At 44.8% G+C, this 51,414-nt stretch overlaps 1 protein-coding gene across 1 annotated transcript; it reads left to right on the forward strand.

Annotated features, from left to right (window-relative positions):
• The first annotated feature begins 19,303 nt into the window (after positions 1 to 19,303).
• LOC146191303 (uncharacterized) lies at positions 19,304 to 38,826 on the forward strand. The gene is made up of 4 exons (XM_084599908.1): positions 19,304 to 19,401; positions 34,672 to 34,737; positions 36,732 to 36,804; positions 38,635 to 38,826. The coding sequence occupies exons 1-4, from the start codon at positions 19,304 to 19,306 to the stop codon at positions 38,740 to 38,742; spliced, it is 345 nt and encodes a 114-aa protein (XP_084456034.1). The 3' UTR covers positions 38,743 to 38,826.
• The last annotated feature ends 12,588 nt before the right edge of the window (positions 38,827 to 51,414 follow it).

Genomic DNA, 51,414 nt, shown 5'->3' on the forward strand with positions numbered 1-51,414 from the left:
TTCTTTGGAGCTTAAATAAAGAAACGGCCTAAAAGCATGCATAAACTTTTTTTTTGTAAAGCACATTAGGTCGAAACGTGTCTGGATGTGAGGTGTGGGGGGGGGGGGGGGGGGGGATGTTGCAGAAATGCAAAACAAACTCAGTGAAAGTACATGATCCTTCCTTTGCCTTTTAAGTCCTTTATTTCGAAGAGATTTCAGCGTTGAATAAAGTAGCTCTTTTCCTAATTCATATTCGCATTTACGACAGACTATAATAACAAAAAAAAAAACAACATTCAAGCTTCATCTCCTTCATAAAAGCACTATTCTCTGTGTTCTGTGTACTTGAAGGTGTATAGTCTTAGGCTACGAACGCTGGAGTTCGCTAGCTGTACCGATGAGTGCCTAATCGTTATAGAATGGGCTCTTGTCTGGTCCTGTAGCCCAGGTGCGATCACGTGACCAACCTGAACGTCTTCCCATTCGACGTGCGGAGAGGAGACAGGAACAGACAGTAAGACCGTGGGACATGGTGCGGTACGCCACAGGAAGATCTGGAGATTTTCCCCCGTTTTGTAGTAGCACTTACGTTTATGCTTCGAACTTAGCGCTGACTGAGCGGAAGAATCTGAGAATAAAGCGCTGAAACCAGGAGAGGGGTATCCGCGACGGCGAAAAGTAGACCTCTTCTTCTTCTTCTTCTTCTTCTTTTCTTCTTCTTCATCTTCTTCTTCTTCTTCTTCTTCTTCTTCTTCTTCTTCTTCTTCTTCTTCTTCTTCTTCTTCTTCTTTCTCTTCTTCTTCTTCTTCTTTCTTCTTCTTCTTTTCTTCTTCTTCTTCTTCTTCTTCTTCTTCTTTTCTTCTTCTTCTTTTTCGTCTTCTTTTTCTTCTTCTTCTTCTTTTTCGTCTTCTTTTTCTTCTTCTTCTTCTTCGTCTTCTTTTTCTTCTTCTTCTTCTTTCTCGTCTTCTTTTTCTTCCTCTTCTTCTTCTTCTTCTTCTTCTTTTTCTTCTTCTTCTTCTGCATGGCGTGGCTACCGACTGGGTTTAACCGACAGCTTGAAGAGGGGCCCCATCTGCGGTCGCTCTAAAGGTCAAGCGTGGCTACCGGCCGGGTTTACGCGACGGGCTGAAACCTGGCGTAGTATTGCTTACGCAATAATAAATAACGATGACTCGTATAGCGCTATTAAAACTTCTCACAACTTGAAGGACCTGTGGACCCAATGATTTTCATCAAATGCCGGATGTGAGCATTACATTTGTGTACATCGCATCACGGCGCTGGAAGATAACGCATCTACTTTTGGGCACATCAAAAATGAATATAAACATTGGTCTAGACATTTTCTTAATATAGAGATTTTCTACCGCGTTTCGCCGTACGTGTGGAACAGCGGTATTGACATTGCCGTACTGCTTTAAAATGTCATGTCGATAGGGCTAAAATAAAGTACGAACAGCTGTGCAGACTTTTTTATAAGTGTCCGGAGGCGAGCTTGATGTGCACTGACTTCTATAATGCTTCGGAGCACCACCGAAAAGTCATGCATGCTACTCGTAGCGGCATTTCGTTTGGAGTCCTTTATTACAAATGTTGCAAGTAACCCAACTGAGCTTAAAAGACATTGTTGACGTCTCTGCACTATAATCATTCGAAGTTTACAATGAGTATCAATTCTATGAATTCCTCCGAGCGCACTGCAGGCTCTACTTATCCAGCAAATACATGGTGGTGGGCATTATCCCGAACTGTACTTGCCACAGATAACTCAAACATTTACCAGTAAAGCTAAGGCAACTTTCCAGATATGGCTTCGTATTTAATAAGATGGATACTGCATACGAGTAGGGATGCGAGTATTCAAACGACCATCTCATTGAGGTTGCACATAGTCACTGGCGCAATAACTTACGAAGGTCGTCTTCACCTCACTGCAAGCTTACAAGCATCCGCGCTCAGACGTGAAGCTATGGCGACAGCGTGCATGTTTTTCCACCAGCGTTAGTTAAACCTAACAACCTGGCCGATATCGTGCATTGAGAAACCACAGCGTGACACTGAAAGCATGTTTTTCTTTCATATTTACGAATCACATTTCTTATTCATCCTTCAACAACTTACTTAATGTCCTCTTCCTTTTTATACTCTTTTTTTTATCGTTCTTCTAAAAAGAACGCCATATTCATCTGGTCATCTACGATGTGTAGATGACCAGATGACCACTTGCGCAAACGACGTTTGCTTTATTATTACCGTTTATGATGAGCAGTCTCTTCGACGAGCATCGCTAGAGGATAAAGAGTGAAATGTCAGTGCGATCAAAAGGCTTTGCAAAAGCAGAGCCAGTAAAGGCATTTCAATCGTGCTAAAGGCAGCGGAGGAAAAACGTTCGAGTGTGGCTCCTGTTTAAGCACTCGTAGGCGCGTCCTAGCAAGGCGATCAGTCAACCGGCTTGCTCAAATGTACACTGGGAGCACAGTTGAGAGAAATTACCCGAGCCTCGATCGCGTAGATCGTGAGGCGTTTGCGGGACGTATGCTGTTGACACGTTTGACGAGTCAGTACTATTACGGCCGTCTCACAAAATTCATGGAAGGCCGGCTCGTTGTCGATGGTGGTGCAAGCGCGGTTTTCGCATGGATTTGCCCTTTGCGCGATAGGGTAAATTTACCTTGTCGCAAAACGCTGTCATTGTTGTCGTTGGTGTAGTTGGAAATGAGCGAAAAATTATGATTGGTCGACGGGATCGTGATGTCACAGCCACATAATCTCACGCGGGGACTTTCAGAACTCTCACGCTAAACGTGGTGTATATATTATTCGGAGTGAGCTTATCTCGACAGTAGCTGTATAGAACAGGCGGGGAGGCAGTGCATTACATTTTTATCCTATCTTGGTTCTTCTCAGTATGTCTATCGAATGTCGTTTCTACACCTGACACCTGCATCAATCAATCAATCAATCAATCAATCAATCAATCAATCAATCAATCAATCAATTGTACACTGCAGTGCTTAACATCGTGTCGCGCAAGTTACTGCCTAGACAGTGCTTTGACAAGCACAGCTTCTGTGACTCGGGTAGAACAGCGAAACGCAGGTGTCATGCCGGACACGTATATACTCAACGGAGTAACGTAAAAAGAAAACATAAAAGAAAGGGAGTGGGGAAGTTCCCGGAGGAAGGGATTGTTCTACAAAGACCCTTCCATTGGTGTCTGAGGCTGTTTTTGAGCGCTGGGTTGGTCACTGGCGCGCCTCTTGTGAAGTCCGGCTCAAAGCTCTTCTCCGGAACAAACAAACCGAGTCTCCTTCCCGGTACCCAGTGAACCAACCTGCTGTCCTGTACCGCTCGCACTACGAAATATGGGCGGCTTCCGGCACAACAGTTGGGGCCAACTCGAAGATTTTCTCGGAACACTAGGCGCATTTTTCACCGGATGAGCTGCGGCACGGCATGGTGGTGTCTTAACACGTCGTCGATCAGGTTCTGTTCTCGTGCGCTCCTTCGCGGCGAACACTGCGGTGGTGAAACGCACACTGTGTCAGGGAATGATCAGGGGTTAGGTAAAAGAGGAAGACGGCGCGCAGCAATTTAATCTCCAATTAACTTTACCGTGTTTAGACGATAAAGTAAAAATAACCACTTTCTATTTCTGTCACACAGGTTATACAAAAGACAAGGGTTAGTAAATGACGAGCAGAGACAAGCGAATTAAGAAATTAAGAAGAGCGTAGATGCAACAGGAGGAAGAGGGAGAAAATGAAGAAAACTCGGCAAGTGCGAAACATGCACGTCGACGTAGGCGCATTGATGGAAAATCTGACCCCAACAACACACATGTGCTCGCCTGTCGTAGACCTTGGAATGATGAAACACAAAGTCAAGCCCATAGCTAAGTGCAAACCGTAGCTTCTTCTTTTTTCCTTTTTCTGACATGGATTATGCTACAACACATCTTTTAATGGCAAGCAGCCCCGTCGTGTTGAGCAAAGGTGCACGCATGTTCTTTATCTCTGTTGTAGAAAATGGCAATCCACGAGCAACATCTGTACAAATTGTCTGGACTCCGCGAAATGATTTCTTCACTTCCCGGTTCACTTATTTTCGGCGATAATGCCAGTCCACCGTAACTCTGTGCAGTTTGACCAAACTGATATAGGCGCACAAACCATTTTCACCTTGTATCATTAATTCAGGAAAGCGTTCAGAAGGAAAGATAGAGCCCAAGCTGCACCCTCCTACACCGCGTACCTTGAGCTGGAAACTAAACAAATACGAGTGTAATAATAATAAAAAAACATCTACAATTATCATTCAACAATTTACTTTTAAAAAATTAGGCGTAAAACACATGCATAGTTTCTCAACGTGATCTCCTCCCCTTTCAATGCAGTTGTTGTACCAATCCAAAAGTTGCCGCATTCCTTTCGAAAAGAAGGTTCTCGGTTAATCTCGGGTGCACTTTTTCACCGTTTTCCCACACATCCCTGCAACACGATGCCTGCAACACAAGCGCACTGACAGCTGCCTGCTCAATGCGTGCGTCGACCTGGTACGCCTCTGGTCACGCGTGCACCACTTCATTAGGACCACGTCGTTTGCCAGCCGGCTATTGCCGCGTAAACGTGTTTTTTATGCTAGAAATTCGCAGCAAGGACAACAACAAGCAGTGACACGATTTATCTGGTCGGGAAGCAGGAAACTGGCATAAATTCGTCGTAGAAGTTTACGGTGTCGGTACACCTTTCCTGCAGTCCAGATCTCGCTCACTCCACCTTCATTCTGTTAGGGTAGCTCAAGTATGCGTCTGTGAGGCCGTCAAATTTCGAGACACCTTGAAATGCGAGAAGTGGTGTCAAAGTGCATTTCGGACCAATTGTGAAACTTCTTGGACGAAGAGGGCAATTCTATAGCTCAATGAAAGAAGTGCACTGAAAGTGGAGGAGGTTATTATGTTGAGTGATGATGTGCTGATGCAAAAGTTTTCTAAACATGAAAATGATAGCAAAGCTTAATTCTAAGACTTTCTTATTAAAGAGCCTCTGTATAGTCGATAAATTAAGGCTGCAGAGAGCGTAGACTACGCTTCAGGCGTGAGTACAGAGCAGGAAACTCTATATTCGCCTACTCGAAACGAATTTCCGCACTCGAGCAAACGTTCTTTCATGCATTCTCTTTAGTTTGCATTGCAAGTTCCATATCAACGTTTTGTTGTAACCTGACGCGAAGAGCCTTGAGTGAAAAGCGGCACGGCCGTTCAGGAAAACCTTGTCGGCTACCTAAATGGCACATATAGTGCTTCCACGCTGTGGCAGCTTTCTGTTACCGCATGTTGCTTGACAATGCACAATATTTTACATAATCACCAAGAAGAGTGCATAGCGACTGCTTTTGCGCTGAAATAGATCCCCCTCCGTGTGCAGGAATTTTCTTAGGCTTAGTGCTCTTAGGCAGAAAAGCGCACGACATGACTTTGATATGTCTGGATCTTGGGAACGGGGAGGAGTACAAACGTGCTTAACGTTGTTTCTTTTTTTCTGGTCTTTATTTTTCTAAATAAAAAGGCGGAACCATATGATCTGATCCACCACGTGCCCTTGCACGGATGTTACTGGCTTTCCGCTCATAGTTCCTGGTTTGTCACTCAAGGTTCGTGGTACTGATCTATAAATGTGAACTTGAGCTTAAACAAAAATTATTTGCATGGAAGAGTGCACAAAAAGCAATAACTTGCACTGCCATTCACGCATTTGTCACCAATGGGGTTTTTACGCTGTTTGTGATCCGTATTAAGCTTGAGCTTTTGGGGAATAATTCGTGCGCAAGTTTCCCAAAAACCTCATTTGTTTACTTTTTTTGCACTGTGCATCGATGGCACATTGCCCCTTGAATGCTGGGTCAGACTGGCTACGAGGGCAGCGACACCCGCGGTCATGGCTCGAGAGGACAGAGACCGCGACCTTTTGTGCCATGAGCAGTGGAGTGCGTATACGAACTGTCCAGCACGCAATGCCGCCACAAGCTTTTCCACAGACCTTCTGACTTTGGAAACGACGTGTCAAAATCGAAGAGATGCTTGTTAATAACTGCCTCCCACACCCTCTCGCCACACAGCATCCTCACAGCGCCCGAGAGGCAGGCTTGCAAATCCTGGCGTTCCTGAAGCGGCCGCTCGTTATAAACGTGGGAGGCGCAGTCTGCGCACGTTAATTGCGCCCTTAATTGGCGACAATGCTTTCCACTGTGGCAACGAGCGAGTTCGGAGAGTGCGAATTAAAGGTGTCGGGTGACCCATTCGGCCTTCGTGCGAGCACGAACTTACTTCACAGGTCGAATTGCCTCATCTGAGTGGAAACTTTGAGCCGTCCCGCAGGCGATGCATTCTATACGGCGCAGTGCGCAAGCGCCAACCGCTTCGCTTTGCCAGGTGCAACAGTTTTTTCCAAGAGTGACCATTCTCTCACACAATTCGCTTCTTCCTGAAATGAAGTAATTACGTGCGCGAGATCCGCACGGTGAAAAAGGGAGCGCCACAGTGGAAAGGTGGAGTGAGACGGAGTGTAGAGACATTGGCAACTTCGCAGGATCAATTATTCCTGTTTTTTTTTTTTTCTAAAGGTCTGGAGAAAATTATATTAAACCGAGTCGCTTATGCAGCAAACATAATCTTATCACTACCTCACAGTACAGCTTTAGAAAGAACAGGCGCACTGCGCAAGCGCCAACTGCTTCGCTTTGCCAGGTGCAACAGTTTTTTCCAAGAGGTCCATTCTCTCACACGATTCGGTTCTTCCTGAAATGAAGTAATTACGTGCGCAAGATCCGCAGATCCGCATGATGAAAAAGGGAGCGCTGCAGTGGAAAGATGCAGTGGGACGGGGTGTAGAGACATTGGCAACTTCGTAGGATTAATTCTTCCATTTTTTTTCTAAAGGTATAGAGAAAATTATATTAACCCGAATATCGCGCTTCTGCAGCCAACATAATCTTATTACTACCTCACAGTACAGGTTTAGAAAGAACATGTCTACAGAGTTGGCGTTGCTGGACCAAAAAGAATATATTCTACAAAATTTTGAAAACAAATGCATTGTTATAGGCATTCTTGTTGATTTCACTCAGGCTTTCGATTATATTATTCAAACCTTTAATTTGAAATACTGAATCATAATGAAATACGTGGACTTGTTTTGGCACTGTTGAATAGCTACCTGTCAAATAAGTTTTGAATATTTTGAAATGAATGGATTCACTACTAGCAGAAAGCATATAGTCTCCGGGGTGCCACAAGGTAGTCTTATTTAATTTATATATTAATTACATTGTACCCATTTGTTGAGACATTAAGTTTATTATATACGCCAGTGCACGGCCGGTCTCGGGGGAGAGCGCGCGCTCTTTCTTGCGGCCTTCTCAATCGTCGCGGGAACAATGGGAATGTTTCTCCTTGAGTTGCGCTCTCCGCCACCGCAAGGGGCGCGACCTGCTCACTGTTCGCTCCGCGTCTGCTTCAGCGGCGGCGGGTGGCTTTTGCCTGTTTTCGCGCTGTTGCTCGCGAGTTTCGTGGTTAGTGTGGCATTATCGCTACTTGTGTGATAGTAGCTATCTTATCAAGTGCGCGTGTACGTTTGCAATGCCGGGCGCATGCGTGAGATACTCGGCGTCTGTATATATACTTGTCATGTTGCAATAAACGGGGGCTTGTTCCCTGAGGCCTGGTCGAGGGGCGGCCACGCAGAAACCCTCTGTGAAGTGTCGTCCATCGAACTCCACATGGTGTCAGAAGTGGTTGTCCGGGTTGTACTGGACCCGCGGTAGTTGTAAGGTATCGTTACCAGCCCGAATAACAGCAACGAGAAATGGCGCAAGAAGCGAAGGTATCCTCCCAGCCTTTCCTGGTGCAGCCGCCAGCAAGCTTCAACTTTGACAAGACATCCGAATGGCCTGAGTGGATACAAGAATTCGATGACTACCGATTCGCCTCGGGACTTAACGAGCGAACTGAAGAGGCTCAGGTGCGTACGTTGCTGTACACGATGGGACGACAGGCACGAAATATCTTCAAGACTTTCGGTCTGTCTGAGGAAGACTCGAAGAAATACGACGTGGTGAAGAAACGGTTCGATACCCATTTTGTTGCCACACGGAACCTAGTCTACGAAAGCGCGTGCTTCCATCGCCGCCACCAAGGACCAGACGAGTCCGTGGATCAGTATGTTACGGAGTTACATACGCTGGCCGATAGATGCGACTACAAGGAGATGAAAGAGCGTATGATTCTCGACCGCTTTGTAAGTGGAATACGAGACGTGAAGTTATCGGAAGCTCTTCAAATGGATGCGGCGCTGACTCTGGAAAGTGCTCTCACCAAGGCACGCCTGAAAGAAGCTGTGCAACGGCAACAGCAGGATATTCGCAGCAGCGTGGACCGTGATGGTTCACTAAGGAGCGCTGAAGTCGACACTGTTCATAGGCGGACACCAAACCAGAAACATCCAGAGCACCTGAAGTGTGCAGCTTGCGGTAGGGGCCCTCATTCCAGGTCGTCGTGCCCTGCCAGGGGAGCGCTGTGCTACGGGTGTCAGCGCCGGGGACACTTCGCGGCTGTCTGCCCACGGACACACTGGACCACGGAACCCGAAGTACGGCATTTGGAGGTAGGAGTCCACTGTCTTCGGGGGGAGCATCCGAACAGGAACTGTGGGACGTTTTCCGTGGGGAATTTGTCTGTGACATCAGCAAAAGCACGCTTTGTCCAGGTTGTTATTAATGGCGTAGTTGTTTCGGCCAAAGTTGACACGGGAGCCGAGGTAAATGTGGTGTCAGGGTCATTTCCAGCGTTGCCTAAGGTACTAAAGTCTACTGATGTTATTTTGATGGGACCAGGCGGTGACCGGTTGGACGTGAAGGGAATGTTTACTGCCGATATTCTGTGGAAACATTCTTCGGTTAGGCAGGATGTTTTCGTTGTCAATTCGGTAAGCAATGTGATTCTTGGCTTACCGGCAATAGAAGCGTTGGGAATAGTGAAGTTTGTGGACGAGGCATCAGTTCACCAGGTGGTGCAGACAAGATTTAGTTCCTTGTTCCGTGGTCTGGGGACCATGAAAGGCGAATACTGTATTCGTCTTAAGCCAGACGCGGTGCCCTATGCCATTCACACTGCTCGTCGCATACCCATCCCACTGCGGGACGGGGTAAAACAAGAGCTGGAAGAAATGGAAAAGAATGGGGTCATTCGTAAAATTCAAGGGCCTACGGATTGGTGTGCTGGCATAGTGCCCGTCTTGAAGCCGTCAGGACAAGTGCGAATATGCGTTGACCTGACTCAGTTGAACAAATCGGTTCAACGTGAACGGTTTGTGCTTCCAACTGTGGATGAGACACTCGGGTTGCTCAGTGGGGCAGTCAAGTTTTCCAAACTGGACGCAAACTCTGGTTTCCACCAAGTGAGGTTAGCAAAGGAATGTCAACTGCTCACAACTTTCATTACTCCATTTGGCCGTTATTGCTTTGAGCGGCTACCATTTGGCATATCTTCGGCTCCGGAGTATTTTCAAAAACAAATGTGCGAGATCCTTGATGGAATTCCGGGGGTAGTGAACTTAATGGACGATATACTTGTCTTTGGTTCTAGTCAGAAGGAACACGACGAACGCTTATTGTGCACTTTAGAACGCTTGGCCGAAAACGGCGTGACCCTAAACAAAGAAAAGTGCCAGTTCAGTGTAAACGAGCTTTGTTTTCTGGGGTGCCGCGTGAGCAAAGATGGCATACGCCCGGATCCAGCGAAGGTTCGCGCAATTTCAGATATAAAGCCGCCGAAGAACGTTGCAGAAATGCGCAGATTTTTAGGTCTTGCTAATCATTGTTCCCGATTTATTCCAGAATTAGCTGAACAAACTGCGCCTTTGCGTCAGCTGCTGCAAAAGAACACAGAGTGGGTCTGGGCAGAGCCTCAGCAGATAGCTTTCGATGGCGTGAAGAGTGCTATCTGCTCAGATAGGTGTATGGCTAAGTTTGATGCTCAACGTCCAACGATTATTTCTGCAGATGCTTCGTCGTACGGCTTAGGAGCAGTTTTACTGCAAGTGCAACCAAATAAAGAAAAGCGGCCGGTTGCTTTTGTCTCAAGATCATTGACACCAACTGAGATGCGCTATGCGCAAATCGAAAAGGAGACTTTGGCTATAACATGGGCCGCAGAACGTCTCGAAAGCTTTGTGCGTGGACTACACATTACGGTAGAAACAGACCACAAACCGTTGGTTGCTTTACTAGGAAAGACTCCACTTGATTTGGTTCCGCCTCGCATTCAAAGGTTTAGAATGCGGCTAATGCGATTTAGTTTTGAGGTGCAATATGTTCCGGGAAAAAACCTTGAAATAGCGGATGCACTCTCCAGAGCGCCAGGGCCAGGCCAAAAGACTAACTTTCTTTCGGTCAATGAAATCAACTGTTACGTTGCTGGCACGTTATCGGAGTTAGGGGAGTCGGAGCACTTCCGCTTAGTGGCCGAAGAACAGGCGAAGGACGAGACTTGTCGTACGTTGTGTCGCTATGTCCGGGAGGGCTGGCCTAGTCTACCTTCGTTATCAGCTGTTTTGAGGCCCTATTGGCAGGATCGTGCCGTTTTGAATGTATGCAAAGGTGTCCTCCTGCACGGCACCCGCCTGTTGGTGCCACACTGCCTTAGAAGCAGAATGTTAAAGCTGCTTCATGAGGGCCACCAGGGTGTGGTAAGGTGTAGAGCAAGGGCAAGAGAGTCTGTTTGGTGGCCAGGTTTAAGCGCTCAGCTTGCTGCGTTCATTGGAAACTGCCGCACGTGCTCCCAATTTCGCGTCCAGCCGTGCGAGCCGATGATCCCGACTGAGACGCCTTTCCGGCCTTGGCAAAGCGTTGCGGCAGATATCTGTCATGTGAGAGGCTGTAACTACTTGCTCATAGTTGATTACTTATCTCGGTTTCCGGAGTTGTGTCGGCTGACCTCTCTTAACAGTGCTGAAGTTATTTCTCATACCAAGAAGGTGTTTTCGACACACGGCATCCCAGAAAGGCTGGTAACCGATAATGGTGCTCAATTTGTTAGCCAGGAGTTCAACCAGTTCGCGAAAGATTATGGATTCAAACATGTGACGTGTAGCCCTAGGTACCCGCAGTCAAACGGGGAGGTAGAAAGAATGGTAAAAACTGTGAAAGGTCTGTTGCTAAAATCGGATGACTTGCATTTGGCTTTGTTAGCGTACAGGGACACGCCGGGACCCCTAGGCAAAACGCCAGCAGAGCTACTCATGGGGCGGCGGCTTCGCACTACTTTGCCTCTCCACCCAAAGAAGTTGGCCCCCAAGACGCCCAATCTCAAAGAAGCACGGGACAAAGATGCCGATTTCAGGGAAGGTCAGCGGCAAAATTATGATCGTCGGCATGCGGCCCGTCACCTTTTCCCGTTGCTGCCAGGTGATTCGGTTTGGGTCAAGGACTACAGGAGAGAAGGTGTGGTTCTTCATCGTGCAAAGCGACCACGCTCGTATATGGTGGCTTTGGATAGCGGGGTTCAGATTGAGCGTAACAGGCGAGCGCTAATCAAGCAAGCGCCCAAAAGAGGTTCGGACTCTGACGGGGCGTATGAATTTCCATCTAGCCTAGATGGTCTCAAGGAGAACGGAAACTCTGTTCCTAATACGCAAACTGTCCCAGATGATCTAGAGGTGAACGAAAACGACGTTTCCAATGCACAAACAGTCCCAAGTGACCCGATGCAGACACCGCCGAATACCTCTTCGCCTGCGGTTGGGGATGAATATGTCACACGCTTTGGTCGAAAAGTAAAAAAGCCAGAACGATACGGTATTTCTGAATGCCATTCAGGCCATTTGCTTTGAAGTTGTTGTATTTGTGTATTTTGTGTGAATGCCATTCAGACCATTTGCTTTGAAGTTGTTGTATTTGTGTATTTTGTGTGAATGCCATTCAGGCCGTTTGCTTTGAAGTTGTTGTATTTGTTGTGTATTTTAAAGTGCGTCTTTGCTTTGTAAATTGCTGCTTTTCCAAAAGGGAAGGGGAAGATGTGGCATTATCGCTACTTGTGTGATAGTAGCTATCTTAACAAGTGCGCGTGTACGTTTGCAATGCCGGGCGCATGCGTGAGATACTCGGCGTCTGTATATATACTTGTCATGTTGCAATAAACGGGGGCTTGTTCCCTGAGGCCTGGTCGAGGGGCGGCCACGCAGAAACCCTCTGTGAAGTGTCGTCCATCGAACTCCACAGTTAGTGCAGCCCCGAAATTAAAGAACACAGAACGTAGATGATGCAGCGGCATGTCGTCAACGTACTACACACGTGAACGGATATAAAAAACACTGTCGTTCAGCAAACGTTCGACAAGCATGGCATACATTGCGGCATGGTAGATACTTTTGTCCATTTTAGTCCGAATTTTTCCCAAGCCTGTACAAGAATAGGAACAAAAAAAAAATAATCTGAATGAGAAGTGATCACATCAAAGCTACTTCAAGGCTAACATGACAGCAACTCGTCTGCTACAATAAAACCGTCTTCAGCGCTATATGCGAAACCATTCATGTAACACCGAAGATGAAAATAATTTCATAAAAATGTAATGTAAATTGCAAAATGCTTGCATGATATAAAAGATTAGTATAACAGTCAAAGTAAACGTTGTAGGGTTGAGTTTTAAATGTTTTAGCCAATGTGTGGTATTATACACATTATTTTAATTTTGCAAATAAACATTGTTTTAATGAATTTTTTACATATATTAAGGTTGTTATGAAAGCACTAAAATGGTTTGATATTCATGACACCACTTGTGCTCGAAGTGGTAAAAAGAGGTCAATAAATGATGAAGGTGATACTCGATGCAATGACTTACAAATGAGTTCACCTGCTATATCGAAAGTATGCAAGAAACTTTAAAGCGTTAAAAAAGGACACTCTCACTGAAGACTCATTTCAAGCCCTATATAGCGACCCATTGAGGCTCTCTTCGGGAAAGTAAGGTTAATGTGCGGAAGGGAATGACATGCTAGATGCGAGGGCCGTAACAGCTAGCGGCACATGACTACATTGTAAAGACATACGTTTCATCTGATAGCAAAATCAAGGCACTGAAGGAAGTGATGGCATCTCCTACCATCCCATTTCCCACTGTCACATATTCCGGTTTACCTTACGCCGCTGGATATATCGTTTAGTTAAACTAATCAACTTCGGGTGTGACGCTGGCTCTATTCTTCTTGAAACTAGCGAAAGAAGCAGCCCCATGTAGTACGCTCTTCTACGAGGACAATATTCTAGTGGACTGCATTATCCGAAACCAGAGCTTGTTGCCCTATTGGACAAGCTTTAAAAAAAAATGCCGTACACCTACTATACACACAAATGTTCTCGAAGTACTTAATATCCTGATGCAGTCAGCATTTCAGAATTCAACACTGAATTGCCCGAAAGGAATTGATAACGGCTATGTTATTAGGTCCGCTTCTTTGATATTTGAAACATTTCTCAGAATTCTTCTTCGCAATTAATTATACCAGGAAAGTGACAGAGAAGACCGAGAGGTCAACTCCTTATGTGCACAAGCCGTGCAGGAAGATTTTGAGACTGAATTTTCTAGACGCAGGTCGCATTTTGATGAATTGATGAACATATAGTGCAATGTGTAACTTTGAAGGACAATTGTTTATTGTTTGCCGCTCTTTTCGGTTCTGCTTAACTGTTTATGCCGATTTCCTTGATTAAAAGTAGTCACGAGACTACATATACATCTTCGGTCTTTCAACCGACTGACATGTTTTGAACGAAGCTAGAACAGCCCACTCCACTAGAAAAGTGAAATTTTTACTATATGAGTAAATTATTGTTCTTTACTCTGAATCTGAGACGCGCCATGAATTTTTGCCCGTGCCTCTTCTGATCTAAACGAAAACGGTAGCGGTTGACAGAATCTCCACCCAACAGTTCACCATGCACTCGCATCAGGTCGCGCTGCACCTGTTTAAAACATTCAAAGACACATTGCATAGCCTGGTAAATTTAGTTTTGTACAAAACTTAAGGGTAAAAAAATGTTGAAGTGTTCCCGAAGCTTCATTCGACCGTGCAAGGCCGCACTGACGAAGGAGCGCGCGCGTGAGCGGATTGTTGACTGTATTTTATTTCTCGTACACGGTAAATGTTCGATGCTGATTACGGCCTTTTTATAAACCATAAGGGGCGAAATTACAGGACCTGCCGGTTGCAACTGGCGCGGGCGAAGCTAAAAGCGAGCGCGCGTTTCCCTTGCGCGTGAACGGCTGTAGCGGAGGAGCAGCAGTGGGGCGGTGGCGACCCCACCGAGGCGCGGCGGGCGGTAAAAACAGACCCCATTGGAGAGGCCTTAAGAGAAGAGAAGAGCTCTCTCCCTCGAGACCGGCCGTAGCCAGTGATACGAGTGCCTTGGTATCATCCCTTTCTGACGCTAAATGAATCCTTAAAGCGAACAGTTTTTTGCGGTTATTAGACTCCTGGACTTGTAACAATCAATTGAAGATTAACGCGAACAAAACAAAAGTAGTTGTTTTTCGACCAAACAGAAAACAAGTTTCATTACAGGAAAAAATAATATTTAGATCCGAACCGATTGATGTGGTAGACAGTGTTAAGGTAGTGGAGGTATATTTTACTTCAACATTACAATGGGATGATTATATAAACAGTCTAATAAGTAAATTGAGTTGCATAACGGGAATTTTAAATCGCAGCCGCTATACTCTCCCGAAAAGGGTTAAACTCATGGTGTACAATGGTCTCTTTGCCTCCTACCTAAACTGCTCTCATTTCGTTTGGGGAAATGCTACAAAAACAAACCTACTGCAGTTACAAACACTACAGAAAATGATATTACGAATCATTGCCGATGTGGAATACACAGCACCAAGTTCTCATATTTTTTTCATCACTAATGTGCTAAACATAAACAACTTATACGAGTATGAAGTTATGCCGGCAGTACCGTTCGAGTATCCGACCAAAGAGTTCGACTTTGAAAGAAATTGCAAAACTATGCCCTAACAATGCAATTTACAGAACTCGAATGCCAGAATGATTGAATGTTCGAAAATGCCGCACAACCTATGGACAACAAATGCTCCGTAACACACCTCCGCGATTATTGAACACTGCAGAAGCGGATGGCATTGATATGTTCAATATGTCCCTATCATCGATGAAAATATATTTCACAACATAATAACCTATATATGTTTCAAAACAGTACTTTATTAACGTTAATTACGCAATATATTGTCAGCTGCATGTTGATTGTGTTCTTTTTTTTTTTTTCAGACTGTGTTGTCTGATGTGCATTATGTAGTCTTTTTCTTTTCTTTTTTTTTTAACGCCTGTAACCGTTTTGTGTCCATTTCGTTTCACCCTGCTGCTGTGCATTGATTGATTGATTGATTGATTGATTGATTGATTGATTGATTGATTGATTGATTGATTGATTGATTGATTGATTGATTGATTGAATCGATCGATCGATCTCGTATACAGTCCAAATGTTTCTCTCCATAGATACTTTTTTATATTGCAGAGCGCAGTAAAAGCACGCTGTGCGAAAATAACATGCTTTAAAGGTTGAATGCACGCAAGTACATACAAATGCACGCATGTGTTCTGAAGCTTAAGGTAAGCGTACGGACTAGTCCCTGAAAATTTTGAAAGAGAACACCTACACGCATATAGGTTACCTGTTTCGAACCTTTCATCCATGAATTATTTTAAACGCAGTGTCCTTAGTGTGTGGCAGCTGTATATTTTGAAGATAGGGAAATCCCATACTTATCCGGGGCTGACTTGCGTGAAGAGACCCTAAGGTTCTTGTTTTTTTTTTTTCTTCTTGGTGTCCAAATATAAATGCAGTCTGCATGGTAAGCCCTTTTTAATTGTCTGTTACAATGTTTCATCGCCCTCGTAAAGAGAATTCCGCCATGCTAGGTCGCACGGTAGCGAAAACAAAGCTTTGTATGCACCATCGTAAGTGACGCTTTCAAAAGCGGTTTTTATTACCGGTGCAAAGTGCTATGGATAATCCTGCACTTGCATTGTTTGACATTCTCTGAGAAAGCGCCTTTAAAACCCTCCTTGTACCTGAGATATGTGTGACATTACAAAAAAGTTCATCTCGGAGTCTCAAGCAACCTAAAATCGCGTCAGAAGGCATTACTCTAGCGCAACATTCATTTCGGCTTATACATTTCTTGCGAATGCGTTCAGCATGAAGCACTCTTGTTTCTATTTGGACCCAGAATATCGGGTCGCTAGGAGCAGTCGAATATTCAAGTCCATTCTCAAGCTTCACCGCGCCTCTCTTAATCTGTGGTATTGGTTCTACATTATAAAAAAATCGAGGACACTTTGACGACTAAAGGAATGAAAGGCGAAAGCCTGAGTGCTGCATTCTGCTACGCGACTGTTGCGCATGTAGCGATAAATGCTGTTACGAGTAAAGCGAGCGACTACTCTTTCACATTCTGCGTGTGCATTTATTGAGTGAATTCTGCTTGGCAGCGACGAGATCGCGCTCTTTGTATATTCGCAGTTCTACGTTTACAGTTGTGTGGTTCATTTTACCGGGTGCGCGGCACTAATTAGAATTCGTTAATTAATTAAGCCGTTGGCACTAATTAGCAATTATGAATTATTTAGCTATTAATTAATTGATTACCCATTTATCCCTGCTTACCTATTATTAATTAGGTATTGCATAGCTAGTGATAATTATTTATTATTTAGTACTCAGTAATTAATTGATCAAGTAGCCATTACTTAGTAATTGATCATTGATCGGCATATGGCCATATAAGGCACGCATTTCGAGCATACTGTGGTGGTGCTCTGTGATTGGTCGAGACCTCCATGACGTCATCCCGTCTCAGCCAATCAGAGCCACCGCAAACGCATGACACTTTTGCTGACGACAACGATGAGGCAATAAAGGCTTTCGCCTTAATATTGAACCGAGCCTATAGCAAAAACGAAAGACGCTTAGCGACTGAATACCACTATGTTTCCCAGCTTCCCGAATACCCTTTAAGCAGTCGAAGAGCTCGAAGTGGCAGCTGTAGCGAGTACAGAAATAAAGCTGACCGTTTACCCTGCTAAAGAGGAAAGTAAAGCAACGAGGGCAGCAAAAACAGAAAACAACTTCCTGCATCCCGGTCACCTGGGGCTCCAATCCTTTTACTCCTAATTGGATAGTCCACGGCTGACCACTGGCCTGTGTAATTAAAACACGCGGCAAGACCTTCAGTTCTATTATGCAAGCAGTGGTCACTTTTTGTTCGAAAGGTGGGCATTGTACATCGACTACATTTGTTTTTACATAAGGCAGAGCGAGAAAAAGCAGCCGGCATGCAACTGAGTTATCGGCCAAGATTGCAGCTCCGTTTGCCCTCTGGGGAAATTGTTGCGGATCCCGCACTTTTGAACAAGAAGAAAGGCAGAATCGCGCAGTCTTTCTTGTCCGTGAGACTCTGCGATTAACCGGCCTTGCTCAAGCAATATAGGAGAAAGCCATCTCTGCGAAACCCTAAGACGACGGCATAGCTTGGTGTCACTGCGTTGGTGTGAAATTCCCCTCGGAGGGGCAAATAAAGATGACGGGTACACGTGAATTTCTTCTGAAACACTGCGATTTGATGGTGCCAACACGGAAAACTATTATATGCGTCATCAGATAAGTTCTGGCGAGTTTGAAATTTTAGCAGTTGTTAGTAAAAGCACAGATCTTTCTATCTCTCTTTTCCTCTCTCTCTCACACACATACTCACTCACTCACTCACTCACTCACTCACTCACTCACTCACTCACTCACTCACTCACTCACTCACTCACTCACTCACTCACTCACTCACTCACTCACTCACTCACTCACTCACTCACTCACTCACTCACTCACTCACTCACTCACTCACTCACTCACTCACTCACTCACTCACTCACTCACTCACTCACTCACTCACTCACTCACTCACTTGCTCGCTCGCTCCCACATGGAGCACTGCATCGATGGCGGGCTCGTTATACATTTCTATATATTTTTTAATTTCTGTTATCAGTTCTTTTAGACGAACGCTAATACCAGGTGTTGTGGTAAAAGGCAATATTCTTGTCTGACAAGGGCCACAACACCCAAAGCATTTATACACACTAAGATAAAAAAGGAAAAAGAACAGCCCAAAAAGTAGCAGTTTCATTCAAATAACAAGAATAAATTTACAGTCTCTGTGCATGTAGTGAACAAACAAGCATTTAGAGATAAACAAACCAAAGCCTTCGTCCAGCATTTTAAAGAAAATACAATTTGACACATATGATGATGTTATGTAGAAAAGCTTTAAAAAATAATAATAATTTTTCGTATTTTAAAACTCACGATAGAATGATGTGTGTTGCAGATTCGCGCATGCGTCTGCAACGCAAGAAGGAAGAAGAGATTTGGACTGGTGGGCGGGCGATGGAGACCGAGAGCCACGTTGTGATATTAACAGCCGGGGGACAGCCGGGGATTAAAAACAGTTAGAGATGGCCTGGTGTCTGCCCTCTTTCTAATATAATATGTATTGTATCCAGCTCCTCTAGTATACTCGTGTGGTTGTTTATTAAGGCAGGTAACTGAAAATAAAAAACCTATGTTCCATAGTTGGTACGTATATTAGTGGTAGAGAGATTGTTTTCGCGATTCAATTTGTATGGCGTTTCTTTCGTGGCGAAGGTCTTGCTGAAGTGTTCTTTGTCGGTCTGTCTGAGACGAAATGCTTCAAGCGATAATTTAGGCAAGAATAGGCAGCCTACAGCAAGTATTCCGAGTTTATTAAAAAGCAGAGATGCTGACAACGCTTCGAGTGACCTATGTTATGTTCTTTTTCAAGAATTCGGTATTGAAGGTATCTTTATGAATGAAAAATGCAGAATGGCTTGATTTGGTTTGGTTTATAGGGTATGACATTCCAAAGTGACTCTGGCTATTAGGGACGCTGTAGTGGAGGGCTCCGGACCTGACCCGTGCAGTTACATCGCACAGTACACGGGAGCTGTGCTTTTCGCTTGCATCGAAAAGCAGTCGACGGTACTACCTTTGGATTTTCAGCAGTCGAGAGCCCTAGCCACTAACCCACCGCGGCGGTGCATTTCGAATGTTCATAATGAATGCCAGACATAAAGCGTGTTATTGCCGATTATTAAGTGGGCCATTGCGTTGTGTCCTCCCAGACGTATCCAGCCAGCGCCAGCGCCGTCAGGGGCCACCTGCAATGAGTCGAAGCCTGTTCTCCTCCCAGGCGCTGTGGAGCTGCGTTTGCCTGACAGTGATCATTGGTTCCCTGCTCGCCGACGCTGAGCTGGACTGCAGGTAAGGAGTCATCGTGTCCTTCTTTTTCCTCGCAAATCGCAGTTCGCGCGCACTTCTTAAATGCGACCTACGCGAATTAAGACACTGCTTCGCCAGGGGCAAAGAATTTACGGACAAACGACTTTCGCAAAAGAAAAATATAAGCCTGATTCCGGATCCGGATTAAACAGATTGTGCCACCTAACTCAAGGCAAGATTTTAAAAATGGAAGGCGCACCGGACACGAATACAACTTAATGCACAATTTTGGCACTAGTCTAGAGTTACCCAGGTTTTTCCCCCATGACTAAGTGAATAATTATGTTTAATTTCTTAGTGTTTTAACTACAGACTGTACATCCCAAGTGTGATTAGCAAAGCTGTAGAGCACCTTCAGAAGCATCTCAATAGATTGTTCTCTACATAATATCCTTTGTTTTTAGCGTTTTAAAGAAAGCCCGCGAAATTTGAAAAAAAAAAAAAAATACATGACGGGGCGTTTGCACACGGTCATTTTGCTGCTCTGAAACGTGCAGTGGATGAAAAATGTCGGCTGCAGTGTGAGCGTAGCTACGAGGAAGCGACAGGGCTTTGCTCAGGTAGTAGGTGTCAGGGCCTCCCGCTTTCGTCACATGACAGTGCCCGTGCATGCTATTGGTCGGGTGAGAGTTGTACCCGTATAAGCATTAGAATACGTGTTTACAACTGGTTATCTTCACAGGGTTGCTATTAGGGAAACTGCGCGTAGAGAAGCCAATTTAACGAATTGCAAAAATGGTCACATAGCAAAACCTTCCCTTTCTTGAATGCCTTACAGGTTGTTCCTTCGCGTGCAAAATCTTCTGAAAGTGCTGACTAATGACAGTGCCGCTACGGCAAAAGAAACGTTGCTGAGCTTGCCTGTATATGAACAGCGATCAGATCACCTACTAAACACAAATTTAATACCTAAAGTAAAGCGTCTCCCAAAGCTCGCAACAGCAACGAATGAAGGAAAAAAAAATGGAGGACGACAAATCCGATTTACGGTGCTTGGTCATCGCTGAAAAACTGCGCCGCACGCTTACATAAGAACCACACTCGACTTTACTCTCAGGCTATATATATATTTTTTTTTCTTTTTGTGCTGCTGTTATCAGCATTGAAAACCTGAACCCCAGCTTTCTTTATTCAGCAAGCCCGAGGCGAATATCGGCTTACGAGCTAAGCGTAGAAAACGCGATTCATCAGAAGACCGCAAGCGTAACCTTATTTTTCTTTTTTTTTTTTTTTTTTTGTTGAAGTTTCAACGTTCTGAAGGCATACAGATGCAAATAATTTGAATTAAACCACTTATCGCTTTATCAAAAGTAATTTTATATTTACTTACCCGCTGAGCCTCAGCAAGTAGAGCAAAAATGGTTCATTATATCAAAATTTTTAAGAAAAAAAAAACAAACAAACGCGCTTTTCACGCGTATTTAGAAAGCAAGAATTAATTTCGCGTTCGCGAGACGTTCGCTTTAAAATCGCTGCTTGTGTCTGCACGTGACGGAAGAGACTGGCAGCAGTTGTTGTGTGAGAAAAAAACGTTTGTAGTGGTTCTTTCCTTCGTTTACAGCTAAATGTACCACTTCTTTTAGGCTTCATGAACATTACGCTCATAATTACGTACATCATTGAGTGCCAAGTGAACCCACTCCTTTTCATCAGCGTGTTCCACAACTATAGACTACTACTTTATTTCATAAGTCATAATTATGTGAATTTATTAATCGGTTCCTGCTGTCATAGTAATCGACAAAGAAAAAAAAATTTGCCGACGATTACGTTACTTCCTAATGCGAAATTTGAGCGCAGATCGTCAGCTGTTTCCCCCTTTTCGATAGATTGAAACAAAGATTTTGAGCAAGACATGCATGTACAATTACAGACAACTATTTTATTGTTCACACATATTCTTTCAAGAAACACTTCACTAAGAGTTCTTGACTGTTATGAAGGAAGCTTTGTGGTAGGAGAAATGAAGAGAGCAATTAAGTTATCGGGAGGCAGCGCGTAGGCCCATAGGAACGTTGCGCGGCGAAGAGACTAATGCCACCAAGCTGCAGACGAGAAGAACCTTCGCAAATATCTTAAACTGGCTTGAAAGCGCTGTAGCCAAAGTTAGCAAGTTTCTCATTGAATTTCTAGCAATATGTTTTAAAGGAAAATGAGGGCGGTCTACATCCGGGCCAGGCCTTCCTCGAAAGCCAAGGGATGATAAGCTAGAGAACCGGAGTATCAAACTAGCTGTATATTCGCAAACTACATCAAAATATGTTGCTTTTCTCTGTCAGTGTGTGAATTCTCGGTTACTGCAAATGTTACTCTGCAGTTCGGTGTGGGCGCTCACATTATTCATGAATTATTATCTTAGTAATGTGTACCATGTGATGTCACGTCTTCCACCTGAGCTCTGAAGTGTGCCTTTCATAATTGATTCACAGGGATGGAAAGGCACACTTGCTTCTGTGGACACCTGAATCATGCAGTAAGGGGGAGGTGGGAGTGAAAGTGGAGCTGGGTACAATGGAAAGGCGCGGTATCTGTCACACTTGTTTCTGTGGACACCTGAATCGCGCCCTAAGAGAAGGAAGATGGGAGTGAAAGTCCACTTGATCTCTGAAGCGTGCTTTTATTAACTGGTTCACATCAATGGAAAGGCGAAGTATTTGTCACATTTTTCTGTGGATACCTGAATCCCGCCGTAAGGGAAGGAAGGAAGGTGGGTGTGAAAGTGGAGCTAGTTACGAGGGAGGAGGAGGAAAAACTTTATTTAGCCCTATATTATTTGGCGGTTTTTGGACGCCTTCAGAGATGTCTGCTTGTTGTATCCACAAGAGTCTCCGTCGACTTCGTCCACTTTTTCACGATGGTCGGTTGCCCTCAGTCCAGGGCTCCGCTGGCTGCTGCCGCCCGTTGGGCTCGCTGTACCAGACCTTGCTGGTCTTCGCAGCGGTCGCTGGACAGCAGAGTCTCCCATTGCTCCGCACTCGGGTTTCGAATTTTGGGGACCACATCTATGTTTTGACATGCCCATGTGATGTGATATAGTGTTGGTTTTTCATCGCACCACGGACATCTGTCAGCGTATATGGTAGGGTGCATTTTGTTTAGTATGTGTAGGTTTGGGTATGAACCCGTCTGTAATTGTCTCCATATGACAGTTTCCTCTCTGGTGAGAGAACTGTGCGGTGGGGGATATCGCATTCTTCTTCCTCTATAGTCTTCTAGTATGGCCGAGTATGCATTGGGTGCTGGCAAAAGTTCCGCGGACCCGTCGGATGCTCGGAAAGTAGTGTATGCTCGAGCTATCCCGTCAGCCTCTTGGTTCCCTGCCACCCCCATGTGCCCCGGTACCCATGTAATTTTGTGTTCGGTCTTATTTTCTTCGTGGTTTTTAATTCTGTCGCTCGCTTTGAGGAGTATACGGAGCGCGTGACGACCAATCCTACTATTCATGAAATTTCGACAAACTGTTTGAGGGTCCGTGAGTATTGTTAGCGACCGCCCAGCTCTATAGCACGGGCACCAAAGAGCTGCGCTCTAAAATTGATATGTCCCCAAGTACTTCTTTGCCAGTCATGGTGTACTAATGTTGCCATTCCTATAACCACTGGGGCACAATGATAGTGATAATCTGAGCGCAAATTTTGTAACCATGCATGCCCTTAGGAAGTTACCAATTACCATTTGGAATCGCGCAATTATTTCGATTTTTTTCAGGCGAACGTACAAAGCTTTTTTAAATAAACTGTGTTCAGTGTCTGAAAGGGCTAAATTGAGCAACGCCATCATCGCCTATCCTCAGCTTAAGACGAGGAGTAGAGCAGCACTACCTCGTGCTCCATGTCGATCCCTTTATACACGAACGCTGTTCTTTCAACACGTTGTGTGCTTGCATTGCGCTTGCTCGTTGGTAGGGAGGAAAATTCCTCGGAGGAATTTCATGGACGCAAGATAGCGACGAATGCATCCTGTGAAGCGAAGATTGGCTGTTGAATGTAAAAACCTCAGCCGTATACGCACAGCCATGGCTTCACGCTGCTCGAGATATTGCAATCCTGCTTTTGGACGAACTCGTGTGCAATGTTCTGCCAGGTTTCTTAAGACAAATGAATTGCTGCGCCCTTCACAAAGCAACGCGAGCAGCTGAAGCTGGCCGGAGCGCCCGAACACCTGTCTTAAATTAAAGTTCACTCTATCCGAACTTCCGTTAAAGTGAACGGCTAAATTACCGATACTGATAGAAACGCGCTATAGCCGGTTATATCTTTTCCTCGAGGCTTTGCCGAAGCGGTTGGGGAGGAAGAAAACGGCGTCAGAATGGAACAGAGCGGAAAAAAGGGACCGGACCAAAATGTTTTCCCATGTGGTCGAGAAAGACGTCCGGCTGAATAAAATTGATGGCCACGAGATTGCGCTCGCCGCCGAGACACAACCAGGAATAGACTCTGTTCACCTTGTCTTTCACTTTTTTCCCTTTTGCAAACCTAGAGAGAAAAAAAATTCTGTCTGCAGCGCGAGCGAATGAAACATAGAAATTGATCCTTTGCCGCTTTCAGATACACTATTTGGACGCTCCAATAATTTAATACTAATAAAGGTCTATAAATATTAAGCAGAATACCTGTAATCAATTTGTCATAACCAACCAAGCATGACAGTCGCAGAGCTTGCAGAGTCAAATACCTCCAGTAAATATAAATGTGACACGTAGAAGCTTGCATATAGAGGCACATTATGGATGTAAAGGCTTCTTGAAAGGGTCGAAAGTGGAAACGGAATGGCGGAAAATTGGAAGTTGCTCAGTACGCTTGTAAAAATAATAAAATGAGACCCTTAAGTAAGAACACGACGGAGCAGTGGACGGCACAGGGAAAATTATGATCAGCTCAGAAATGGCTGCCAAAATGATGAGGTCTAATATTATTCAGCGTTATGTTTTGTTCGGCGAAACGCGTCAAAACGCATGATCACTGGTGAGGCAACAAAATCCTTCAACTATGAAAAAAGATTGAGTCCATTTCGGTACGGTCCGCTCGTGTAAGGTCGCGCTAGTGGGATACGAATACGGCCATGCGTGATCTATAATCAATGGAAGTGAGCACATCACAGCCGGGTTTAATTGACAAAACTGCATTTCCGACATGCACACTGACTACGGAGCATTCGAAACCTCTAATGTGACGCTGGTTCAAAGGCCTGCCTCCTCGTTTCTTTATTTATATATTTTGTGTGTGTGTGTGTGAGAGAGATAGCGTGAGTCTTTTCAGGGGTCATCTGCTCCCTCTGTGTTGCATATATGAAGCACATGGTCCGTCTCGCAGTAGAGCTTGTTGGAAAGTCACCTAGGCAGCTGTATCAGTGGGATTGGGGGCAGGGCTTTTTTTTAAGTAGTCCAGCCTATAATTCTCGTACGTTTCAGCTACTTTGACGCGTTTGCTTGACGGTTAGATCTAGTGCGTTACCTAAGTCATCATGCCTGAGATGCAGCTATACTAGACCTCGCACAATTGTCAAACGACGGCTTTAGAAAGCTGTATATGCCTTCTCAGCTGCCCTCTTACTTTACCCTTAAACAACTAAGCTGCATTTTGACGAAAATTTGAAGATGAGAAAAAGATGACGGATGCCTGTCTCTGGAATGCGCTTACGCGGAGGCGTTTCTCTCTTCGCACTGTAAGCGTAGAAGAAAGAAAAGTTGCACGGCGGTCACGCACACGGAATCGGGGCAGCAATTCGGAATCGGGGCGTGCTATCCAGACATGTGTTGCGGATATTCTTACCGAAACGCTCATCTACGGAGTTGCACCTCATTTACTACGGTTGCAAAAGGTAACAGTTGTCTAGTCAGCGTTGAGTTGAATCAAAACAGATTTTAAGAGCTCGAACTTTCGCTAGTTGGAGTTTGAGCATTTATATTTCGCAAATAATATAGACCCAAGACATCCAGGAAGAGTTATTAGCTTCAGAAAAGGAAGTAGGAAAAAAAAAGCATCTGTTCAGCTAGATATATTCAAATATGGTCACTTTTCTGTCTGCTCTTGGGAAAAATATTTCGAGAACATTTCAGCTTTTCCTTTAAAGGTATAGACGAAACAGCGTATACATGGTTCACGTCTACGCAGCCATTTTAGATTCTCTTTCGCCTAAAAGCGCATTGTTATTCTCATATTCACTAATACCTTGTTCTGTCCTCTATTATCTTATAAATATTCATACAATAGGAAGCTATCAAACTATGTGAACCCATCCGACATAAAGCCCCGCTTTGACAGAGCGATATGAAAAAGTGCCGGCGTGGCGTAAGCGTAGCGTGTCGTCGGTATTCATGGGTCTCAGTAGGTTTGACTACAATTCTCACCTTCTCATCTGAAAGGCGCTGTGCCGACTACAGCTGGCCAGAACTATGCCCGTGACTTTTCGTTCACAACGTCGATGCCTACGTCAGAGCCTGCGACGCCGACGCCCCATTTTCTCAAGAGAAGGCTCTTCAATGTTGTCGCTTTAGTAACGGATCGCAGTGTGCAAAGGGGGCTGAAATCCAAATGGCAAAGGAGGTTGAAAATCTGTGGCCTTCCAGGTCAGCAGTGAAATCATCGTATGTTGTAATTGCGCATTTGTAATTTCTTTCTTGGGACTAAATTGCTGTCCATTTAAACCTAAGCTGGTCTTGCTACTTTCTACTTGCCTATGACTCGAAAAGATTTATAACGTTGAACTTGTGGCTTAAAAAGCCATTGAGAGACTCTGGACTACTTAAATTACGTGTGAAAAAAAAAAGCAGGAAGAAAAACATCAAAAGGACGGGACTTCGCCGTAGAGGATAAATTGGCAGCCCCTTGATGTTGATGACCCGTGAATAACAGGACCTTCTGAAGTACTATTTCTTTTCGTGCTTTCTCTGAAGTAAGCGGGGGGAAAATGTACATTCAAGAGCGGTTCTACCGGGTATGCAGTGCTAACTGGTAATAACCGAAGAGCCAGTTTGCGTCATTTTGACCCGAACACGGCTACTGCTCAACGTCGCCAAATACGGATCTGGAAATATAGGGTTCAACTTATATTCGACGCTTTGGCCGATGCAACCACTCGTCCGAGCTCGTTACGGGAAACTAAAGCTAAGTTTGATTACCGAGGTAATCAGTGAATGAAATCACACCGGCAACACTGCATTCAAATGTTTTACGATTGGTCGCTTTCTGTTCGCATTTTCGTGCAGTTTTTTTTTTTTACTTCCCAGTATTACCTTCGAGCGACAAATTTGTCAGCCTGCAAATTATTTTGAATGTATATGTACATCTTTTCAAGAAAGTTCGAAGTCCATAAGTGACTCAAATGGAAGGAGTATCTCTCATGAAGGGAAAAAAGTCATTGTTTGGAAAAACTGTATTCTTGAAAACATGGTTTTACGGACTGCCTCAAGAAGATGGCCTGCTTTCAGTTTTTTTCCGGAAGGACCTAACAACATGCCCGAAATAAAACGCATGTATACAATGCACACGCTATGCCTTGTAACCTAATTTGAAGAGGCCCCTTGGCAAAGCCCTTTCAGCAGCAAAGACATTGTCCTTAGAGCAAAAGCCAATTGACCTCGCCTGTACGGAGGATCGGACAGCCAACTAGCCAACTTGATGCCTATCCATAATTCACGTAGTGCAGAGACAACACGAACCGAGGGGATGCTTTGAGAAGGTGGAATAGCTGCTCAGCTCACGAAATAAGAAACAAACAAACAAAAAGAGAAAGTTGTGGTGTCCATGCTGTTCTCTGCTCTTCGCTTGTTGTTTTTGTATTTACTCTGTTCAGTCGGATGAAATTTGTAGCTCAGTCGGGCTGGAAAATAGTTGGGTGTAAGCTTACGCTAAGCCCTCATAAATTAAGCGATTCTTAGTTTTTCCAACCTGCCGGTGGTCACTGCATTCGCACCTTGAGTGACAGAATTCAAAACACCAGAGAAAACAAGGGAATAAATAGCGAGCGTCGCGAGCACAACTATCCACTGAGTAGCTGCGGCTGTTGCTAAATTTGAGCGCTCAACCTGAACAATATTACTTTTGAATGCCTATAAACTGCCAAAAAAATGTCTAACTTTGCATAGATTTATAATCTGTTGACCTATAATACAGAGACGTTTCATTTGCTCGCCTCTATAGGGTGTCTATAGTCACGGGGAAGTCGTACAGAATCAAATATCAATAGAAAGGTATGCTGTTTCAAGTCTGTAGACAGTTTGTATATCATTTTTTTTTTGTAATTTTGCTGTTTACTTTTTGTTGTCGAGCTCGCGAGAATGCAGCCCGGAGCTTGCCCTTTCAGAAATGAATTCTGAGGTTTGTTGATATCTTTATGAGTTCGTATTGAATCAACTGGAAGCCAACATAAACCATGCGCATGTTAAGGCTATACTCAGCTTCGGCTAACTGAAATTTCGGTTATGCTTAATGCAGCATAGATTGCAAATTTCAGTTCACAGAGGTACAAGTATTAAATTTATACTAAACAGGTGCACTCGTTGATGCGTAAAGGTGGACGCCTAGTATCTAACAGACAGTAGATCTTGTTTTACGTAGATGTAGTTTTCTGCTTTCACATTTAATTCAGATCGTATAATGCCCTCCTCCTTTTTTTTAAGCTTTATTTCGATTTTCTGTTATTCTCTTGCAGGCAATGTGAGCAAAAAAAAAAATGTTCCAGAGTTTCATCTCAACTGTGCGAAAAACTTTCTAAGAATGCCCGGAAATTTTAATAAGCAGTGCCCAGCTCTTCCGTTTACTTTATTTCTTCAGCTCTAGATACACCGCAGCTAAATGATCAGGGCAATGGCAACAAATATATTATCTGTTGACTAATGTATGGTGTATTACTATCGAGTCATTATGATTGCGAACCTAGTCTCTAAATATTTAGGCCAGGCGTAAGTTTTCTGGAAAAAAAAATTAAGAAAAGGTAACACGGGCGTACAAAACACACGTTCACCCCTTGTACTCTTTGCACTTGAGCAGTGCTTAATCGGTCATTGGAAGTGTACAGCCTTTATCAAAAGTTTACAGCCCAGAGGGCTTTTAAAGCCATATAATATGACTTCCGTAATAATCGTGGAAGTCCTAGCCATTGGCGATGGTAGGACGAAAACTCTTATTGCCTTCAGCAAGTATGAAAACCTAGAAATACATTACGAGCCTCATGGTATTGCCCAGAAGTAGACCCCTGGGCTGTAAACTTTTGATAAAGGCTGTACATCGCGTATTGCACGTTTCCTGCACGTCTCTCTGATTGCCAGTTCAGCAACTCGTCACTGTGGTTCCCATGCTCTGGTAGTCTTTTTTTTTTTAAAGCTCTCACTGAAGTACTTGCTTATTGCAAAGCACCCAGACAACTCTTGGACGGCGCAGCTGACGGTAATGGTTCGATAAGGTGCTGAGCAGTACCCGCAAGCTCTCAAGACATGGCTTACTTGTTGCGGAACACATTTACCTGGCTGAAAGAAAGCCCAGCCACTGTTCACAGCAATGAAATATCTAGGGATTGATTGATTGATTGATTGATTGATTGATTGATTGATTGATTGATTGATTGAATGATTGATTGATTGATTGATTGATTGATTGATTGATTGATTGATTGATTGATTGATTGATTGATTGATTGATTGATTGATTGATTGATTGATTGATTGATTGATTGATTGATGTGTTTGTCTGCCACATTTAAATAGTTATCATTTATCAACAGAAATTAATCCTTACTAGTCAACGTCTTCCCGTAGGCCAACCGTTTGCTGCAAAGACACGATATATTCTTGCACACGATGATCCTTTACGCCCGACGGAGATGTGTGCGCATCTTCCGCAAACACTCGCTTAAAACTTAGGAAAAGTGGGCGGCCTTTTTAAACATGAGGCCAATTTTCATTCTCAATAAATGACTTTGGCATCAAGTGCAAGTTGAGGACCTCACCAGAAAGCATGACCGCAAAAAATGACTCCAATTAGTTGCTTTCGCCTTTCGTGAGCTCGTCGGACATGAAATATTTCGAAGGAAAATTCTGGAAGGGGTGCAGAAATTAGACACCAGAAACAACGAATAAAAAAGCAAACACCGATAAATAACCCTCAAATATGGGTAAGAATAAATGCCGAAGACGCGGCTTAGGCGGAACGTCGCCCGCTTCGTTCCCCTGTAGGCCACTCTGTCTAGGAGTCCACATGACGGTGGTTTGGGGAAATAAAACCTCCAAACGCAGTAAACTTCTAAACGTAGTAAACGGAATAAACATCTTTCTAAGAGCAGGGCTGCGGCCACGTACTGGATTTTGCCGTTTGTGAAGTCCCGACAGGCATGCGTTGAGGCTGATACCTTTGGTGTGAATCGTCCAGTGGCTTCTCCATTAGCGATAACAGTGTCGATAGCTGCCGTTTCTGCCCTGTGAGTGTTACAGCTCGCTATTGGTGCACAGACTATAGGTTGGTCAAGAACGGCCACCACAACCTCGTCATTTTTCTAGTAAAGAATAGCATCCACGTAGAACCCTTCACTCTACATCTTCTCGCGTGAACTTCCTTGTACACATGTTAATTTTCTTGATGAACGTTGCAAAGGAAGTCCTCTTTAGAAACTAGTGTATATTTGGTCCACCGATGAGCCGATTCGCTGCAGGATGGCGCGCTCGTTTTGATTGTATATGGCTGGCCCTTGAGAGACGTTGGGATGGCATCCTTTATCTCATCGAAGGTTTTGGTAACTCCTATGTGCCCTAGTCCCTCTTTTAGGTGTGGAGAGGTAGCCGCAGCGCCGTTTTTGTAAGGGAATCTAGGGTGGTCTCTGCTTGGTTACGCTTCTCTTCATTGAGTTCGTGGTAGGGTAACCAACTGGTAATTCTGCTGATTAATGAGGCAAATTATGTCTCCTGTCAGCCCCTTCCTTGTCCTGGCGATGCACATGATCAACCAGGCAATATACTGCGTGGTCGTTTTCAGAGTTTGAAGTGAGAAGTTTACTCTGACAAAGCTCGGGAACCAAAGACTATAGGATCTGTATCTCCTTGACCTCTCGGGTGCGCTCTCCTTCGAGACATAATCGTATCGGGCCGGGGCTGCGGCAGTTGTTTTCGTGGACTCAAGTGACCTCTAATTTTTCTGTGGCGCACCAGTGCCAAGCTTCCCGCATACGTCTCCACGAAGGATGTTGCTTTTTTGATGACTTCCTTTCATGCACCATGAAACCTCAGGTGGATCGTATAGTCTTGTCGCCGGAATTACACAGATGGTCAAACCAACGCCTAGTACTATTTGGAATATATTGGCTAGTTCAAATAGTGCGACTTCGAATAATGAATGGAGGTTAATGAGCCTTGTGGAGTGCGTGTGGGGAGAAATTTGAGCTCTTCTGAGCACGTGTCTCTCCGCCAAATGGTAAATGTTTTATCATAAATAAATTCTCCGTCGTAGTTGAAAGTGCATTCCCCGTGACCAGAGATACCGAGTTCGATGAGAATCGTTTCAAGTGCGAGGGTATCAAAGGCGCTCCTCTGAATAGAGGACGAGGTTGAGATGCTCTCCTCTACGGATTCCGGTTAAGTCTTCTTTCTTAGAAGGAAAATGGCATCCTGTGTAGATAACCCAGCATGTTGTGTGTGAAGAGGTGATTGTTCTTGTTGTAGCATTGTAGCCTGTGTCGGATAAATGTCATAGAACTTTACATTATTGTCATACAACAATTATGGACGCATGTGGGCTTCCTCTAAGAAAATACACGGCGCCTGGCTTATCTCGTCGACCACAATCTACGCAGAATTTTAGCAGCACCACTCGAGCAACCACCGTTCTATTATCCTCTCATTCTACATTATTCTTATTTTTAATTATTGCTAAGGCTCATGTTAATGACCGTTCGGTTTTTCTTTCTTTCTTTTTTTTTTTTTTTTTTTTTTGTACATCTGGAAGCTCTTCTCGCGGGCGATACAGAAGTCGCTTCTGGAAAAATAGTTCTGCTTCTTCTCCCATTATTGAAATACCTCTCATTTCGCAAACGCGTATCACGGACAAACTCAACAGGAGGTTCAGCGCCTACTCGTTCAAAACTTGCGGAGCATGAAGCTGTCTTTTCTATGTTTTTTTAGCTCGTTTCGATACATACCTTTCTCGCCTTGCTTCCTCCGACCGAAGATGTAAAGGCACATTCGTTGAAATTGCTCCGGAATGTAAAGTGAAGCAGTTTCCTTTGTGCGCCATGTGAAGGCATAGGACAGCTTGTTGTGAAACAGTGCGATCGCTTCTAATCAAGGTTAACGAAATTAGCATTTTCCCGGAGTTGAAGAACGCGCGTTCGGGCCAGAGTCAGTAGTTTCAGACAAAACAAAACAAAAAAGGTAACGAGCTTAACAAACGTAAGAACTGAATCTACGCGCCTGACGCCAGATGTGTCGCGCAGGCTTTCACAGGGGACAATAGAATCTCGAATAGAGTGACGAAACCCGAGAAAATTGCGCTTTCGTACTGTCAGACCCGCGGAAACGAACAGCCGAAGGCAACAACAACAAAAAAAAAAAAAAAAGGGGGGGGGGGGGGGTGGAGGATAGTTGTTGAAGTAGGGCGCGGCATCTCTTTGACACAACTCTTCGGTCCCCGGTATTCCGCGACAAATGACATATACCGCAAGGCGCGTACTCTATCTGCGACCGCCATTCACACTTCTTGCTTTTTTTATTGTCAATTTTTTTTTTTACCACTGCGCATTCTACACGTGTCCTCAGCGCTCAAGCGAAACGCGAGAAGAGATAACCTAAGAACAAAAAGAGCAAAAGGTGCATGCAAACCCAACATGTAAATGCAGGGGGGGAAATTGTGTGCTCGTGTGGGAGGTATATAGGGCGCCGGTGAAAAGAAGTAAATATTTATACGCATGTGTGCGAAACCACAAAAACGGTGACTTGTATTCCGGCGGATGCCCCGTGTGCCACCTCCGGACGAGGCACAAAGCGGAGCAGCAACTTGAATTCATTTACAAAGAAATTGATATTCAAAGGATGCAGCTGTCACCGAATACTCAAAGGCCGCCTCCCCTCCGTCCCCCCCCCCCCCCCCCCCCCACGCATTCACCCTGCTTTCTTTACTGTCTACTGCGACTGTGTGCTGAGAAGTCGTTGTCCATGTTAGATGTGTCCATGTATTGGCGTGAAGCCGGCGACTGTAGTAGCTTCCTACTGTGAGTCGAGAGCTCGTTACTCCTAGCCTCGCTCTTTCCTCGCCCCCCTCCCCTTTTCTAGTTTCCGGAGGCACCGAAGCACACCTGCCGCATACGAACTTGTGGCTACCGCAGCACCACCGGCACGCGCGGTTTCTTGCGGCTTCGTCTCTGGCTTTGACATTTTATTTATTTCCGCTTAGATTTATCCTCTTTCTCGCTCGCGCCGAGCTGTCTAGGGGCCGCCGACCCAACTCTCACCCTCCGAGTCCCGGCTGGCTGCTCGCGGCCTTGTAGGGGAACGTCGATTTCTCAGAGGAGCTTTTGTTGACGGACAAGTATCAAGATTGGTTTTTAGAGAGCGCGAAGAAGAGGCAGAACGCTCCGACGAAGCGGCCGCCTCGGATTGGCGGCGTCGGGGCGCAGTCTTGTCACGAAACCAATGCTTACCGCGGCGACTGTTTGATTTTGTTGCGCGAGCGTGGGACTTGGCGGGTCTTGCGCCACTGAGGCAAGCGCCCGCCTGCGTCCTTATAATGCGACAAGGTGTTGCGCCGTTGTTTGTGGCGGGCGCTCGAGAGGTGCGAGTGCGGACACACCCAGAATTTCGGTTAGGTACTCGGACGCAGTTCAGTGCTCACAGTGAATGACTTGAACAATCGCTTAACGCATTTAGCAGCAACATCTTACACCGGTAGGTGTTCAGTAGGCGCTGCTTCATAAGTTTCAACTTTATTATTACCTGATGAAATTGATTTTTTTTTTTTTAAGTAGGTACGACACACTTCCTAGCGTCGAATCACTTACGCGATAGAAGCAGGCCGTCATGGCAAAAAAAAAAAAAAAAAAAAAACAAATCGGGGAACACTTAAGTCCTTTTCAAACAGACACTTTTATTTTCATTTCTTTTTGTTTGTTTGTTTGTTTGTTTGTTTGTTTGTTTGTTTGTTTGTTTGTTTTCCTACAAGATGCACGCAGCCTCACTTTTACGAAGTTGAGGGTCTGACTCACGACCAAACGAAGGGTCACAAGTTCCATTCACATCTAATTACCCTAAATTATTTTCAGTACAATTAATTTACAGTCTTACATGTCGTAAATACGTTGGTATTATTGTGTGACCTTCTAATCGAATTTTACCGTAATTTTATCCTATATCTTACTTTATATCCCCCCCCCCCCCCCTCTCAAGTCACGCGTATGACTTACTAACATGTTTCAAATGCTTACTGATAGTATTCATAATTTAGAAATTTGAGCAGTTTAAGCAGGAAAGGTTTAAAAAACATTTTGCGGAAATCAACGGCGGGGTGTTATAAAGACGCTATCACGTCTACTCTTAAGACGAAGCTTAAACATTCTCTAAATCCTTGGGTATTTATGAAGAATATTCCGCTTAATACCTTGATGCGTTGCGGGAGTTGCCCCTCTATATCGTTTTGAGGCACCTTCAGCAACATTGACCGTGATAATTATGCTGTTCGAGCCTTCGGGCACTAGAGTTCTGATCACATTCGGTACTCAACTGAATCGTGAACTTCTTTTTTTGTGCAGGCTAGTAGTACCTGCAGTACTGCCATCGTATTATAGTTATAACATAGTAAACATCCCGTGGGAACGTTTATTGCTAATGGAACGTCTCTCATTTTGTAACTCTACCCTCACAGTCGTTGTTCATATTTGTGAGGTAGAATACAAAATCAAAGTAGCGGTGGCCTTGTGGAAGAGCATCCGCCTCGCATTCGGGTGGTACCAGGTTCGATCCCCGGTGCCGCTGGGTACCCACCGCTTTCCGATGGGTACAAGATTTCCCCTCGCCTTGTTGGTGCTCGGCTCTTCTGGGGGAATTGCTTGGGAAAAGAGGCCATGGACCGGAATCATTGGTTTAGAAACAAAAAAAAAAAATAGATGCTATATATATATATATATATATATATATATATATATATATATATATATATATATATATATATATATATATATATATATATATATGTAGTAGCGAGGGAGAACACATTTTGTGAATTTTACGCAAAGTGAAACTGCAGCAGGAACACTATTGTTTGTTCATTTTTCTTACAGGAAGTACCCGTTCTACTACAAGTGTCGGGGTATCAGTGCCAAGCGTTCTTACGTGCCGTACAATAAGTAAGTACACTAGAATGCTCACACATTTTGTTTTCTCAGCGTATTAGCGGGCGCATGAAGTGTGGAACTAGATGGCATCCATGTGGCGTCAATGATGTGTTTGTGTATGGAGGTTATGCGCCGAATTCGCAGTGGTAGCCACCTTGCGATGAATGCAGCACGGCGAAAGGCAACAGGCATATCTAATCAGGTTATCGCCACCACAAAATAGCGATACTGACACCACATGAACACTTGAGATACGCAAGCTCATAATTTAATGTGGCACCGTGGAGACTAGAGGCCTCTAGAGAAAACGGGGAGGATGCGTTAAAGGTGTTCCACCGCGGCTCGTCGTCTGTCGTCAGCTCGCAGAATATGCAGATATAGTTTGAAAAGTTTATAAATAGACGCTGGAACATAGTCCTCAACGCATATATTTTTCGAGACGCCTGTCATATTCGAATTCTCACTAGCGTATTCAAATGCAGATGCAATGGTAACTTCAGCTTAAGGCACCACATACTTTTTACGACGGAAGCCATTTTTTCCTACAAATCAGCATTCCCTTCAGCGCAGAATCGTCTCTCAAAATTCTCTCTCGCTCTCTTTCTCAGAGAGAAAGAGAGAGAGAGAAAATTTTATTGCTCATCAAGTTTGCTCTAGGTAAGATCAGATAAGTCAGAATCCCGATGCCCATTAACGAGCAGAAAAATGCACTGAGAAAGCCGACAACTACGAATTATTACCAAAGTGAAGGGTACTGCTTCTAAGCATGCCGCCATGTTGAAAACGCTATTCTATAACTCATAAGAGTACGTAGCGTACGTTAAGGTTCGGTGGATAGCGTTTGGCGCATACTGGCTCTACACTGCACAATCTATGAACTTTACTTTGTAGTGCTGCAACGAACTATACTGAGATGATTTATACCTTCTGCTTACAATCGATTTTCTTTCCTTCTCCTTTCTCGGTGCACGGTAACACATCAAAGAATGACCCATAATTTATCGGGCTTTAGTTGTGAATAGGTACCTCCCTTTCTCATTTCCTTTCCCAGCTATCTGTCTCCCACACACACATTCACTTCTGCCATAACCATAACTGTACCGCAGGCTGTTTCTCTCATTTCTTTCTCTCATTTCGTATCTACAAGGCATAGTTAGAGATCTATATCTTGCATTATATCGTTCTTCTCTTTATCTTGAAAAAATAAAAAAAAAAAACATTCCAAGAGTGAAAGTTTCGGGGAGCTTTTTTTTTTTTTATGAGCCAGAAACATTACTGCCTATTCCATAATCGAAAGCAGATGTAACTTCATGTAAGCATGAAATGGTTACGGGCACGGGACAATGGCTCTACAGTTAAGGACTGCGTGTAAGCCGTGGTTCCGCGCAGCGCTCCTCTAACTCTGGAGTGTCCCTTTTACCCTAGAGCGGTCCTCTTTCAAAGGCCATGACAGCCAACGAATAATAAATGAGTGTATAATGCAATGTACTATGTGCCTTTGCACAGCGTTATTAGAAACTGCAAATTAAAATGTGGCGTATTTTAAACGCACAATTTGAGTAATATCTCGAAGAACATTGACAAGAAATTGGAAACAACGGTCTCTATAACTAGTTTCGGCGGTACCTATCGTTTGTATGCAGGTCCTGTACGAGGGCTGAAAACACGTCTCGTTGAATATTGTTGCTTCTTGTTCGGTGCCGGATGTTCCCGTTTTGGTTCCCGGATGACAGCTCTTGATTTCAGCTCGACTTCATTTAAATGTCGCCGAAACGAGAGCTAAAGCATTGCTTTAAAAAGCAAATATATATCGCTATACTATGCCGTTTCTATTCTGTTCAAAGAGGGCTACGCTCGTCTCATCACTGGGATTCTGCAGGAAAACCCTAGAGTGTCCTGGCTACTGGTTTTAGTCGAATATCAGATCCCGTTGATGTAGCCATGCAGAAAGGTGTTCCCACTACGAAATGAACATGGTTGCTGAAACCGCCTCTCTTTCATTGCAGGGCTGAGCCCATGTCCCTGAAGGAACTCTACAGCGGTGACGACGACGAACCGAAGAACAGGCAGAAAACACCGGTAAGCTCAACAACTCTGAACTCACGCAACCTGGCAAAGTGAACCAAGTTATTTGCCGTTAGCAAATAAGCGCACTCATCATTGCTTGAGAACAGGATGACACTTTCTGCAGTAGGCTAGCATTACTATGCTCAGATTGAGCGTACAGTCTCTGTCCTGAAAGTAATGAGACTGGTCGTGGCGGTCCGCACTTATCAGCGCGATTGGGAAACCGGTTTCGGGAGATGGTGGGGTTCCTCCAGCTTCAACAATGTGACGAGTTCAGTTGGCTTCGAAAAGGCGAAGCGAGTGGAAGGGCTTGAGCGTGGGCTTCTGTTTCATAGCTGCGTCGCGGAAACTGAAGCGGACGTCGGAACAGCCATACTCGATGAAGTTTGACAGTAAACAGGGGAAGTCACCTACCGAAGCACTCATCATGATCAATGCAATGATGCGGTGTGCTGACCGCGACTGTTAAAATTTACTATTTTACTGAAAAATCATACCCGTATAAGTATCGCCATTACTGCAGAATTTCTAACTCTTCTGCAATCGTACACTTAAAGCAGATCAGTTTTCAACAAAGTACGCGTGCTACCTTCATCGGCATCCGTAACCGTCTTCGACGAGTGCCCGGACAGTTACTGTGCTTGACGGCTTCACGGCTGTCTGTAAATGCTTTTTGCCATTTTAACAGCTGCACACAGCCATTCACCTCCTTGTTTGATTATGACGAGCGTCTCGGTAGGTGACTTCCACAGTTTATTGCAAAACTTCAGCGCGTATCTCTGTTCCGACGTTCTGTTCAGTTTACTCGACGCATCTACGAAACAGGGGTACACGCACAAACTGTTCCACTTGCTTCGCCTGTTCGAAGCCAACTGAACTCGTCACATTATGAAGCTTAAGGGTCCCCCATCATCCCCGAAAACGGTTTCCCACTCCCACTGATACGTGCGCAACGCCACGACTTGTCTCATTGCTTCCAGGACGGACCCTGTACTCTGTACAGTGCTGTTTTTATTCTACTCTTAATTCCATTTCATTGAAAGCTGTCTCGGTGGGGCACTGTTCCCTTCTTTTTTCACGTACGTGTATTCTTATAAGCATACCGTGCATGTGAGGAAAAAGCAGAGAGGGACAAAGCGTCTTTCATCTGGCAGTACAGCTTTCTCTGCGAATAAAAACAAAACATGACGGGTTTAACATTTATCTCTTCATTCCTCTACGATTACAAAATTGTTATACATTTGAATGTAAGATTTGCATAAATTTTCTCTTAGCAGGCTTTATGCGCACGCTTCTGGTAACAACCGAGCATGCCACAATTATGCGCACGCGTCAGGTGATCGGTTATGGTTCTTTCAGACCTCAGATTCCTTGGAAAAAAAACAACGAGCATGTTCTATTGAAGAGAAGCGGGGAAAAGTTTCAGTACTGCTTGCTGTAAGAAATATGTTGGACCGTGATTTGAGTAAATATTTCCGACACGTTGCTTACATCAATTACCAACTCAGGCTCAGACGAAGAGCAAGTTCACTTGTCGAAACGTTGGCTTGGCTTACGAACTGAGGCTCCCCTTGTTCAGTGCTCTTTCATAAAAGTCACTGCAGTGGCACTACTGAGGAGGCAGAAGGAGTGACATCCACATTCGGATGAAGGCTTCGATGGGGTGGCAGGAAGGGTAAAGGGTGAAACAATCGGTTGGTCTACGGCTCAGGATGCGGGATAGTAATAAAGTTTTAGTGCCCTTTTTTTTACTTTGTATTATGGCAAACCCAACACTATGTCGATCTACATTCCTTCCTTTCCGAATCCCCTTTTGAAAGAAGATCTTCCTTATGCCAACAGGAGGCGGTGCTATCCTGGATACGCGACAGGTACGGCGACGACCTTCTCGACGCGTACGACCGGCGGCAACTGCCCGAGGGCTCGTTCGAAAGAAAGCCGGTCTTCTGAAGGAAACATTTTCCTCCCTCTCGACCCACACAGTCCACTCAGCCGCCATTTGTGGGTCCGACTTCACGGACGACGCCACAGAAATTCCCCACAGCCCCGCGCAGAAAAGGTCCAGTATTCACAGCAGGTCCCTCAGTGTGGACGCCGACGCATCCTGTGCTTCTGTGGCGCCATCCGAAACCACTGTGTCCATGCGCTTTGCCCAAATAAAGGTTTGCTGCGTCGCTATATATACGATATATATATAGCTGTCCCACCTATACTTGGGTGATGCTTAGTAGACAAGGCGTTCACTATCAGTCATGTGTGTACCTGCATTGAGAACAATCTCTTATGTGCAGAAGCCCGACACGTCGCTCCGTCTTTCCTGATAAGTTGTCGCTTGTAATATGTAATGAAGCACACAGAATGCATTTACCTATACGCTGATCAGCACTTTGGTTGCCACTCTTACGGTATGCGTTTCTCGCTGGCGCTACAATCAGGCTCACAACCAGCTCAGCACTCCAAGGACTAAAACACACAGTACGAAAATAATACGTCCAGGAAACAGAGCCAACTGCAGTGTTAAAAGAAAAAATAGCTCTTAAGGAGTTGAAATTTTTCCAGTTCATATATTTGAGTAAATCGGTCAAAAATACAAACATTGCGAAAGGAAAGATAGCTTCCTGTTTTCGGCGTAAATTACGTATTAAAAATTGTTATGAAAAAAGCGGCCCAAGAAAAATTGCATCTTCTGTGCAGCCATAACATCGGATCCACAATTAAAATACCCTATTCTCTTCAGAACGTGAACGTCGACAATGTTTAATCAGTTGCTGTAATTACCAAACTCTGAGGGTACGGCCGTTTTGGGCCGATGGAATGATGATAATTTGTAAAGAGAAAGTTAATATTTTATTACACATAACATTTCGCAAAAACCTCCCTGCCAACAAAAATTAGACAGTGAATCTTTAGAAACTTTTCGGGAACCGCAGCACACAATTTACAAGCACTTTCTTTGCAGGAAGCTACATAAATGCGTCAAGTTAAACACTTAGCACATTGTGGAATGTTCAGAGATTTACACCCCTCCGAAAAGCTTTCCGTGGTACCTTTTGCACACTTGAAGCGGTATTTTTATTCTCTTGTATTGATCACGTTTAATCTAGAAACATCCGAAAACCAACTAACACAAGGTAAATAAACTTATTCATAGTATTTTTCTTGTTTTTGTTCACTGATACAGTAAGCACTAAGATTTGCTGAACAATAAATCTTACTTGTCTGTATATTTTCACTCAGCAAAAACGAAAAACAAAGAAAAAAAGGCGCCTAATTTGAATTGAATCTAAAGAGCTATCAAGATGATAAATATTTACATTTAATGTAATATATGGTAAAAATGACCATGCATTTTCAACGCCTATGTCTACGTTGACAAAAAAAAAAAGAGGCAAAAAATTGAATGAGCTTCTTGGCACCAGTGCAGTTCCTCCCTGTGACTCTGCTGAAAAGTTGTGTTCGATCGCTTCAGTTCGATAACTTATCAACAAGTTCAACATCTCATGCTCCCAGTAAGAGAAAAGCATGCATAAACTTTCGCGTAGAATATGACGTGCGATTAAAGCACGCGACAAAGACATATTGTCACCTGTCTGTTCAAATGACCAAGCACTCATTCTGCAGGTGCCGTGTTGCATCGCTCAGCCGTCTTGAATTGCTTACGATAATCGCTCCAGCTGAGCTTCTTTTCTTGTGCTAAGCATGAATATTGATGTGCCCACCATTATTTCGCAAATCTGCTCAGCACTGTATCCCGCTACTTCCTGAAAGCTATATGCCCGCCGATTTCCTTGAAGGCTACGGTTCAGCCATAGCATTCCCAAGTGTTGACATAAATTTTCTGACCCCCCGCCTCTTTCAATGACACCAAAGCATCATACTCCCTGAGTCTGCCATATGTCTCGAGGCTAAGCTGCAGTTGGCAATGCCTTGTAAAATCCTTTTGTGCCGTGGTCTCTTCTTTCATGTGTGCCGCGTTCTTGCCGTTGTTCATGTACATATGCGGAAAAGCCGGTAATGGCGTGTCTTTGCGCTCTTCGGCGCTCCACATTCGCTGAAGCAATGACGAAAAAACAAAAAAAAAGTGATGTGTTATCTCAGATCAACCTGTACGACGCCATGTGTTCTCTTTTGCAACCTATTTCGGCTGTCTGCGCCACAGTAGTGAAATAAAGCAACAGAAGAGTGGAACGTCTTCTCTGTCGATTTACGTGTGCGATACGCCGCAGAAGCGGCTTCTAGTCAACGAATAAATCATGAACCAAAAAAAAAAAAAAAAAAAGCAAGCAATTCATGCTTGCTGATTTTAGGCTTTTTAGTTTTCGCGTTGATTATCTGCGAGCGAGCCACAAGTTGAAGGTGATGCCAATCAATTTGGGCGTCTGCAATTCTTAAGGTGAATCAAAGTCTCGGTACATGATTGTTATTTATTTATTTATTTACGTTTCACTTTCCTGGGCTTAGCGCAGTTGGGTAAAGCGCTCGGCTTGGGATTCAAGGGATGGAGGTTCGATTCCTGATGGAGGCAGCATTTATTTATTTTTAACTGTCATTCTCAGGGTAGACCACGGTGCGGTAGACAAGGAGAATTATGATGGGCGTTTCAGTTTATGACGTCATTTAATTGACAGATACAGTGAGACAGGACGCCGTGAGTATGAGCCATTAAAGGCTTTAGCCTTAAAAACTGACATTTCCGGAGTCTCGTTCGGTGGAACTGTGTCATATTAACGCTTCAGAGGATGTACCTCTCGTAGAAAGCGTGCCAGTGTACCGACATTGTCGCATAGGCCACTTGCGTGGTATATAACTCCGTCAGTCGCTGAGGGGCAGTAAAAGGGGGTAGAGGGCGTAGTCCTTTAAAAACTTAAGAGCGCCTTCACTGTTTTCCTATATGATGAAGGCGTCGTCCAAAGGCCAAGAATCTTAGATTCGGTAAGAGGGCGAGAGTCCAAGCGGCGGAGTGTAGCAGCCAGGAAGGCACGCTCATGCTCCAACTGAGGACAAGCACAAAGTATGTGCGCAATCTTTCATCACACCAGCCCTTTTCACACGTTCGAGAGTCTGCCATTCCGATGAGATGGGAATGTACGTTTGCAAATGCTACTCCTAGCCGTAGGCGGCACAACATTGTACCATCACAGCGGGGAAGGCTGAATGGTATCTGCAGTTGTGGTAATTGATCAAAGTGGTGCGAGCATGATGTCCAGCCTCCAGGCGTAGACCATGATCATTCGGTTACGTTTCGGGTGAGCAGTCGAAGGTGCCTTGTTGCGTCGGCTGTTACCAATGGTATCTGCAAAACGTTGTTTGTATTGTGAGCCGGTCGAGCAGCATCGTCAGCTAAGACGTTGACAATTCCGCTATGGCCTGGTAGCCACTAGAAAATGATTTCGTGACCCTCTTCTAATGACTGGTGCTGCATATGTCGTACCTCAGCTACAAGGTGTTCATGGTCGCCATGGTTCAAGACAGATTGAAGACATTGTAGGGCATCTTTACAATCACAGAAGACAGCCCATTTTCGAGGTGTTTGTTCAGAATTATACTTTGCAGCAGCACAAAGTGCGGCCAATTTTTTTTTTCCAGTATACGTAGTTTTATGTGAAATTAATGGTAGACTTTTGCCAGTCTCATCGGAACAACGACGGTAAAGGCAGAACTAGTACAGTTTACCGAGCCATCCGTATAGACGTGAATGCGGTCCTAGTAGTCATTGCGCAGCACAAACAGTGTTAGTCGCTGAAGAGCTGGCGTTGATAAGTCCGATTTCTTCGATATCCCCGGGATAGAAAGGCGCATGGGAGCCACCGACACCACAATGGCGATGGAGGTCCTGCTGCCGGAGTGAACTGTTTTGGGATGAATGACTGGTGCGTTGCTATGATTTTGGCAAATGCAGAATGTGGTCTCTGAAGTGGCATCTGCGGAAGGTGATGGTGTGGAACCCTTTTAATGCGTCGTGTGTGCATTCACAAGGAGTCTAGGGCAATATGCGTTGAGAGCGGATCGTCTTTGGCGAGTACAATTTTTCCAATGTTGATGCGTTCCGAGGTAGGCAGAGGCATGTGCGAAGGGCCCGACTCTGGATTGCCTCGCGGGCACGTAAATTAGTCTTGCACATGTTTGAAAATACGGGCCTACTGAACAGCAGGAATCCTACAGACAGTGCTCTGTGTAACTGCAGTATTGACTGAACCTTCAAGCCCCATGATTAATCTTCCCTGGTTTTAGGGGGGGTATCAGCCGACTAGATTTCCATTCCTGAGGAACAACACCGTCGAGCCAAGACGGGTTATAATGTCTGAGGAGCTCATCTCACGCGCCTTTGCCAAGATGGGACAGCGCAGCGTATTTGATTCCACCTGGCACTGGTGAAGACGAACGCCTACATCTTGCAAGAGCAGAGTCAAGTTCCTCGCGAGAAAAAGTCACATCCATTGCTGATTCCCGTGATGCAGGAGGCACACGCTGGGAAACCGAGGTAGTCGTCGCAATCGCAATTTTTTGCAGAATTTAGTTGCCACCTCAATCTGTTCACGATCTTGATAAACAGCCAAAGCACAGAATGGCTGTCTTTGCTGTGGAGACGTGCGAAGGCCTCGCACTCCCTCCACCAGATGAGGAACATGAACTTTCGGGGATACAAGTGCTGCCAGAATAATATCCAGTGCTGGTCCGCAAGTCTATCCATTCTTCGTTTGATTTTTTTTTCTGCATACGTCTAGACGCTGTCAGATCAGTTAAGAACTTGGTTCGTCTGCATCGTCTTTCTGCTCACCGCCTAAGAGTACGTAAGCGTTCTAGATCGATATCCAAGTCACTGCGCATATTAGATGACGAGATGTATTTATTAGCAACGGTCATATCATTTGCTATAGTGTCCTTTAACCTGCCAGTGAAAGCTTCTTTTAATGCCTCCTTCATATATTTTTGAAATACAGTCCAGTCGATGTGCATGAGCTGAGCTGGGGCAGACGCGCCAAGTCCATTTATTTTGAGGTAAGTAGGAATGCGGGCGCTCCTACGGGCGTCCACATCACAAACCAGTGAACACACCGGTGCAAAGACCAAGGAACTATTCAGGCGACTGCTGTAGAAACAACCGCGTAGGTAAGTCAGACTGCCGTCATTCAGTATATATAGGTCATTAACGGAAGCAAATAAGGCGAGATTTCTTCCTTTGGCGTTGACTCTGGTACTTCCTTATAGTAAGTGGTGGGCTTTAATATCGCTAGTAATGAACCATGGAGCCCGGGTTGCCTCCATTATGGCCTTCAGCCTTTCGCAGTCAAATTGAGAGGAGCGAGAAACATATACTGCAATCAGTGTGCATTCTAGCATTATTGTCTTCACTATGAAACATGCGTACTGACTGTCATTGTGAGATGGGATTGAGCAAACGTACAGCCTTCGTAAAAAGTGTAGAGCCCAGGGGGTCTGCTTCTGAGCTGTGCAGTGGCGCTGATTTAGTATCAGTGGAGGTCTTCCTATTCGAGACGGTAGGACAAAAAATCTTCTTATCATCGAGAGATTCGCCACATTGGAAATACATTACAAGCCACGCGAAGTGGATCAGAAGCAGACCCCTTGGGCTCTACACTTTTCACAAAGACTGTACGTCATTTTAGGGCGGATCTACACCAAGACTTTGCTGCGCTCTCCGTATGCAGAAGCGAAAGTATATTCCTACACGGAGAGCTTGACTTCTTTACTTACGTTAGGCTCCCATATGACCAATATCGTGAAGTAGTTGATGAAGACGTAGTGCCGAAAACTTGAGATTTGCGACTTCAGGCCTCTTGCGCTCCAGTGGAACAGCGCGGCGCCTTTGACGTCCTCACGAAGCGTGGGAAGTTGGCCAGCCATTGTAGTTTAAAGATCCTGAAGTGCTGGACCGAGGACGTCCAGCACCTAAGACGCTTCGAGCAGTTGCGGATTGCGGAGCCTATAGTGGAGGTCGAATTGCGTTGAACACAGTTCTTAAGATCACACGGGTTTGCCCGTCCGGAGTGGTAGATGTGCTCCATGATGGGACCTTATGTCGTGGTGCCTCAGGATTTAATGGAGGAAGTGCTGGCCAAGAATCCGACCCTGACGCCATTTGGTGTTCATTGACCGCAGTACATGGACGTGTCACACTGGGACGAGGTGGAACCAGAGGAGGGTGAAAAGGAGGTGCCAGCTGCGTGTTTGCGTGGTTGTCGTTGGCTGAGGCCTTCCTGGAATTTTTGTGTCGGGTACGTCTTCTGCGAATAATCGCAGTGGCTTCGCAGTGCATCCAATTGTCTCGGACTGTTTGCTTCAGGACAGCCCACTCAAGTTTTATACTCGGGCAATCTCAAGATGAGGCGTCATGGGGACTGTTGCAATGTAAACACCTTAAAACCTGCACGGTTCATGAATCAGCGTCATGACGTTCGTCACAACGGGAGCCCACACTCACGTTGCTGCAGATCCCGCTAACATGGCCCAGTTTCATGCATTTTCGACATTGGGGAGGATTTGGTATGAATGACCGTACAGTGTAATGAAAGTGGCCTACCTTCACATGTGACGGCAGGCTGTCGCCTTTGAAGATAATCTTCACACAGCAAAAATTTCCAAGACGGGACACCCGAAGAACCACGATGCCTTCTTTTGCTGGCGTCACGAGTATGGGCAGATCATCTTTCATGATAGCCTCTGACAACGGAAGAAGACTCCTCGTCCAGTGAGTTAACTCTATCTACTGGTATGCCTCCGAGTTTAGTGGTGGACCGCAGTGATTCGAGCGCAGACGCATGATAGGCGTCAACTGCAACGACATTCTTGCGACATCGACTGCAACGAAATTTGTTAGGCATGAGGGCCTCCAGTTACAGAGACAACTTGCCTTTTAAGCCGCCTCATGTTGTCAGATCGATGCACAGGCATGATGAGAATTGTGTGCTTCAGTGCTTGACCATTTGTCTTCATCATGGGTTCACTTGATGATGAAGCAGCTCTTAGTAATTGTATTTTTATCCTCCGGCTGTGGTAGGTCTCAAATTCGACTTCACTACTGTCTTTACTGAAGTACAGTATGGTATCCTCGCTGTCAGAGTCATTTGTAAGGCTTCAACGCTTCATCGAAGGACTCGAGGAGGGAGCCGCCAGTCTGGTCTGTTGCCCAGGAGAATCCAGGTCCATCACCGAATGACGGAGGACGGCGTCCAAGCGGTACACACGCAAACACTGAAAAACACAGTTCCACAACGGTGCACTTTGTCGTCTTCCCCCCTATTGTATAAAAATGTGGTATTCAAGTTGGCGACTCCTGTTATCTCGCGCATGTCATGTGTTCTCGTGACGTCACACAATTTCCGCCAACCAATCAGTGCCTGGCCATGTCACCTGACAGCATACCACCTACCAGAGGTATGATACGTGATATCGCGGTCACAACGCCAACGTTAACGCCGCCACTACCGACGTCATGTTTCCTGGTGAACGTATCGCGCTAAAAGTGTGCTTGAATAACTGGCGCTACATTAACGCGAATATTTACGTCAATAAATGCCATTATTAAATGAAAGATTATAACGCTCAGACCAACCTCTATCTCTCTCTTTCTCTCTCTCTCTCTCTATCACTTGACCTGCAGTAGACGCCACTGGGAGCTCCTATAAGGCTAGTAAATGAATCTAGATCACGGAGGAGCACAGCCTCGGGGCTCCGTGAGGCGAGACACTTTTAAGATATCTGAGTGACACAGGACTTTCATGTAGCCGGTAGAAATCACCTGTGTTTGTGTGTATCCTCGTGATCTTAGTGTACGTGCTTATCTCTTCATATCATCCACTTTTTGTGTGAACTTCTGGCTATATGACCATGCTGACAATGCAAGGTTTGATTAAGGAATTTTTCCTCTGTCTCCTCTTCAGGCGAAGTTAATGAGTTTCTCGATATTAATGACGCGATAGCGGTTATAAGAAACGCCATGTATAGTGGCCAGGGGAAGTGGGGGTGTTAATTTATTATTCCGCCGGAATAATTAATGGTAGACCAATTTATTATACCACCTGGGACGCAGCTAAATCTCAGTGCGTAAAGCTTTCGCGGCATCTCCCGAATGCTTGAACGTCTGCGGGATCGTGCCTGTGACTTGTTGCGTTCAGTAAAATATACGCCGGATCCACTCAAGTCCTGCAATATCACACAAAGACGTTATAATGGTAGCTCTGACACGAACGTTACATTTGTAAAGTTCTTACGCTGCGTGCCGCGGGGTACACTTGACGCCTCGACTGTCTCGTCTCTGCTCACAAGGACGTGAAGTAAAACACTGAAGGGGGCCTAGCTGAGCCGAGGAAACGTATTCTAGAGGCAGGAGACCGGATGGAGGCGGCCAGGTTGTTCGGATGGAACTAGTGACAGCACGAACGAATGCAGCCAGCAGTGATTGTCTTCTTTTTTTTTTTTCTTTTCTTGTCTGAACGTAAGTTTGGTCTACCAGCTGTGTCGAGGAGCGCGAAAAAAACGTTTCCACTGTCACACACAGAGATAGAAAAAACTAAATAGAGCGATTTGTAGCAGAATAAGACAAGCTGCTTTTCAAGCGGGGCGCTTGACGTGGTATAGTGTTCGCAATCTCAAAAAGGATTGGAGCACATGTACTCTCACCAGCTACGACACTAGCGCCCATGCGCGAATCGACACATACTCACGAAATAAAGAACCTGCAATAACCTTTAAATTTGCGTTTGTAAAAAAACAAAAATCATTTCGGAGCAAACTGCCTGTGAGATTTTTTTTGTCCCGATATACGTGCCCGTACAAGACGACGGGCATTTCAAATACTCAGATACACGGATTCACTGAACAATTTTTTTGTGGTACTCATTTATTCTTCTACACCCCTGCCTGACGTAAGGTTCAGCACCGCTGGCAAAGTAATAACTACAGCGAGCGACTCAGAAGCGGGCGGTGGAAATATTTCCGTCTTGGGAAACGTTGGCCCTATTCAGAACGTTCCGCTGGAGGCACTGATCGATGTCTATTGTTAACTCGTCAGGCGGGTGAAGTGAAATGAAAGATGTAGAATGGAACCGCTTTAAGGAGCTGACGACCAGAAGTGTGTACGGCCACGCAGGTGATTTATTGAGCAAGCTGCCGTCGAGGGAGGCAGGCCGTGTTGGAGAAAAATGCAACGACCCAATCCACGTGTTCACACCTGCGGAGCTGAGATTGGGAAATGGGGTAACACTTCACTATATACGTGCACACAATTCTCCCAGGCGCAGGTGCTGCGCCCTCTATTAGCGCGAACTACTGTTCATACTCTTGTTCCGGCTCTATCGCTCATTATATCCAAAATAAGGGTCCGTGATTTATCGACAGCAAAAAAGGAAGAAAAGTTTGTCTTTTAACGTTTTTGAAACTGAAACCACACTGCAGATGAGCTTCCTTAACTAAGGTTCCGTGCTCTAGTTTGCGAACTCTGCATAATCCGAAGAACACCAAAGCCTTGCTCAATTGTTCTTGTCCACGTATTCGATCTACCTACCTGGATCCGAACGTGTTCAATCATACCGATGATCGCAAGCATTTAACTCCGTCGGAGAAGTTCTTCAATGAGGTCATTTTTTAGCAGAGTTACGAAACGGGTTGCAGGTAGTGAGCCTGCGACTCCGTATGTTCTATAATCGAGTACCTACAAATATATATCAGGCAGAAAATGAAGATGAACACGGAAATGAGAGAAAAAAAAAAAGTCCAAATGTTAACGGTTCGAGCAGAAATATGGACAGGAGGAAAGCGAAACATGCGCTTATGGTGAGGCATATTAAAAGGTTATTATTTAAAAAAAAAATAGATTACTTTAATAATGTCTCTAAACGAAATTAGAATTAGATAAGGCTAGTTCAGGGTTAGGCACACCAGATGTTTTGTTAAGATCGGTTAGGATGCAGCTGGCTGCTTTATTCTGTGCTGATGTAGGCGCTAATGTGCAAATTTCCAATTGTTAGTACATGACATAGCTGAGGCGGCTAGTTGAAAAATGAGATTTCCAAATTGAAGAGACATGTCATAATTTAGGCTTAACTAAAAATTTCTCGACAGCTAATTTTTTATGGTTTGGTCAAAATAACGCAAAGACCGATGACAAAAACTGAAGGCACGACTAAACAACTATAAACGTAATTATAGAAGCCCTGATAGAGAGTCGAAGTTAGATGCACCCGCAAGTGCTTGAATTAAAGCATTCATGCACTCACCGGCGAGACTAAAGTTGCATGCAGCATGCATTTTGCTAGTCTAAAAGATCACGTGTTAGAGTTATTATTAGTCATCAGCTGTTCCCCTAAAATTGAAGATAACTCATTGAGATCTTAAAAACCCTTGTTCTCTGATACAATTTTCACAGTTATATAAAACGTAATCGTCCGCAAAATGACACGAAGTTGAGGACAAGTGACAGGACAATGCATCATGGCAAACAATGAATATTATTGGCCTAGTACAGTTCATTGAGAAATGCCCGAGGGAAACAAAATATGATTTGCAGCTTTTTAGCATAACGTGCGGCTACTTGTTCTACGAACTTTTTCTCTATACAGTTGGCAATTAACTAATGTAGACTGAGATATTTAATTCTAAGAAGCAAGCGACAGTAAAGTTCATTCTCGAACGCTTTAATAAAATCAGTGAGTACGACATACGAGTGTCTTCTTAGCAGCGCAGACTGAACGCCCCGCAGGATGAATTCCTCTGGAGTTCATGGTGGCTGGCTTAAAAATCAGATAATTTCGATCAGCATGGTCCATAACATTTCAATGAACAATATCTTCCACACCCTTTCTGATTATACATAATAGACAGATTTGGCTGCAGCTGGCTAGTAAATAGAAATTCTTATTATTAGCTTTAGTTGTATATAAGCGGCACTGGAGTATAGCAGCAGTACATTCATTCGTCTTAGCCAGAGAAGAAGACATCCAGGAAGGAGCATTATAGATTAGACCAGGACCTGCACAAAAGGAAAACAGTGTCTGCCCTGCAACTTGAGCTCAATAGTGCCAAATGAGAAAGGTTCAATTTTCACAACAGTTTTCTTCGTTTCGGCTCCATCGAAACACCGCCGCCGAGGGTTCGATCCCGACCAGCGGCGGCTGCGTTTCGATGGAGGCGAAACGAAGAGGCTTCCGTGTGCAGTGCGATGTCAGTATTGTTGTTGTTGTTGTTGTTACGGCTGTAGGGAGAAGGAAAAAAAAATACACGAGCCTGCTACAGGCTCTGTCGCTGAGCCGCCTCCGCTGCCTCTTGCGGACAGAGAGAGAAAATAGAGAAGAAAAAAAAAAAGAAGAGGGAGAGAAAGACGCGCGCAGCCATAGCCATCGTCCACCACCTGAGTGGTGGCGGATGCAATGACGGCCTACGAAAGATAAACATTCATTGACTGGCTAGCCCCCGCCGCAAGCGGCGTTGACCTACCGTCCCAGCCCGTACAGCCAGGAACTGCCACCCTTCACCACCTCCTCCCCCCGTAATCTGCGTGTGCGTTTATGCGTTTACTGCAGATGGTTTATGACGACGCGCTGAACCGCCTCTCCAATACCCTTCAAGAGCTCTCGTCACATGCTGCGCTCGCCTCACGAGGACTCGCGAGAATGCGTTTTAGCTCCTCGTGGAACTGGAGCTTGAGTGCATTATCAAGGTTAACGACAGAGAGATTTAGATGTTTGTTGGTTCCCATTCGAGAAGCAAATGTCATTTAGAACAACAAAGCTTGGCCGACATGTTCGTAGCCGGGTGTCAGGCCCGCTGAATGCTCTTTGCCGGCAGGCTCGTATTGTGGTCGATGGAAAGATTGTTAGTTAACGGGGATTCTCGAACAAGTGCATTTGGAGCACATTACGTGGAAGTCGATCTCTGCCAGTACTTTACGTAGGCAAGTCTTTCTTTCTTGGGCGTCAGTATTAGCCCTGAGGCCACTGTGGAATATTGTAACATACCATCATAAAATTATTGAAAATAATGACGCAATCTTGGAATGAGCAACAAAATCTTCCTTCTAACCGTTTGCCATTCGCTACAATCGTGTAGCTCGTATATCGTAGAATACTGATGTGCAACACTGTCCACAATAGCAAGGATACGAATTAAAAAAAAAGGGAGGGGGGGGGGGGGGGCTTTCAACCACCGTAGGACGCGGTATGCAAATCAGAAATTCTCTTTAAAGACTGACTGCGAAACTCATCTTATATAAAAGCCGTTTCCGGAAAATCTGATCGAGTCTTGGAGGCAAGCCCTCGTAAAAGAAACAACGAATATTCAAAAGGCATTTTTTTTTTAGTTTTGTTTTGTGTTTTAAATTTTTGTTGCTTTTTACAATGGCTTGCTTCGAGGGGGGGGAAAAGGAGGGGGGGGGGGGGAAGCGCGAACAAGACTTTCGTAAGCATGCGCTGATGAAAAACTGTGTTCATCTTTTACGTGTGCAGTGAGCGTCAACTAAACTATAGCGTCATGTCCAGTTGCTTGCCTTCTGTCGCTGTCACTTGTCTTTTTCCACGTTGATTGCAATGTTACAGTCATTTACAAAACGCACCTAGCGGCCCAAATGTCTACTTTTATCAGTATGTCCACCCGGTCGAGCCGCATTTC

Source organism: Amblyomma maculatum, chromosome 4 (genome assembly GCF_055883805.1).
Source record: "Amblyomma maculatum isolate TAMU_Amacu chromosome 4, ASM5588380v1, whole genome shotgun sequence".
NCBI classification, from domain to species: domain Eukaryota; kingdom Metazoa; phylum Arthropoda; class Arachnida; order Ixodida; family Ixodidae; genus Amblyomma; species Amblyomma maculatum.

Bases quoted from the DNA above. Each gene is read 5' to 3' on its own strand.
- LOC146191303 (XM_084599908.1), top strand. From the start codon at position 19,304: ATGAGTCGAAGCCTGTTCTCCTCCCAGGCGCTGTGGAGCTGCGTTTGC. The intron at 19,402-34,671 runs GTAAGGAGTCAT...TTTTTCTTACAG, and splicing joins GACGCTGAGCTGGACTGCAG to GAAGTACCCGTTCTACTACA. The intron at 36,805-38,634 runs GTAAGCTCAACA...TTATGCCAACAG, and splicing joins AGAACAGGCAGAAAACACCG to GAGGCGGTGCTATCCTGGAT.